The following is a 72089-nucleotide window of genomic DNA, read 5'->3' as shown; positions in this document are numbered from 1 at the left end:
CACTCAATATGACAGTTGTTTAAACATAACTCCTACACCACACATGAAAAATGTCTAATAATGCCTGAAATAATGCATCTTTGGGAGTTTTACTCAAAGCATAAGCTTTTTTAAATTTTGCAAATGCGAAAAGTAGTGTTTTACTCAACATGATTATAATGTTCTTAGATTCCTGAGATAATGCGAAAAAAGCAATAAAAACATAACTCCTAATCCAAACGTGCAAAATGTCTAAAAATGCCTATGATATTGAATACGTGTGAGTTTTACTAGATACAGTTGTTTTTCTATGGTTTGCAAATACAAAATTTAGGTTTTACTCAATTTGACTGTATAATGTAACACTCAATATGGCAGTTATTTAAACATAACTCCTACACCATACATGCAAAATGTCTAATAATGCCTGAAGAAATGCATCTTTGAGAGTTTTCCTGAAAAAAAAACATTTGGCAAGGTTTGCAAATACAAAATATAATGTTTTACTTTGACAGTAATGTACTTAGAATCCTGAGATAATGCAAAAAAAGCAATAAAAATGTATTCAAACATAAATTCCAAACGACGCATGAAAAACAGCTGATAATGCCTAGAGATGTGTATTTTTGTTAGTTGTACTAGAAAATTGATCTTTTGTAAGGTTAGAAAAGACACAAGTTAGTTTTTTTATTCAATATAACAGTGTAACTATCATACTAAATATGAAAGGTTTATAATCATAACTCCAAAACCAAACTTGAAATTTGTCTAAAAAAGCCTGTAATATTGATTTTATGTGAGTTTTAACAGAATCGGGTATTTTGGAAAGAATCACAAATACAAAAACTAGGTTTTACTCAATATGACTGTAAACTGTAACACTCAATATGACAGTTATTCAAACATAACTCCTACACCACACATGAAAAATGGCTAATAATGCCTGAAATAATGCATCTTTGGGAGTTTTACTCTAAGCATATGCTTTTTTTAAATCTTGCGAATGCAAAAAGTAGTTTTTTACTCAATATGTCTATAATGTTCTTAAAATCCTGAGATAATGCGAAAAAAACAAACAAAAAAATGTATTCCAACATAACTCCTAATCCAAACGTGCAAAATGTCTAAAAATGCCTGTAATATTGAATAAATGTTAGATTTACTAGACACAGTTGTTTTTTTTTATAGTTTGCAAAAACAAAAATGAGGTTTTACTCAATATGACTGTATACTGTAACACTCAATATAACAGTTATTTAAACATAAATCCTACACAACACATGAAACATTACTAATAATGCCTGAAATAATGCATCTTTGGGAGTTTTACTCGATATATATCCTTTTTTAAATATTGCAAATGCCAAAAGTACTTTTTTACTCATATTGACTACAAAGTCTTACAATCCTGACATCATGCGAAAAAAGTAATAAAAATGCATTCAAACATAACTTCTAAAAACCACATGCAAAAGGGCTGATAATGCATAGAGATGTGTATTTTTGGTAGTTCTGAAAAAGTAGAAATGCAACATGTCTGAAAATGCCTGAAGAAATGTATCTTTGAGAGTTGTTCTGGAAAAAAAAAACATTTGGTAAGGTTGGCGAAAACAAAAAGTATTTTTCTACTAATTTGACAGTAATGTACTTGGAATCCTGAGATAAAGCGAAAACAAAAAATGTAAATGTATTCCATCATAATTCCTAATTCAAACGTTCAAAATGTCTAAAAATGCCTGTGATATTGAATACATGCGAGTTTTACTAGATACGTTTTTTTTTTGATGGTTTGCAAATACAAAAATGAGGTTTTACTCAATATGACCGTATAATTTAACACTCAATATGACAGTTATTTAAACATAACCCCTACACCACACATAAAAAAATGCTAATAATGTCTGAAATAATGCATCTTTGGGAGTTTTACTCGAAGCATAAGCTTTTTTAAATTTTGCAAATGCGAAAAGTTGTCCTTTACTCAACATGACTATAATGTTCTTAGATTCCTGAGATACTGCGAAAAAAGCAATAAAAACATAACTCCTAATCCAAACGTGCAAAATGTCAAAAAATACCTGTGATATTGAATACATGTGAGTTTTACTAGACACAGTTGTTTTTTTTATAGTTTGCAAAAACAAAAATGAGGTTTTACTCAATATGACTGTATACTGTAACACTCAATATGACAGTTATTTAAACATAACTCCAACACCACACATGAAAAACGGCTAATAATGCCTGAAATAATGCATCTTTGGGAGTTTTACTCGAAACATATGCTTTTTTAAATATTGCAAATGCAAAAAGTCGTTTTTTACTCAATATGACTACAAAGGCTTACAATCCTGACATAATGCAAAAAAAGTAAAAAAAAATTTATTCAAACATAACTTCTAAAAAACACATGCAAAATGGCTAATAATGCCTAAAGATATGTATTTTTGTTAGTTGTACTAGAAAAATGATTTTTTGTAAGGTTTGCAAAGACACAAGTTAGTTTTTTTATTCAATATAACAGTGTAACAGTCATACTAAATATGAAAGGTTTATAATCATAACCCCAAAACCAAACTTGAAATTTGTCTAAAAAGGCTATAATATTGAATTTATGTGAGTTTTAACAGAATCAGGTATTTTGGAGAGGTTCACAAATACAAAAATTAGGTTTTCCTGGCCTCATATTGGTCACACTCAAAATGACCGTTTTTGAAACATAACTCCAAAAGTAGAAATGCAACATGTCTAAAAATGCCTGAAGAAATGTATCTTTGAGAGTTTTTCTGGAAAAAAAAAAACATTTGGTAAGGTTGGCGAAAACAAAAAGTATTTTTCTACTAATTTGACAGTAATGTACTTAGAATCCTGAGATAATGGAAAAAAAGCAATTAAAAGGTATTCCAACATAATTCCTAATTCAAACGTTCAAAATGTCTAAAAATGCCTGTGATATTGAATAAATGTGAGTTTTACTAGATATAGGTTTTTTTTATGGTTTGCAAATACAAAAATGAGGTTTTACTCAATATGACTGTATAATGTAATACTCAATATGACAGTTGTTTAAACATAACTCCTACACCACACATGAAAAATGTCTAATAATGCCTGAAATAATGCATCTTTGGGAGTTTTACTCAAAGCATAAGCTTTTTTAAATTTTGAAAATGCAAAAAGTAGTTTTTTACACAACATGACTATAAAGTTCTTAGATTCCTAAGATAATGCGAAAAAAGCAATAAAATAATAATTCCTAATCCAAACGTGCAAAATGTCTAAAAATGCCTTTGATATTGAATACGTGTGAGTTTTACTAGATACAGTTGTTTTTCTATGGTTTGCAAATAAAAAATTTAGATTTTACTCAATGTGACTGTATACTGTAACACTCAATATGACAGTTATTTAAACATAACTCCTACAACACACATGGAAAATGTCTAATAATGCCTGAAGAAATGCATCTTTGAGAGTTTTCCTGGAAAAAAAACATTTGGCAAGGTTTGCAATAACAAAATATAACTTTTTACTCAATTTGACAGTAATGTACTTAGAATCCTGAGATAATGCAAAAAAAAGCAATAAAAATGTATTCAAACATAACTTCTAAACAACACATTAAAAATGGCTAATAATGCGTAGAGATGTGTAATTGTGTTAGTTGTACTAGAAAAATGATCTTTTGTAAGGTTAGCAAAGACAAAAGTTGTTTTTTTATGCAATATAACAGTGTAACTGTCATATTCAATAAGAAAGGTTTATAATCATAACCCCAAAACCAAACTTGAAATTTGTCTAAAAAAGCCTGTAATATTGAATTTATGTGAGTTTTACCAGAAACTGGTATTTTGGAAAGAATCACAAATACAAACATTGGGTTTTACTGGCCTCATATTGGTCACTAATAATGCCTGAAGAAATGCATCTTTGAGAGTTTTCCTGAAGAAAAAAACATTTGGCAAGGTTTGCAAAAACAAAATGCATTTTTTTTTACTCAATTTGACAGTAATATACTTAGAATCCTGAGATAAAGCAGGAAAAAAAAAAAGAAAAATGTATTCAAACATAATTCCTAATCCAAACGTGCAAAATGTCTAAAAATGCCTATGATATTGAATACGTGCGAGTTTTACTAGATGCAGTTGTTTTTCTATGGTTTGCAAATACAAAAATGAGATTTTAGTCAATATGACAGTATACTGTAACACTCAATATGACAGTTATTTAAACATAGTTCCTACATCACATTTTGCACGTTTGGATTAGGAATTATGATGGAATACATTTGTATTGCTTTTTTTTTGCAATATCTCAGAATTGTATGTACATTCTTGTCAAATTGAGTAAAAACATACTTTTTACAAAATGTTATTTTTCTAGTACCGCTAACAAAGATACATATCTCCAGGCATTATTAGTCATTTTGCATTTGTTGTTTAGAAGGGATGTTTGAAAACATTTTTATTGCTTTCGTCACATTATCTCAAGATTCTAAGAACATTATCGTCATATTGAGTAAAAAACTACTTTTTGCATTTGCAAGATTTAAAAAAGCATATGTTTCGAGTAAAACTCCCAAAGGTGCATTTTTTCAGGCATTATTAGCCATTTTTCATGTGTGGTGTAAGAGTTATGTAAAAATAACTGTCATATTGTATACAGTCATATTGAGTAAAACCAAATCTTTGTCTTTGCAAACAAACAAAAAACAACTGTATCTAGTAGAGATGCGCGGTTTACGGTCACAACCGTGGAGTCCGCGGATAAACAGCAGGTCGGGCGGGTGAATTGACGAAAAAATATATTTTAAATAGATTCGGGCAGGTGGCGGTTGAACCATTGGGAAATATATATACATAGTGAAATGTTATGTTGAAGAGTTTCATTTAGCCTACTGACGTGTATATATAAATGGTTTATTTATATTGGTTAGTAACGTAAAGTGTTGTTCCTGGCTGTACTTGATGGTACAGTCTAGTGGTTAGGATTCAATGCGCTCACCGTTGCGATCCGGGTTTGATGCTCAGTGAAGGAAATCACTTTTTTTTAACCATGAATTGATTAGCGTGGACCCCGACTTAAACAAGTTGAAAAACTTATTGGGGTGTTACCATTTAGTGGTCAATTGTACGGGCCTCATATTGGTCACACTCAAAATGACGGTTTTTGAAACAAAACTCCAAAAATATGCATGCACAATGTCTAATAATGCCTGAAAAAATGCATCTTTGAGAGTTTTCCTGAAAAAACAAAATATAATTTTTTACTCAATTTGACAATGTTCTTAGAATCCTGAGATAAAGCGAAAAAAAACAATAAAAATGTATTCCAACATAATTCCTAATCCAAACGTGCAAAATGTCTAAAAATGCCTATGATATTGAATACATGTGAGTTTTACTAGATACAGTTGTTTTTCTATGGTTTGCAAATACAAAAATGAGGTTTTAGTCAATATGACTGTATACTGTAACACTCAATATATCAGTTATTTAAACATAAATCCTACACAACACATGAAAAATGGCTAATAGTGCCTGAAATAATGCATCTTTGGGAGTTTTACTGGAAGCAAATGCTTTTTTAAATTTTGCAAATGCAAAAAGTAGTTTTTTACTCAACATGATTATAATGTTCTTAAGATCCTGAGATAATGCGAAAAAAGCAAAAAAAAAATGTATTCCAACATAATTCCTAATCCAATAGTGCAAAATGTCTAGAAATGCCTGTGATATTGAATAATTGTTAGTTTTACTAGTTACAGTTGTTTTTTTATGGTTTGCAAATACAAAATTTAGGTTTTACTCAATATGACTGTATACTGTAACACTAAATATGACAGTTATTTAAACATTACTCCTACACTACACATTCAAAATGGCTAATAATGCTTGAAATAATGCATCTTTGGGAGTTTTACTCGAAACATATGCTTATTTAAATATTGCAAATACAAAAAGTAGTTTTTTACTCAATTTGACAGTAATGTACTTAGAATCCTGAGATAAAGCGAAAACAAAAAATGTAAATGTATTCCATCATAATTCCTAATCCAAACGTGCAAAATGTCTAAAAATGTCTGTGATATTGAATTAATGTTTGTTTTACTAGATAGAGTTCTATGGCTTGCAAATACAAAATTTAGGTTTTACTCAATATGACTGTATACTTTAACACTCAATTTGACAGTTATTTAAACATAACTCCTACACCACACATGCAAAATGTCTAATAATGCCTGAAGAAATGCATCTTTGAGAGTTTTCCTGAAAAAAAGAAACATTTGGCAAGGTTTGCAAAAACAAAATATAATTTTTTACTTAATTTGACAGTAATGTACTTAGAATCCCGAAATAAAGCGAAAAAAACAATAAAAATGTATTCAAACATAATTCCTAATCCAAACGTGCAAAATGTCTAAAAATGCCTGTGATAAGGAACACATGTTAGTTTTACTAGATACAGTTGTTTTTCTATGGTTTGCAAATACAAAAATGAGGTCTTAGTCAATATGACTGTATACTGTAACACTCAATATGACAGTTATTTAAACATAGTTCCTACACCACACATGAAAAATGGCTAATAATGCCTGAAATAATGCATCTTTTGGAGTTGTACTCGAAGCATTAGCTTTTTTAAATTTTGCAAAAGCAAAAAGTAGTTTTTTACTCAACATGACTATAATGTTCTTAGATTCCTGAGATAATGCGAAAAAAGCAATAAAAACATAACTCCTAATCCAAACGTGCAAAATGTCTAAAAATGCCTGTGATATTGAATACATGTGAGTTTTATTAGACAGAGTTGTTGTTTTTTATTGTTTGCAAAAACAAAAATGAGGTTTTACTCAATATGACTGTATACTGTAACACTCAATATGACAGTTATTTAAACATAACTCCAACACCACACATGAAAAACGGCTAATAATGCCTGAAATAATGCATCTTTGGGAGTTTTACTCGAAACATATGCTTTTTTAAATATTGCAAATGCAAAAAGTAGTTTTTTATTCAATATGACTACAAAGGCTTACAATCCTGACATAAGTAAAAAAATTGTATTCAAACATAACTTCCAAACAACGCATGAAAAATGGCTGATAATGCCTAGACATGTGTATTTTTGTTAGTTGTACTAGAAAATGTATCTTTTTTAAGGTTAGCAAAGACACAAGTTAGTTCTTTTATTCAATATAACAGTGTAACTCTCATACTAAATATTAAAGTTTTATAATCATAACTCCAAAACCAAACTTGAAATTTGTCTTAAAAAGCCTGTAATATTGAATTTATGTGAGTTTTAAAAGAATCAGGTATTTTGGAGAGGTTCACAAATACAACAATTATGTTTTCCTGGCCTCATATTGGTCACACTCAAAATGACAGTTTTTGAAACATAACTCCAAAAGTAGAAATGCAACATGTCTAAAAATGCCTGAAGAAATGTATCTTTGAGAGTTTTTCTAGAAAAAAAAACTATTAGGTTAGGTTGGCGAAAACAAAAAGTATTTTTCTAGTAGTTACATTATACAATATGACTGTATAATGTAACACTCAATTTGACAGTTATTTAAACATAACTCCTACACCACACATGCAAAATGTCTAATAATGCCGGAAGAAATGCATCTTTGAGAGTTTTCCTGAAAAAAAAAAAAAAACATTTGGGAAGGTTTGCAAAAACAAAATTTTTTTTTTTTTTTCTCAATTTGACGGTAATGTACTTAGAATCCGGAGATAAAGCCAAAAAAACAATAAAAATGTATTCAAACATAATTCTTAATCCAAACGTGCAAAATGTCTAAAAATGCCTATGATATGGAATACGTGTGAGTTTTACTAGATGCAGTTGTTTTTCTATGGTTTGCAAATACAAAAAGGAGATTTTAGTCAATATGACTGTATACTGTAACACTCAATATGACAGTTTTTTAAACATAGTTCCTACACCACACATTAAAAATGGCTAATAGTGCCTGAAATAATGCATCTTTTGGAGTTTTACTCGAAGCAAAAGCTTTTTTAAATTTTGCAAATGCAAAAAGTATTTTTTTACTCAACATGACTATAAAGTTCTTAGATTCCTAAGATAATGCGAAAAAAGCAATAAAATCATAACTCCTAATCCAAACGTGCAAAATGTCTAAAAATACCTTTGATATTGAATACGTGTGAGTTTTACTAGATACAGTTGTTTTTCTATGGTTTGCAAATACACAATTTAGATTGTACTCAATGTGACTGTAAACTGTAACATTCAATATGACAGTTATTTAAACATAACTCCTACAAACACACATGCAAAATGTCTAATACTGCCTGAAGAAATGCATCATTGAGAGTTTTCCTGAAAAAAAACATTTGGCAAGGTTTGCAAAAACAAAATATAATTTTTTACTCAATTTGACAGTAATGTACTTAGAATCCTGAGATAATGCAAAAAAAAGTTGTACTAGAAAAATGATCTTTTGTAAGGTTTGCAAAGACACAAGCTAGTTTTTTTTATTCAATATAACAGTGTAACTGTCATATTAAATATGAAAGGTTTATAATCATAACTCCAAAACTAAACGTGAAATTTGTCTAAAAAAGCATGTAATATTGAATTTATGTGACTTTTACCAGAATCGGGTATTTTGGAAAGAATCACAAATACAAAAACCAGGTTTTACTCAATATGACTGTATATTGTAACGCCCAATATGACAGTTATTTAAACATTACTCCTACACCACACATGAAAAATGGCTAATAATGCCTGAAATAATGCATCTTTTGGAGTTTTACTCGAAACATATGCTTTTTAAAATCTTGCAAATGCAAAAAGTAGTTTTTTACTCAATATGACTATAATGTCCTTAGAATCCTGAGATAATGCGAAAAAAGCAATAAAAATGTATTCCAACATAATTCCTAATCCAAACGTGCAAAATGTCTAAAAATGCCTGTGATAGGGAATACATGTTAGTTTTACTAGATACAGTTGTTTTTCTATGGTTTGCAAATACAAAATTTAGGTTTTACTCAATATGACTGTATACTGTAACACTCAATATGACAGTTATTTAAACATAAGTCCTACACCACACATGGAAAATGGCTAATAATGCCTGAAATAATGCATCTTTGAGAGTTTTCCTGAAAAAAAACATTTGGCAAGGTTTGCAAAAACAAAATATAATTTTTTACTCAATTTGACAGTAATGTACTTAGAATCCTGAGATAATGCAAAAAAAAGCAATAAAAATGTATTCAAACAAAACTTCCAAACAACGCATGTAATATGGCTAATAATGCCTGAATTAATGCATCTTTGGGGGTTTCACTCGAAGCATATGCTTTTATAAATCTTGCAAATGCAAAAAGTAGTTTTTTACTCAATATGACTATAATATTCTTAGAATCCTGAGATAATGCGAAAAAAGCAATAAAAATGTATTCCAACATAACTCCTAATCCAAACGTGCAAAATGTCTAAAAATGCCTGTGATATTGAATAATTGTTAGTTTTACTAATACAGTTGTTTTTTTATGGTTTGCAAATACAAAAATTAGGTTTTACTCAATATGACTGTATACTGTAACACTCAATATGACAGTTATTTAAACATAAGTCCTACACCACACATGGAAAATGGCTAATAATGCCTGAAATAATGCATCTTTGGGGGTTTCACTCGAAGCATATGCTTCTTTAAATCTTGCAAATGCAAAAAGTAGTTTTTTTCTCAATATGACTATAATGTTCTTAGAATCCTGAGATAATGCGAAAAAAGCAATAAAAATGAATTCCAACATAACTCCTAATCCAAACGTCCAAAATGTCTAAAAATGCCTGTGATAAGGAATACATGTTAGTTTTACTAGATACAGTTGTTTTTCTATGGTTTGCAAATACAAAATGTAGGTTTTACTCAATATGACTGTATACTGTAACACTCAATATGACAGTTATTTAAACATAACTCCTACACCACACATGAAAAATGGCTAATAATGCCTAAAATAATGGATCTTTGGGAGTTTTACTCGAAACATATTCTTTTTTAAATATTGCAAATGCAAAAAGTAGTTTTTATTCAATATGACTATAATAGTCTTAGAATCCTAAGATGATGCGAAAAAAGCAATAAAATGTATTCAAACATAACTTTTAAACAACACATGCAAAATGGCTAATAATGCCGAGAGATATGTATTTTTGTTAGTTGTACTAGAAAAATGATCTTTTGTAAGTTTTGCAAACACACAAGTTAGTTTTTTTTATTCCATATAACAGTGTAACTGTCATACTAAATATGAAAGGTTTATAATCATAACTCCAAAACCAAACTTGAAATTTGTCTAAAAAAGCCTGTAATATATAATTTACGTGAGTTTTACCAGAATCGGGTATTTTGGAAAGAATCACAAATACAAACATTGGGTTTTACTGGCCTCATATTGGTCACACTCAAAATGACAGTTTTTGAAACAAAACTCCAAAAATATGCATGCAAAATGTCTAATAATGCCTGAAGAAATGCATCTTTGAGAGTTTTCCTGAAAAAAAAAAACATTTGGCAATATTTGCAAAAACAAAATATAATTTTTTACTCAATTTGACAGTAATGTACTTAGAATCCTGAGATAAAGCGAAACAAACAATAAAATGTATTCCAACATAATTCCTAATCCAAACGTGCAAAATGTCTAAAAAAGTCTCTGATAGGGAATACATGTTAGTTTTACTAGATACAGTTGTTTTTCTATGGTTTGCAAATACAAAATTTAGGTTTTACTCAATATGACTGTATACTGTAACACTCAATATGACAGTTATTTAAACATAACTCCTACACCACACATGAAAAATGGCTAATAATGCCTGAAATAATGCATCTTTGGGGGTTTCACTCGAAGCATATGCTTTTTTAAATCTTGCAAATGCAAAAAGTAGTTTTTTTCGCAATATGACTATAATGTTCTTAGAATCCTGAGATAATGCGAAAAAAGCAATAAAAATGTATTCCAACATAACTCCTAGTCCAAACGTGCAAAATGTCTAAAAATGCCTGCGATAAGGAATACATGTTAGTTTTACTAGATACAGTTGTTTTTCTATAGTTTGCAAATACAAAATGTAGGTTTTACTCAATATGACTGTATACTCTAACAATCAATATGACAGTTATTTAAACATAACTCCTACACCACACATGAAAAATGGCTAATAATGCCTGAAATAATGCATCTTTGGGAGTTTTATTCGAAACATATGCTTTTTTAAATCTTGCAAATGCAAAAAGTAGTTTTTTATTCAATATTACTATAATAGTCTTAGAATCCTGAGATAATGAGAAAAAAGCAATAAAAATGTATTCAAACATAACTTTTAAACAACACATGCAAAATGGCTAATAATGCCTAGAGATATGTATTTTTGTTAGTTGTACTAGAAAAATGATCTTTTGTAAGGTTTGCAAAGACACAAGCTAGTTTTTTTTATTCAATATAACAGTGTAACTGTCATATTAAATATGAAAGGTTTATAATCATAACTCCAAAACTAAACGTGAAATTTGTCTAAAAAAGCATGTAATATTGAATTTATGTGACTTTTACCAGAATCGGGTATTTTGGAAAGAATCACAAATACAAAAACCAGGTTTTACTCAATATGACTGTATATTGTAACGCCCAATATGACAGTTATTTAAACATTACTCCTACACCACACATGAAAAATGGCTAATAATGCCTGAAATAATGCATCTTTTGGAGTTTTACTCGAAACATATGCTTTTTAAAATCTTGCAAATGCAAAAAGTAGTTTTTTACTCAATATGACTATAATGTCCTTAGAATCCTGAGATAATGCGAAAAAAGCAATAAAAATGTATTCCAACATAATTCCTAATCCAAACGTGCAAAATGTCTAAAAATGCCTGTGATAGGGAATACATGTTAGTTTTACTAGATACAGTTGTTTTTCTATGGTTTGCAAATACAAAATTTAGGTTTTACTCAATATGACTGTATACTGTAACACTCAATATGACAGTTATTTAAACATAAGTCCTACACCACACATGGAAAATGGCTAATAATGCCTGAAATAATGCATCTTTGAGAGTTTTCCTGAAAAAAAACATTTGGCAAGGTTTGCAAAAACAAAATATAATTTTTTACTCAATTTGACAGTAATGTACTTAGAATCCTGAGATAATGCAAAAAAAAGCAATAAAAATGTATTCAAACAAAACTTCCAAACAACGCATGTAATATGGCTAATAATGCCTGAATTAATGCATCTTTGGGGGTTTCACTCGAAGCATATGCTTTTATAAATCTTGCAAATGCAAAAAGTAGTTTTTTACTCAATATGACTATAATATTCTTAGAATCCTGAGATAATGCGAAAAAAGCAATAAAAATGTATTCCAACATAACTCCTAATCCAAACGTGCAAAATGTCTAAAAATGCCTGTGATATTGAATAATTGTTAGTTTTACTAATACAGTTGTTTTTTTATGGTTTGCAAATACAAAAATTAGGTTTTACTCAATATGACTGTATACTGTAACACTCAATATGACAGTTATTTAAACATAAGTCCTACACCACACATGGAAAATGGCTAATAATGCCTGAAATAATGCATCTTTGGGGGTTTCACTCGAAGCATATGCTTCTTTAAATCTTGCAAATGCAAAAAGTAGTTTTTTTCTCAATATGACTATAATGTTCTTAGAATCCTGAGATAATGCGAAAAAAGCAATAAAAATGAATTCCAACATAACTCCTAATCCAAACGTCCAAAATGTCTAAAAATGCCTGTGATAAGGAATACATGTTAGTTTTACTAGATACAGTTGTTTTTCTATGGTTTGCAAATACAAAATGTAGGTTTTACTCAATATGACTGTATACTGTAACACTCAATATGACAGTTATTTAAACATAACTCCTACACCACACATGAAAAATGGCTAATAATGCCTAAAATAATGGATCTTTGGGAGTTTTACTCGAAACATATTCTTTTTTAAATATTGCAAATGCAAAAAGTAGTTTTTATTCAATATGACTATAATAGTCTTAGAATCCTAAGATGATGCGAAAAAAGCAATAAAATGTATTCAAACATAACTTTTAAACAACACATGCAAAATGGCTAATAATGCCGAGAGATATGTATTTTTGTTAGTTGTACTAGAAAAATGATCTTTTGTAAGTTTTGCAAACACACAAGTTAGTTTTTTTTATTCCATATAACAGTGTAACTGTCATACTAAATATGAAAGGTTTATAATCATAACTCCAAAACCAAACTTGAAATTTGTCTAAAAAAGCCTGTAATATATAATTTACGTGAGTTTTACCAGAATCGGGTATTTTGGAAAGAATCACAAATACAAACATTGGGTTTTACTGGCCTCATATTGGTCACACTCAAAATGACAGTTTTTGAAACAAAACTCCAAAAATATGCATGCAAAATGTCTAATAATGCCTGAAGAAATGCATCTTTGAGAGTTTTCCTGAAAAAAAAAAACATTTGGCAATATTTGCAAAAACAAAATATAATTTTTTACTCAATTTGACAGTAATGTACTTAGAATCCTGAGATAAAGCGAAACAAACAATAAAATGTATTCCAACATAATTCCTAATCCAAACGTGCAAAATGTCTAAAAAAGTCTCTGATATTGAATACATGTGAGTTTTACTAGATACAGTTGTTTTTCTATGGTTTGCAAATAGAAAAATGAGGGTTTAGTCAATATGACTGTATACTGTAACACTCAATATAACAGTTATTTAAACATAAATCCCACACAACACATAAAAAATGGCTAATAATGCCTGAAATAATGCATATTATGGAGTTTTACTGGAAGCATATGCTTTTTTAAATTTTGCAAATGCAAATAGTAGTTTTTTACTCAATATGACTATAATATTCTTAGAATCCTGAGATAATGCGAAAAAAGCAATAAAAATGTATTCCAACATAACTCCTAATCCAAACGTGCAAAATGTCTAAAAATGCCTGTGATATTGAATAATTGTTAGTTTTACTAAATACAGTTGTTTTTTTATGGTTTGCAAATACAAAATTTAGGTTTTATTCAATATGACTGTATACTGTAACACTCAATATGACAGTTATTTAAACATAAGTCCTATACAACACATGGAAAATGGCTAATAATGCCTGAAATAATGCATCTTTGGGGGTTTCACTCGAAGCATATGCTTTTTTAAATCTTGCAAATGCAAAAAGTAGTTTTTATTCAATATGACTATAATAGTCTTAGAATCCTGAGATAATGCGAAAAAAGCAATAAAAATGTATTCCAACATAACTCCTAATCCAAACGTGCAAAATGTCTAAAAATGCCTGTGATATTGAATAATTGTTAGTTTTACTAAATACAGTTGTTTTTTTATGGTTTGCAAATACAAAATTTAGGTTTTACTCAATATGACTGTATACTGTAACACTCAATATGACAGTTATTTAAACATAAGTCCTACACCACACATGGAAAATGGCTAATAATGCCTGAAATAATGCATCTTTGGGGGTTTCACTCGAAGCATATGCTTTTTTAAATCTTGCAAATGCAAAAAGTAGTTTTTTTCTCAACATGACTATAATTTTCTTAGAATCCTGAGATAATGCGAAAAAAGCAATAAAAATGAATTCCAACATAACTCCTAATCCAAACGTGCAAAATGTCTAAAAATGCCTGTGATAAGGAATACATGTTAGTTTTACTAGATACAGTTGTTTTTCTATGGTTTGCAAATAGAAAAATGAGGGTTTAGTCAATATGACTGTATGCTGTAACACTCAATATAACAGTTATTTAAACATAAATCCCACACAACACACGAAAAATGGCTAATATTGTCTGAAATAATGCATATTTTGGAGTTCTACTGGAAGCATATGCTTATTTAAATTTTGCAAATGCAAAAAGTAGTTTTTTACTCAATATGACTATAATATTCTTAGAATCCTGAGATAATGCGAAAAAAGCAATAAAAATGTATTCCAACATAACACCTAATCCAAACGTGCAAAATGTCTAAAAATGCCTGTGATAAGGAATACATGTTAGTTTTACTAGATACAGTTGTTTTTCTATGGTTTGCAAATACAACATGTAGGTTTTACTCAATATGACTGTATACTGTAACACTCAATATGACAGTTATTTAAACATAACTCCTACACCACACATGAAAAATGGCTAATAATGCCTGAAATAATGCATCTTTGGGAGTTTTACTCGAAACATATGCTTTTTTAAATCTTGCAAATGCAAAAAGTGGTTTTTATTCAATATGACTATAATAGTCTTAGAATCCCGAGATAATGCGAAAAAAGCAATAAAATGTATTCAAACATAACTTTTAAACAACACATGCAAAATGGCTAATAATGCCTAGAGATATGTATTTTTGTTAGTTGTACTAGAAAAATTATCTTTTTTAAGGTTTGCAAAGACACAAGTTAGTTTTTTTATTCCATATAACAGTGTAACTGTCATACTAAATATGAAAGGTTTATAATCATAACTCCAAAACCAAACTTGAAATTTGTCTAAAAAAGCCTGTAATATATAATTTACGTGAGTTTTACCAGAATCGGGTATTTTGGAAAGAATCACAAATACAAACATTGGGTTTTACTGGCCTCATATTGGTCACACTCAAAATGACAGTTTTTGAAACAAAACTCCTAAAATATGCATGCAAAATGTCTAATAATGCCTGAAGAAATGCATCTTTGAGAGTTTTCCTGAAAAAAAACAAACATTTGGCAATATTTGCAAAAACAAAATATAATTTTTTACTCAATTTGACAGTAATGTACTTAGAATCCTGAGATAAAGCGAAAAAAACTATAAAAATGTATTCCAACATAATTACTAATCCAAACGTGCAAAATGTCTAAAAAAGTCTCTGATATTGAATACATGTGAGTTTTACTAGATACAGTTGTTTTTCTATGGTTTGCAAATAGAAAAATGAGGGTTTAGTCAATATGACTGTATACTGTAACACTCAATATAACAGTTATTTAAACATAAATCCCACACAACACATGAAAAATGGCAAATAATGCCTGAAATAATGCATATTTTGGAGTTTTACTGGAAGCATATGCCTTTTTAAATTTTGCAAATGCAAAAAGTAGTTTTTTACTCAATATGACTATAATATTCTTAGAATCCTGAGATAATGCGAAAAAAGCAATAAAAATGTATTCCAACATAATTCCTAATCCAAACGTGCAAAATGTCTAAAAAAGTCTCTGATATTGAATACATGTGAGTTTTACTAGATACAGTTGTTTTTCTATGGTTTGCAAATAGAAAAATGAGGGTTTAGTCAATATGACTGTATGCTGTAACACTCAATATAACAGTTATTTAAACATAAATCCCACACAACACACGAAAAATGGCTAATATTGTCTGAAATAATGCATATTTTGGAGTTTTACTGGAAGCATATGCTTATTTAAATTTTGCAAATGCAAAAAGTAGTTTTTTACTCAATATGTCTATAATATTCTTAGAATCCTGAGATAATGCGAAAAAAGCAATAAAAATGTATTCCAACATAACACCTAATCCAAACGTGCAAAATGTCTAAAAATGCCTGTGATAAGGAATACATGTTAGTTTTACTAGATACAGTTGTTTTTCTATGGTTTGCAAATACAAAATGTAGGTTTTACTCAATATGACTGTATACTGTAACACTCAATATGACAGTTATTTAAACATAACTCCTACACCACACATGAAAAATGGCTAATAATGCCTGAAATAATGCATCTTTGGGAGTTTTACTCGAAACATATGGTTTTTTAAATCTTGCAAATGCAAAAAGTAGTTTTTATTCAATATGACTATAATAGTCTTAGAATCCTGAGATAATGCGAAAAAAGCAATAAAATGTATTCAAACATAACTTTTAAACAACACATGCAAAATGGCTAATGCCTAGAGATATGTATTTTTGTTAGTTGTACTAGAAAAATTATCTTTTGTAAGGTTTGCAAAGACACAAGTTAGTTTTTTTATTCCATAAAACAGTGTAACTGTCATACTAAATATGAAAGGTTTATAATCATATCTCCAAAACCAAACTTGAAATTTGTCTAAAAAAGCCTGTAATATATAATTTACGTGAGTTTTACCAGAATCGGGTATTTTGGAAAGAATTACAAATACAAACATTGAGACATATTGACTAAACCCTCATTTTTCTATTTGCAAACCATAGAAAAACAACTGTATCTAGTAAAACTCACATGTATTCAATATCAGAGACTTTTTTAGACATTTTGCACGTTTGGATTAGGAATTATGTTGGAATACATTTTTATTGTTTTTTTCGCTTTATCTCAGGATTCTAAGTACATTACTGTCAAATTGAGTAAAAAATTATATTTTGTTTTTGCAAATATTGCCAAATGTTTTTTTTTTTTCAGGAAAACTCTCAAAGATGCATTTCTTCAGCCATTATTAGACATTTTGCATGCATATTTTTGGAGTTTTGTTTCAAAAACTGTCATTTTGAGTGTGACCAATATGAGGCCAGTAAAACCCAATGTTTGTATCTGTGATTCTTTCCAAAATACCCGATTCTGGTAAAACTCACATAAATTCAATATTACAGGCTTTTTTAGACAAATTTCACGTTTAGTTTTGGAGTTATGATTATAAACCTCTCATATTTAGTATGACAGTTGAACTGTTATATTGAATAAAAAAACTAACTTGTGTCTTTGCAAACCTTACAAAAGATAATTTTTCTAGTATAACTAACAAAAATACATATCTCTAGGCATTATTAGCCATTTTGCATGTGTTGTTTAAAAGTTATGTTTGAATACACTTTATTGCTTTTTTCGCATTATCTCAGGATTCTAAGACTATTATAGTCATATTGAATAAAAACTACTTTTTGCATTTGCAAGATTTAAAAAAGCATATGTTTCGAGTAAAACTCCCAAAGATGCATTATTTCAGGCATTATTAGCCATTTTGCATGTGTGGTGTAGGAGTTATGTTTAAATAACTGTCATATTGAGTGTTACAGTATACAGTCATATTGAGTAAAACCTACATTTTGTATTTGCAAACCATAGAAAAACAACTGTATCTAGTAAAACTAACATGTATTCCTTATCACAGGCATTTTTAGACATTTTGCACGTTTGGATTAGGAGTTATGTTGGAATACATTTTTATTGCTTTTTTCGCATTATCTCAGGATTCTAAGAACATTATAGTCATATTGAGAAAAAAACTACTTTTTGCATTTGCAAGATTTAAAAAAGCATATGCTTCGAGTGAAACCCCCAAAGATGCATTATTTCAGGCATTATTAGCCATTTTCCATGTGTGGTGTAGGACTTATGTTTAAATAACTGTCATATTGAGTGTTACAGTATACAGTCATATTGAGTAAAACCTAAATTTTGTATTTGCAAACCATAAAAAAACAACATTATTTAGTAAAACTAACAATTATTCAATATCACAGGCATTTTTAGACATTTTGCACGTTTGGATTAGGAGTTATGTTGGAATACATTTTTATTGCTTTTTTCGCATTATCTCAGGATTCAAAGAATATTATAGTCATATTGAGTAAAAAACTACTTTTTGCATTTGCAAAATTTAAAAAAGCATATGCTTCCAGTAAAACTCCAAAATATGCATTATTTCAGGCATTATTAGCCATTTTTCATGTGTTGTGTGGGATTTATGTTTAAATAACTGTTATATTGAGTGTTACAGTATACAGTCATATTGACTAAACCCTCATTTTTGTATTTGCAAACCATAGAAAAACCACTGTATCTAGTAAAACTCACATGTATTCAATATCAGAGACTTTTTTAGACATTTTGCACGTTTGGATTAGGAATTATGTTGGAATACATTTTTATTGTTTTTTTCGCACTATCTCAGGATTCTAAGTACATTACTGTCAAATTGAGTAAAAAATTATATTTTGTTTTTGCAAATATTGCCAAATGTATGTTTTTTTCAGGAAAACTCTCAAAGATGCATTTTTTCAGGCATTATTAGACATTTTGCATGCATATTTTTGGAGTTTTGTTTCAAAAACTGTCATTTTGAGTGTGACCAATATGAGGCCAGTAAAACCCAATGTTTGTATTTGTGATTCTTTCCAAAATACCCGATTCTGGTAAAACTCACGTAAATTATATATTACAGGCTTTTTTAGACAAATTTCAAGTTTGGTTTTGGAGTTATGATTATAAACCTTTCATATTTAGTATGACAGTTACACTGTTATATGGAATAAAAAAACTAACTTGTGTCTTTGCAAACCTTACAAAAGTTAATTTTTCTAGTACAACTAACAAAAATACATATCTCTAGGCATTATTAGCCATTTTGCATGTGTTGTTTGAAAGTTATGTTTGAATACATTTTATTGCTTTTTTCGCATTATCTCAGGATTCTAAGACTATTATAGTCATATTGAATAAAAACTACTTTTTGCATTTGCAAGATTTAAAAAAGCATATGCTTCGAGTGAAACCCCCAAAGATGCATTATTTCAGGCATTATTAGCCATTTTCCATGTGTGGTGTAGGACTTATGTTTAAATAACTGTCATATTGAGTGTTACAGTATACAGTCATATTGAGTAAAACCTAAATTTTGTATTTGCAAACCATAAAAAAACAACTGTATTTAGTAAAACTAACAATTATTCAATATCACAGGCATTTTTAGACATTTTGCACGTTTGGATTAGGAGTTATGTTGGAATACATTTTCATTGCTTTTTTCGCATTATCTCAGGATTCAAAGAATATTATAGTCATATTGAGTAAAAAACTACTTTTTGCATTTGCAAAATTTAAAAAAGCATATGCTTCCAGTAAAACTCCAAAATATGCATTATTTCAGGCATTATTAGCCATTTTTCATGTGTTGTGTGGGATTTATGTTTAAATAACTGTTATATTGAGTGTTAACGTATACAGTCATATTGACTAAACCCTCATTTTTCTATTTGCAAACCATAGAAAAACAACTGTATCTAGTAAAACTCACATGTATTCAATATCAGAGACTTTTTTAGACATTTTGCACGTTTGGATTAGGAATTATGTTGGAATAAATTTTTATTGTTTTTTTCGCTTTATCTCAGGATTCTAAGTACATTACTGTCAAATTGAGTAAAAAATCATATTTTGTTTTTGCAAATATTGCCAAATATTTGTTTTTTTTCAGGAAAACTCTCAAAGATGCATTTTTTCAGGCATTATTAGACATTTTGCATGCATATTTTTGGAGTTTTGTTTCAAAAACTGTCATTTTGAGTGTGACCAATATGAGGCCAGTAAAACCCAATGTTTGTATTTGTGATTCTTTCCAAAATACCCGATTCTGGTAAAACTCACGTATATTATATACTACAGGCTTTTTTAGACAAATTTCAAGTTTGGTTTTGGGGTTATTATTATAAACCTTTCATATTTAGTATGACAGTTACACTGTTATATTGAATAAAAAAACTTACTTGTGTCTTTGCAAACCTTACAAAAGATCATTTTTCTAGTACAACTAACAAAAATACATATCTCTAGGCATTATTAGCCATTTTGCATGTGTTGTTTAAAAGTTATGTTTGAATACATTTTTATTGCTTTTTTCTCATTATCTCAGGATTCTAAGACTATTATAGTAATATTGAATAAAAAAGTACTTTTTGCATTTGCAAGATTTAAAAAAGCATATGTTTCGAGTAAAACTCCCAAAGATGCATTATTTCAGGCATTATTAGCCATTTTTCATGTGTGGTGTAGGAGTTATGTTTAAATAACTGTCATATTGGGCGTTACAGTATACAGTCATATTGAGTAAAACCTGGTTTTTGTATTTGCGATTCTTTCCAAAATAACCGATTCTGGTAAAAGTCACATACATTCAATATTACATGCTTTTTTAGACAAATTTCACGTTTAGTTTTGGAGTTATGATTATAAACCTTTCATATTTAATATGACAGTTACACTGTTATATTGAATAAAAAAACTAACTTGTGTCTTTGCAAACCTCACAAAAGATCATTTTTCTAGTACAACTAACAAAAATACATATCTCTAGGCATTATTAGCCATTTTGCATGTGTTGTTTAAAAGTTATGTTGGAATACATTTTTATTGCTTTTTTTCTCATTATCTCAGGATTCTAAGACTATTATAGTAATATTGAATAAAAAACTACTTTTTGCATTTGCAAGATTTAAAAAAGCATATGTTTCGAATAAAACTCCCAAAGATGCATTATTTCAGGCATTATTAGCCATTTTTCATGTGTGGTGTAGGAGTTATGTTTAAATAACTGTCATATTGAGTGTTACAGTATACAGTCATATTGAGTAAAACATACATTTTGTATTTGCAAACTATAGTAAAACAACTGTATCTAGTAAAACTAACATGTATTACTTATCACAGACATTGTTAGACATTTTGCACGTTTGGATTAGGAGTTATGTTGGAATACATTTTTATTGCTTTTTTCGCATTATCTCAGGATTTTAAGAACATTATAGTCATATTGCGAAAAAAAACTACTTTTTGCATTAGCAAGATTTAAAAAAGCACATGCTTCGAGTGAAACCCCCAAAGATGCATTATTTCAGCCATTATTAGCCATTTTCCATGTGTGGTGTAGGACTTATGTTTAAATAACTGTCATATTGAGTGTTACAGTATACAGTCATATTGAGTAAAACCTAAATTTTGTATTTGCAAACCATAAAAAAACAACTGTATTTAGTAAAACTAACAATTATTCAATATCACAGGCATTTTTAGACATTTTGAACGTTTGGATTAGGAGTTATGTTGGAATACATTTTTATTGCTTTTTTCGCATTATCTCAGGATTCTAAGAATATTATAGTCATATTGAGTAAAAAACTACTTTTTGCATTTGCAAAATTTAAAAAAGCATATGCTTCCAGTAAAACTCCAAAATATGCATTATTTCAGGCATTATTAGCCATTTTTCATGTGTTGTGTGGGATTTATGTTTAAATAACTGTTATATTGAGTGTTACAGTATACAGTCATATTGACTAAACCCTCATTTTTCTATTTGCAAACCATAGAAAAACAACTGTATCTAGAAAAACTCACATGTATTCAATATCAGAGACTTTTTTAGACATTTTGCACGTTTGGATTAGGAATTATGTTGGAATACATTTTTATTGTTTTTTTCGCTTTATCTCAGGATTCTAAGTACATTACTGTCAAATTGAGTAAAAAATTATATTTTGTTTTTGCAAATATTGCCAAATGTTTTTTTTTTTTCAGGAAAACTCTCAAAGATGCATTTCTTCAGGCATTATTAGACATTTTGCATGCATATTTTTGGAGTTTTGTTTCAAAAACTGTCATTTTGAGTGTGACCAATATGAGGCCAGTAAAACCCAATGTTTGTATTTGTGATTCTTTCCAAAATACCCGATTCTGGTAAAACTCACGTAAATTATATATTACAGGCTTTTTTAGACAAATTTCAAGTTTGGTTTTGGAGTTATGATTATAAACCTTTCATATTTAGTATGACAGTTACACTGTTATATGGAATAAAAAAACTAACTTGTGTCTTTGCAAACCTTACAAAAGATCATTTTTCTAGTACAACTAACAAAAATACATATCTCTAGGCATTATTAGCCATTTTGCATGTGTTCTTTAAAAGTTATGTTTGAATACATTTTATTGCTTTTTTCGCATTATCTCAGGATTCTAAGACTATTATAGTCATATTGAATAAAAACTACTTTTTGCATTTGCAATATTTAAAAAAGCATATGTTTCGAGTAAAACTCCCAAAGATGCATTATTTCAGGCATTATTAGCCAATTTTCATGTGTGGTGTAGGAGTTATGTTTAAATAACTGTCATATTGAGTGTTACAGTATACAGTCATATTGAGTAAAACCTACATTTTGTATTTGCAAACCATAGGAAAACAACTGTATCTAGAAAAACAAACATGTATTCCTTATCACAGGCATTTTTAGACATTTTGCACGTTTGGATTAGGAGTTATGTTGGAATACATTTTTATTGCTTTTTTCGCATTATCTCAGGATTCTAAGAAAATTATAGTCATATTGAGAAAAAAACTACTTTTTGCATTTGCAAGATTTAAAAAAGCATATGCTTCGAGTGAAACCCCCAAAGATGCATTATTTCAGGCATTATTAGCCATTTTCCATGTGTGGTGTAGGACTTATGTTTAAATAACTGTCATATTGAGTGTTAGAGTATACAGTCATATTGAGTAAAACCTAAATTTTGTATTTGCAAACCATAAAAAAACAACTGTATTTAGTAAAACTAACAATTATTCAATATCACAGGCATTTTTAGACATTTTGCACGTTTGGATTAGGAGTTATGTTGGAATACATTTTTATTGCTTTTTTCGCATTATCTCAGGATTCTAAGAACATTATAGACATATTGATTAAAAAACAACTTTTTGCATTTGCTAAATTTAAAAAAGCATATGCTTCCAGTAAATCTCCCAAAGATGCATTTTTTCAGGCATTATTAGCCATTTTTTATGTTTTGTGTAGGATTTATGTTTAAATAACTGTTATATTGAGTGTTACAGTATACAGTCATAATGACTAAAACTTCATTTTTGTATCTGCAAACCATAGAAAAACAACTGTATCTAGTAAAACTCACATGTATTCAATATCACAGGCATTTTTAGACATTTTGCACGTTTGGATTAGGAATTATGTTGGAATACATTTTTATTGTTTTTTTTGCCTTATCTCAGGATTCTAAGTACATTACTGTCAAATTGAGTAAAAAAATATATTTTGTTTTTGCAGACCTTGTCAAATGTTTTTTTTTTCAGGAAAACTCTCAAAGATGCCTTTTTTCAGGCATTATTAGACATTTTGCATGCATATTTTTGGATTTTTGTTTCAAAAACTGTCATTTTGAGTGTGACCAATATGAAGCCAGTAAAACCGAATGTTTGTCATTGTGATTCTTTCCAAAATACCCGATTCTGGTAAAACTCACGTAAATTCAATATTACAGGCTTTTTTAGACAAATTTCAAGTTTGGTTTTGGAGTTGTGATTATAAACCTTTCATATTTAGTATGACAGTTACACTGTTATATGGAATAAAAAAACTAACTTGTGTCTTTGCTAACCTTACAAAAGATCAATTTTCTAGTACAACTAACAAAAATACACATCTCTAGGCATTATCAGCCATATTACATGCGTTGTTTGGAAGTTATGTTTGAATACATTTTTATTGCTTTTTTTTGCATTATCTCAGGATTCTAAGTACATTACTTTCAAATTGAGTAAAAAATTATATTTTGTTTTTGCAAACCTTGCCAAATGTTTTTTTTCAGGAAAACTCTCAAAGATGCATTTCTTCAGGCAGTATTAGACATTTTGCATGTGTGTTTGTAGGAGTTATGTTTAAATAACTGTCATATTGAGTGTTACAGTATACAGTCACATTGAGTACAATCTAAATTGTGTATTTGCAAACCATAGAAAAACAACTGTATCTAGTAAAACTCACACGTATTCAATATCAAAGGTATTTTTAGACATTTTGCACGTTTGGATTAGGAGTTATGATTTTATTGCTTTTTTCGCATTATCTTAGGAATCTAAGAACTTTATAGTCATGTTGAGTAAAAAAATACTTTTTGCATTTGCAAAATTTAAAAAAGCTTTTGCTTCGAGTAAAACTCCAAATGATGCATTATTTCAGGCATTATTAGCCATTTTTAATGTGTGGTGTAGGAACTATGTTTAAAAAACTGTCATATTGAGTGTTACAGTATACAGTCATATTGACTAAAATCTCCTTTTTGTATTTGCAAACCATAGAAAAACAACTGCATCTAGTAAAACTCACACGTATTCCATATATTAGGCATTTTTAGACATTTTGCACGTTTGGATTAAGAATTATGTTTGAATACATTTTTATTATTTTTTTGGCTTTATCTCCGGATTCTAAGTACATTACCGTCAAATTGAGAAAAAAAAAAGTATTTTGTTTTTGCAAACCTTCCCAAATGTTTTTTTTTTTTTTCAGGAAAACTCTCAAAGATGCATTTCTTCCGGCATTATTAGACATTTTGCATGTGTGGTGTAGGAGTTATGTTTAAATAACTGTCAAATTGAGTGTTACATTATACAGTCATATTGTATAATGTAACTACTAGAAAAATACTTTTTGTTTTCGCCAACCTAACCAAATAGTTTTTTTTCTAGAAAAACTCTCAAAGATACATTTCTTCAGGCATTTTTAGACATGTTGCATTTCTACTTTTGGAGTTATGTTTCAAAAACTGTCATTTTGAGTGTGACCAATATGAGGCCAGGAAAACATAATTGTTGTATTTGTGAACCTCTCCAAAATACCTGATTCTTTTAAAACTCACATAAACTCAATATTACAGGCTTTTTAAGACAAATTTCAAGTTTGGTTTTGGAGTTATGATTATAAAACTTTAATATTTAATATGATAGTTACACTGTTATATTGAATAAAAGAACTAACTTGTGTCTTTGCTAACCTTAAAAAAGATACATTTTCTAATACAACTAACAAAAATACACATGTCTAGGCATTATCAGCCATTTTTCATGCGTTGTTTGGAAGTTATGTTTGAATACAATTTTATTGCTTTTTTCGCATTATCTCAGGATTCTGAGTACATTACTGTCAAATTGAGTAAAACATTATTTTTTGGTTTTTGCAAACCTTGCCAAATGTTTTTTTTTCAGGAAAACTCTCAAAGATGCATTTCTTCAGGCATTATTAGACATTTTGCATGTGTGGTGTAGGAGTTATGTTTAAATAACTGTCATATTGAGTGTTACAGTATACAGTCACATTGAGTAAAACCTAAATTTTGTATTTGCAAACCATAGAAAAACAACTGTATCTAGTAAAACTAACATTAATTCAATATCACAGGCATTTTAGGACATTTTGCACGTTTGGATTAGGAGTTTTGTTGAATACATTTTTATTGCTTTTTTTGCATTATCTCAGGAATCTAAGAGCATTATAGTCATGTTGAGTAAAAAACAACTTTTTGCATTTGCAAAATTAAAAAAAGCTTATGCTCTGAGTAAAACTCCCAAAGATGCATTATTTCAGGCATTATTAGACATTTTTCATGTGTGGTGTAGGAGTTATGTTTAAATAACTGTCATATTGAGTATTACATTATACAGTCATATTGAGTAAAACCTCATTTTTGTATTTGCAAACCATAAAAAAAACCTATATCTAGTAAAACTCACATTTATTCAATATCACAGGCATTTTTAGACATTTTGAACGTTTGAATTAGGAATTATGTTGGAATACCTTTTAATTGCTTTTTTTGCATTATCTCAGGATTCTAAGTACATTACTGTCAAATTAGTAGAAAAATACTTTTTGTTTTCGCCAACCTTACCAAATGTTTTTTTTTTTTCCAGAAAAACTCTCAAAGATACATTGCATTTCTACTTTTGGAGTTATGTTTCAAAAACTGTCATTTTGAGTGTGACCAATATGAGGCCAGGAAAACCTGGTTTTTGTATTTGTGAACCTCTCCAAAATACCTGATTCTGTTAAAACTCACATAAATTCAATATTATAGCCTTTTTAGACAAATTTCAAGTTTGGTTTTGGGGTTATGATTATAAACCTTTCATATTTAGTATGACTGTTACACTGTTATATTGAATAAAAAAACTAACTTGTGTCTTTGCAAACCTTACAAAAAAATCATTTTTCTAGTACAACTAACAAAAATAAATATCTCTAGGCATTATTAGCCATTTTGCATGTGTTTTTTAGAAGTTATGTTTGAATACATTTTTTTTTACTTTTTTTGCATTATGTCAGGATTGTAAGCCTTTGTAGTCATATTGAGTAAAAAAAGACTTTTTGCATTTGCAATATTCAAAAAAGCATATGTTTCGAGTAAAACTCCCATTATTTCAGGCATTATTAGCCGTTTTTCATGTGTGGTGTTGGAGTTATGTTTAAATAACTGTCATATTGAGTGTTACAGTATACAGTTATATTGAGTAAAACCTCATTTTTGTTTTTGCAAACTATAAAAAAAACAACTGTGTCTAGTAAAACTCACATGTATTCAATATCAAAGGTATTTTTAGACATTTTGCACGTTTGGATTAGGAGTTATGTTTTTATTGCTTTTTTCGCAGTATCTCAGGAATCTAAGAACATTATAGTCATGTTGAGTAAAAGACAACTTTTTGCATTTGCAAAATTTAAAAAAGCTTATGCTTCGAGTAAAACTCCCAAAGATGCATTATTTCAGACATTATAAGCATTTTTTTATGTGTGGTGTAGGGGTTATGTTTAAATAACTGTCATATCGAGTGTTAAATTATACGGTCATATTGAGTAAAACCTCATTTTTGTATTTGCAAACCATCAAAAAAAACGGTATCTAGTAAAACTCACATGCATTCTATATCACAGGCATTTTTAGACATTTTGAACGTTTGAATTAGGAATTATGTTGGAATACATTTGTATTGCTTTTTTCGCATTATCTCAGGATTCCAAGTACATTACTGTCAAATTAGTAGAAAAATACTTTTTGTTTTCGCCAACCTTACCAAATGTTTTTTTTTTCCAGAAAAACTCTCAAAGATACATTTCTTCAGGCATTTTTAGACATGTTTTATTTCTACTTTTTCAGAACTACCAAAAATACACATCTCTAGGCATTATCAGCCATTTTGCATGTGGTTTTTAGAAGTTATGTTTGAATACATTTTTATTACTTTTTTCGCATGATGTCAGGATTGTAAGACTTTGTAGTCAATATGAGTAAAAAAGTACTTTTGGCATTTGCAATATTTAAAAAAGGATATGTATCGAGTAAAACTCCCAAAGATGCATTATTTTAGGCATTATTAGTAATGTTTCATGTGTTGTGTAGGATTTATGTTTAAATAACTGTTATATTGAGTGTTACAGTATACAGTCATATTGAGTAAAACCTCATTTTTGTTTTTGCAAACTATAAAAAAAAACAACTGTGTCTAGTAAATCTAACATGTATTCAATATTACAGGCATTTTTAGACATTTTGCACGTTTGGATTAGGAGTTATGTTGGAATAAATTTTTTTGTTAGTTTTTTTCGCATTATCTCAGGATTCTAAGAACATTATAGACATATTGAGTAAAAAACTACTTTTTGCATTCGCAAGATTTAAAAAAAGCATATGCTTCGAGTAAAACTCCCAAAGATGCATTATTTCAGGCATTATTAGCCATTTTTCATGTGTGGTGTAGGAGTTATGTTTAAATAACTGTCATATTGAGTGTTACAGTTTACAGTCATATTGAGTAAAACCTAGTTTTTGTATTTGTGATTCTTTCCAAAATACCCGATTCTGTTAAAACTCACATAAAATCAATATTACAGGCTTTTTTAGACAAATTTCAAGTTTGGTTTTGGAGTTATGATTATAAACCTTTCATATTTAGTATGATAGTTACACTGTTATATTGAATAAAAAAACTAACTTGTGTCTTTTCTAACCTTACAAAAGATCAATTTTCTAGTACAACTAACAAAAATACACATCTCAAGGCATTATCAGCTGTTTTTCATGCGTCGTTTGGAATTTATGTTTGAATACATTTTTATTGCTTTTTTTGCATTATCTCAGGATTCTAAGTACATTACTGTCAAAGTAAAATATTATATTTTGTATTTGCAAACCTTGCCAAATGTTTTTTTTTCAGGAAAACTCTCAAAGATGCATTTCTTCAGGCATTATTAGACATTTTGCATGTATGGTGTAGGAGTTATGTTTAAATAACTGCCATATTGAGTGTTACAGTATACAGTCAAATTGAGTAAAACCTAAATTTTGTATTTGCAAACCATAGAAAAACAACTGTATCTATTAAAACTCACACGTATTCAATATCATAGGCATTTTTAGACATTTTGCACGTTTGGATTAGGAGTTATGTTTTTATTGCTTTTTTCGCATTATCTCAGGAATCTAAGAACATTATAATCATGTTGAGTAAAACACTACTTTTCGCATTTGCAAAATTTAAAAAAGCTTATGCTTCGAGTAAAACTCCAGAAGATGGATTATATCAGGCATCATTAGCCATTTTTCATGTGTGGTGTAGGAACTATGTTTAAATAATTGTCATATTGAGTGTTACAGTATACAGTCATATTGACTAAAACCTCATTTTTGTATTTGCAAACCATAGAAAAACAACTGCATCTAGTAAAACTCACACGTATTCAATATCATAGGCATTTTTTGACATTTTGCACGTTTGGATTAGGAATTATGTTTGAATACATTTTTATTGTTTTTTTCGCTTTATCTCCGGATTGTACATTACTGTCAAATTGAGTAAACATTTTTATTTAGTTTTTGCAAACCTTGCCAAAAGTTTTTTTTTTCAGGCAAACTCCCAAAGATGCATTATTTCAGGCATTATCAGCTTTTTTTCATGTGTGGTGTAGGAGTTATATTTAAATAACTGTCATATTGAGTGTAACATTATACAGTCATATTGAGTAAAACCTCATTTTTGTATTTGCAAACCATAAAAAAATACTGTATCTAGTAAAACATTTTGAACGTTGGAATACCTTTTAATTGCTTTTTTCGCATTATCTCAGGATTCTAAGTACATTACTGTCAAATTAGTAGAAAAATACTTTTTGTTTTTGCCAACCTTACCAAATGTATTTTTTCCAGAAAAACTCTCAAAGATAATATTTCTTGAGGCATTTTTAGACACGTTGCATCTCTACTTTTGGAGTTATGTTTCAAAAACTGTCATTTTGAGTGTGACCAATATGAGGCCAGGAAAACCACATTTTTGTATTTGTGAACCTCTCCAAAATACCTGATTCTGTTAAAACTCACATAAATTCAATATTATAGGCTTTTTAGACAAATTTCAAGTTTGGTTTTGGAGTTATGATTATAAACCTTTTATATTTAGTATGACTGTTACACTGTTATATTGAATCAAAAAACTAACTTGTGTCTTTGCAAACCTTACAAAAGATATTTTTTCTAGTACAACCAACAAAAATACATACCTCTAGGCATTATTAGCCATTTTGCATGTGCTTTTTAGAAGTTATGTTTGAATACATTTTTTTTACTTATGTCAGGATTGTAAGCCTTTGTAGTCATATTGAATAAAAAACTACTTTTTGCATTTGCAATATTTAAAAAAAGCATATGTTTCGAGTAAAACTCCCAAAGATGCATTATTTCAGGCATTATTAGCCGTTTTTCATGTGTGGTGTGGGAGTTATGTTTAAATAACTGTCATATTGAGTGTTACAGTATACAGTCATATTGAGTAAAACCTCATTTTTGTTTTTGCAAACAATAAAAAACAACAACTCTGTCTAATAAAACTCACATGTATTCAATATCACAGGCATTTTTAGACATTTTGCACGTTTGGATTAGGAGTTATGTTTTTATTGCTTTTTTCGCATTATCTCAGGAATCTAAGAACATTATAGTCATGTTGAGTAAAAAACTACTTTTTGCTTTTGCAAAATTTAAAAAAGCTAATGCTTCGAGTACAACTCCAAAAGATGCATTATTTCAGGCATTATTAGCCATTTTTAATGTGTGGTGTAGGAACTATGTTTAAAAAACTGTCATATTGAGTGTTACAGTATACAGTCATATTGACTAAAATCTCCTTTTTGTATTTGCAAACCATAGAAAAACAACTGCATCTAGTAAAACTCACACGTATTCCATATATTAGGCATTTTTAGACATTTTGCACGTTTGAATTAAGAATTATGTTTGAATACATTTTTATTATTTTTTTGGCTTTATCTCCGGATTCTAAGTACATTACCGTCAAATTGAGAAAAAAAAAAGTATTTTGTTTTTGCAAACCTTCCCAAATGTTTTTTTTTTTTTTCAGGAAAACTCTCAAAGATGCATTTCTTCCGGCATTATTAGACATTTTGCATGTGTGGTGTAGGAGTTATGTTTAAATAACTGTCAAATTGAGTGTTACATTATACAGTCATATTGTATAATGTAACTACTAGAAAAATACTTTTTGTTTTCGCCAACCTAACCAAATAGTTTTTTTTCTAGAAAAACTCTCAAAGATACATTTCTTCAGGCATTTTTAGACATGTTGCATTTCTACTTTTGGAGTTATGTTTCAAAAACTGTCATTTTGAGTGTGACCAATATGAGGCCAGGAAAACATAATTGTTGTATTTGTGAACCTCTCCAAAATACCTGATTCTTTTAAAACTCACATAAACTCAATATTACAGGCTTTTTAAGACAAATTTCAAGTTTGGTTTTGGAGTTATGATTATAAAACTTTAATATTTAATATGATAGTTACACTGTTATATTGAATAAAAGAACTAACTTGTGTCTTTGCTAACCTTAAAAAAGATACATTTTCTAATACAACTAACAAAAATACACATGTCTAGGCATTATCAGCCATTTTTCATGCGTTGTTTGGAAGTTATGTTTGAATACAATTTTATTGCTTTTTTCGCATTATCTCAGGATTCTGAGTACATTACTGTCAAATTGAGTAAAACATTATTTTTTGGTTTTTGCAAACCTTGCCAAATGTTTTTTTTTCAGGAAAACTCTCAAAGATGCATTTCTTCAGGCATTATTAGACATTTTGCATGTGTGGTGTAGGAGTTATGTTTAAATAACTGTCATATTGAGTGTTACAGTATACAGTCACATTGAGTAAAACCTAAATTTTGTATTTGCAAACCATAGAAAAACAACTGTATCTAGTAAAACTAACATTAATTCAATATCACAGGCATTTTAGGACATTTTGCACGTTTGGATTAGGAGTTTTGTTGAATACATTTTTATTGCTTTTTTTGCATTATCTCAGGAATCTAAGAGCATTATAGTCATGTTGAGTAAAAAACAACTTTTTGCATTTGCAAAATTAAAAAAAGCTTATGCTCTGAGTAAAACTCCCAAAGATGCATTATTTCAGGCATTATTAGACATTTTTCATGTGTGGTGTAGGAGTTATGTTTAAATAACTGTCATATTGAGTATTACATTATACAGTCATATTGAGTAAAACCTCATTTTTGTATTTGCAAACCATAAAAAAAACCTATATCTAGTAAAACTCACATTTATTCAATATCACAGGCATTTTTAGACATTTTGAACGTTTGAATTAGGAATTATGTTGGAATACCTTTTAATTGCTTTTTTTGCATTATCTCAGGATTCTAAGTACATTACTGTCAAATTAGTAGAAAAATACTTTTTGTTTTCGCCAACCTTACCAAATGTTTTTTTTTTTTCCAGAAAAACTCTCAAAGATACATTGCATTTCTACTTTTGGAGTTATGTTTCAAAAACTGTCATTTTGAGTGTGACCAATATGAGGCCAGGAAAACCTGGTTTTTGTATTTGTGAACCTCTCCAAAATACCTGATTCTGTTAAAACTCACATAAATTCAATATTATAGCCTTTTTAGACAAATTTCAAGTTTGGTTTTGGGGTTATGATTATAAACCTTTCATATTTAGTATGACTGTTACACTGTTATATTGAATAAAAAAACTAACTTGTGTCTTTGCAAACCTTACAAAAAAATCATTTTTCTAGTACAACTAACAAAAATAAATATCTCTAGGCATTATTAGCCATTTTGCATGTGTTTTTTAGAAGTTATGTTTGAATACATTTTTTTTTACTTTTTTTGCATTATGTCAGGATTGTAAGCCTTTGTGGTCATATTGAGTAAAAAAAGACTTTTTGCATTTGCAATATTTAAAAAAGCATATGTTTCGAGTAAAACTCCCATTATTTCAGGCATTATTAGCCGTTTTTCATGTGTGGTGTTGGAGTTATGTTTAAATAACTGTCATATTGAGTGTTACAGTATACAGTTATATTGAGTAAAACCTCATTTTTGTTTTTGCAAACTATAAAAAAAACAACTGTGTCTAGTAAAACTCACATGTATTCAATATCAAAGGTATTTTTAGACATTTTGCACGTTTGGATTAGGAGTTATGTTTTTATTGCTTTTTTCGCAGTATCTCAGGAATCTAAGAACATTATAGTCATGTTGAGTAAAAGACAACTTTTTGCATTTGCAAAATTTAAAAAAGCTTATGCTTCGAGTAAAACTCCCAAAGATGCATTATTTCAGACATTATAAGCATTTTTTTATGTGTGGTGTAGGGGTTATGTTTAAATAACTGTCATATCGAGTGTTAAATTATACGGTCATATTGAGTAAAACCTCATTTTTGTATTTGCAAACCATCAAAAAAAACGGTATCTAGTAAAACTCACATGCATTCTATATCACAGGCATTTTTAGACATTTTGAACGTTTGAATTAGGAATTATGTTGGAATACATTTGTATTGCTTTTTTCGCATTATCTCAGGATTCCAAGTACATTACTGTCAAATTAGTAGAAAAATACTTTTTGTTTTCGCCAACCTTACCAAATGTTTTTTTTTTCCAGAAAAACTCTCAAAGATACATTTCTTCAGGCATTTTTAGACATGTTTTATTTCTACTTTTTCAGAACTACCAAAAATACACATCTCTAGGCATTATCAGCCATTTTGCATGTGGTTTTTAGAAGTTATGTTTGAATACATTTTTATTACTTTTTTCGCATGATGTCAGGATTGTAAGACTTTGTAGTCAATATGAGTAAAAAAGTACTTTTGGCATTTGCAATATTTAAAAAAGGATATGTATCGAGTAAAACTCCCAAAGATGCATTATTTTAGGCATTATTAGTAATGTTTCATGTGTTGTGTAGGATTTATGTTTAAATAACTGTTATATTGAGTGTTACAGTATACAGTCATATTGAGTAAAACCTCATTTTTGTTTTTGCAAACTATAAAAAAAAACAACTGTGTCTAGTAAATCTAACATGTATTCAATATTACAGGCATTTTTAGACATTTTGCACGTTTGGATTAGGAGTTATGTTGGAATAAATTTTTTTGTTAGTTTTTTTCGCATTATCTCAGGATTCTAAGAACATTATAGACATATTGAGTAAAAAACTACTTTTTGCATTCGCAAGATTTAAAAAAAGCATATGCTTCGAGTAAAACTCCCAAAGATGCATTATTTCAGGCATTATTAGCCATTTTTCATGTGTGGTGTAGGAGTTATGTTTAAATAACTGTCATATTGAGTGTTACAGTTTACAGTCATATTGAGTAAAACCTAGTTTTTGTATTTGTGATTCTTTCCAAAATACCCGATTCTGTTAAAACTCACATAAAATCAATATTACAGGCTTTTTTAGACAAATTTCAAGTTTGGTTTTGGAGTTATGATTATAAACCTTTCATATTTAGTATGATAGTTACACTGTTATATTGAATAAAAAAACTAACTTGTGTCTTTTCTAACCTTACAAAAGATCAATTTTCTAGTACAACTAACAAAAATACACATCTCAAGGCATTATCAGCTGTTTTTCATGCGTCGTTTGGAATTTATGTTTGAATACATTTTTATTGCTTTTTTTGCATTATCTCAGGATTCTAAGTACATTACTGTCAAAGTAAAATATTATATTTTGTATTTGCAAACCTTGCCAAATGTTTTTTTTTCAGGAAAACTCTCAAAGATGCATTTCTTCAGGCATTATTAGACATTTTGCATGTATGGTGTAGGAGTTATGTTTAAATAACTGCCATATTGAGTGTTACAGTATACAGTCAAATTGAGTAAAACCTAAATTTTGTATTTGCAAACCATAGAAAAACAACTGTATCTAGTAAAACTCACACGTATTCAATATCATAGGCATTTTTAGACATTTTGCACGTTTGGATTAGGAGTTATGTTTTTATTGCTTTTTTCGCATTATCTCAGGAATCTAAGAACATTATAATCATGTTGAGTAAAACACTACTTTTCGCATTTGCAAAATTTAAAAAAGCTTATGCTTCGAGTAAAACTCCAGAAGATGGATTATATCAGGCATCATTAGCCATTTTTCATGTGTGGTGTAGGAACTATGTTTAAATAATTGTCATATTGAGTGTTACAGTATACAGTCATATTGACTAAAACCTCATTTTTGTATTTGCAAACCATAGAAAAACAACTGCATCTAGTAAAACTCACACGTATTCAATATCATAGGCATTTTTTGACATTTTGCACGTTTGGATTAGGAATTATGTTTGAATACATTTTTATTGTTTTTTTCGCTTTATCTCCGGATTGTACATTACTGTCAAATTGAGTAAACATTTTTATTTAGTTTTTGCAAACCTTGCCAAAAGTTTTTTTTTTTCAGGCAAACTCCCAAAGATGCATTATTTCAGGCATTATCAGCTTTTTTTCATGTGTGGTGTAGGAGTTATATTTAAATAACTGTCATATTGAGTGTAACATTATACAGTCATATTGAGTAAAACCTCATTTTTGTATTTGCAAACCATAAAAAAATACTGTATCTAGTAAAACATTTTGAACGTTGGAATACCTTTTAATTGCTTTTTTCGCATTATCTCAGGATTCTAAGTACATTACTGTCAAATTAGTAGAAAAATACTTTTTGTTTTTGCCAACCTTACCAAATGTATTTTTTCCAGAAAAACTCTCAAAGATAATATTTCTTGAGGCATTTTTAGACACGTTGCATCTCTACTTTTGGAGTTATGTTTCAAAAACTGTCATTTTGAGTGTGACCAATATGAGGCCAGGAAAACCACATTTTTGTATTTGTGAACCTCTCCAAAATACCTGATTCTGTTAAAACTCACATAAATTCAATATTATAGGCTTTTTAGACAAATTTCAAGTTTGGTTTTGGAGTTATGATTATAAACCTTTTATATTTAGTATGACTGTTACACTGTTATATTGAATCAAAAAACTAACTTGTGTCTTTGCAAACCTTACAAAAGATATTTTTTCTAGTACAACCAACAAAAATACATACCTCTAGGCATTATTAGCCATTTTGCATGTGCTTTTTAGAAGTTATGTTTGAATACATTTTTTTTACTTATGTCAGGATTGTAAGCCTTTGTAGTCATATTGAATAAAAAACTACTTTTTGCATTTGCAATATTTAAAAAAAGCATATGTTTCGAGTAAAACTCCCAAAGATGCATTATTTCAGGCATTATTAGCCGTTTTTCATGTGTGGTGTGGGAGTTATGTTTAAATAACTGTCATATTGAGTGTTACAGTATACAGTCATATTGAGTAAAACCTCATTTTTGTTTTTGCAAACAATAAAAAACAACAACTCTGTCTAATAAAACTCACATGTATTCAATATCACAGGCATTTTTAGACATTTTGCACGTTTGGATTAGGAGTTATGTTTTTATTGCTTTTTTCGCATTATCTCAGGAATCTAAGAACATTATAGTCATGTTGAGTAAAAAACTACTTTTTGCTTTTGCAAAATTTAAAAAAGCTAATGCTTCGAGTACAACTCCAAAAGATGCATTATTTCAGGCATTATTAGCCATTTTTCATGTGTGGTGTAGGAACTATGTTTAAATAACTGTCATATTGAGTGTTACAGTATACAGTCATATTGACTAAGACCTCATTTTTGTATTTGCAAACCATAGAAAAACAACTGTATCTAGTAAAACTAACATGTGTTCCTTATCACAGGCATTTTTAGACATTTTGCACGTTTGGATTAGGAATTATGTTTGAATACATTTTAATTGTTTTTTTCGCTTTATCTCGGGATTCTAAGTACATTACTGTCAAATTAAGTAAAAAATTATATTTTGTTTTTGCAAACCTTGCCAAATGTTTTTTTTTTTCAGGAAAACTCTCAAAGATGCATTTCTTCAGGCATTATTAGACATTTTGCATGTGTGGTGTACAATCCTGACATAAGTAAAAAAAATGTATTCAAACTGTCAAATTAAGTAAAAAATTATATTTTGTTTTTGCAAACCTTGCCAAATGTTTCTTTTTTTCAGGAAAACTCTCAAAGATGCATTTCTTCAGGCATTATTAGACATTTTGCATGTGTGGTGTAGGAGTTATGTTTAAATAACTGTCAAATTGAGTGTTAAAGTATACAGTCATATTGAGTAAAACCTAAATTTTGTATTTGCAAGCCATAGAACTGTATCTAGTAAAACAAACATTAATTCAATATCACAGACATTTTTAGACATTTTGCACGTTTGGATTAGGAATTATGATGGAATACATTTACATTTTTTTTTTCGCTTTATCTCAGGATTCTAAGTACATTACTGTCAAATTGAGTAAAAAACTACTTTTTGCATTTGCAATATTTAAATAAGCATATGTTTCGAGTAAAACTCCCAAAGATGCATTATTTCAAGCATTATTAGCCATTTTGCATGTGTAGTGTAGGAGTAATGTTTAAATAACTGTCATATTTAGTGTTACAGTATACAGTCATATTGAGTAAAACCTAAATTTTGTATTTGCAAACCATAAAAAAACATCTGTAACTAGTAAAACTAACAATTATTCAATATCACAGGCATTTCTAGACATTTTGCACTATTGGATTAGGAATTATGTTGGAATACATTTTTTTTTTGCTTTTTTGCATTATCTCAGGATTCTAAGAACATTATAATCATGTTGAGTAAAAAACTACTTTTTGCATTTGCAAAATTTAAAAAAGCATTTGCTTCCAGTAAAACTCCCAAAGATGCATTATTTCAGGCACTATTAGCCATTTTTCATGTGTTGTGTAGGATTTATGTTTAAATAACTGATATATTGAGTGTTACAGTATACAGTCATATTGACTAAAACCTCATTTTTGTATTTGCAAACCATAGAAAAACAACTGTATCTAGTAAAACTCACATGTATTCAATATCATAGGCATTTTTAGACATTTTGCACGTTTGGATTAGGAATTATGTTGGAATACATTTTTATTGTTTTTTTTCGCTTTATCTCAGGATTCTAAGAACATTGTCAAATTGAGTAAAAAATTATATTTTGTTTTTTCAGGAAAACTCTCAAAGATGCATTTTTTCAGGCATTATTAGACATTGTGCATGCATATTTTGGGAGTTTTGTTTCAAAAACCGTCATTTTGAGTGTGACCAATATGAGGCCCGTACAATTGACCACTAAATGGTAACACCCCAATAAGTTTTTCAACTTGTTTAAGTCGGGGTCCACGCTAATCAATTCATGGTTAAAAAAAAGTGATTTCCTTCACCGAGCATCAAACCCGGATCGCAACGGTGAGCGCATTGAATCCTAACCACTAGACTGTACCATCAAGTACAGCCAGGAACAACACTTTACGTTACTAACCAATATAAATAAACCATTTATATATACACGTCAGTAGGCTAAATGAAACTCTTCAACATAACATTTCAATATGTATATATATTTCCCAATGGTTCAACCGCCACCTGCCCGAATCTATTTAAAATCTATTTTTTCGTCAATTCACCCGCCCGACCTGCTGTTTATCCGCGGACTCCACGGTTGTGACCGTAAACCGCGCATCTCTACTAGATACAGTTGTTTTTTTATTGTTTGCAAAGACAAAGATTTGGTTTTACTCAATATGACTGTATACAATATGACAGTTATTTTTACATAACTCTTACACCACACATGAAAAATGGCTAATAATGCCTGAAAAAATGCACCTTTGGGAGTTTTACTCGAAACATATGCTTTTTTAAATCTTGCAAATGCAAAAAGTAGTTTTTTACTCAATATGACGATAATGTTCTTAGAATCTTGAGATAATGTGACAAAAGCAATACAAATGTTTTCAAACATCCCTTCTAAACAACAAATGCAAAATGACTAATAATGCCTGGAGATATGTATCTTTGTTAGCGGTACTAGAAAAATAACATTTTGTAAAAAGTATGTTTTTACTCAATTTGACAAGAATGTACATACAATTCTGATATATTGCAAAAAAAAAGCAATACAAATGTATTCCATCATAATTCCTAATCCAAACGTGCAAAATGTGATGTAGGAACTATGTTTAAATAACTGTCATATTGAGTGTTACAGTATACTGTCATATTGACTAAAATCTCATTTTTGTATTTGCAAACCATAGAAAAACAACTGCATCTAGTAAAACTCGCACGTATTCAATATCATAGGCATTTTTAGACATTTTGCACGTTTGGATTAGGAATTATGTTTGAATACATTTTTATTGTTTTTTTTCCTGCTTTATCTCAGGATTCTAAGTATATTACTGTCAAATTGAGTAAAAAAAAATGCATTTTGTTTTTGCAAACCTTGCCAAATGTTTTTTTCTTCAGGAAAACTCTCAAAGATGCATTTCTTCAGGCATTATTAGTGACCAATATGAGGCCAGTAAAACCCAATGTTTGTATTTGTGATTCTTTCCAAAATACCAGTTTCTGGTAAAACTTACATAAATTCAATATTACAGGCTTTTTTAGACAAATTTCAAGTTTGGTTTTGGGGTTATGATTATAAACCTTTCTTATTGAATATGACAGTTACACTGTTATATTGCATAAAAAAACAACTTTTGTCTTTGCTAACCTTACAAAAGATCATTTTTCTAGTACAACTAACACAATTACACATCTCTACGCATTATTAGCCATTTTTCATGTGTTGTTTAGAAGTTATGTTTGAATACATTTTATTGCTTTTTTTTGCATTATCTCAGGATTCTAAGTACATTACTGTCAAATTGAGTAAAAAATTATATTTTGTTATTGCAAACCTTGCCAAATGTTTTTTTCCAGGAAAACTCTCAAAGATGCATTTCTTCAGGCATTATTAGACATTTTCCATGTGTGTTGTAGGAGTTATGTTTAAATAACTGTCATATTGAGTGTTACAGTATACAGTCACATTGAGTAAAATCTAAATTTTTTATTTGCAAACCATAGAAAAACAACTGTATCTAGTAAAACTCACACGTATTCAATATCAAAGGCATTTTTAGACATTTTGCACGTTTGGATTAGGAGTTATTATTTTATTGCTTTTTTCGCATTATCTTAGGAATCTAAGAACTTTATGGTCATGTTGAGTAAAAAACTACTTTTAGCATTTGCAAAATTTAAAAAAGCTTATGCTTTGAGTAAAACTCCCAAAGATGCATTATTTCAGGCATTATTAGATATTTTTCATGTGTGGTGTAGGAGTTATGTTTAAACAACTGTCATATTGAGTGTTACATTATACAGTCATATTGAGTAAAACCTCATTTTTGTATTTGCAAACCATAAAAAAAACCTATAATTAGTAAAACTCACATTTATTCAATATCACAGGCATTTTTAAACATTTTTAACGTTTGAATTAGGAATTATGTTGGAATACCTTTTAATTGCTTTTTTTGCATTATCTCAGGATTCTAAGTACATTACTGTCAAATTAGTAGAAAAATACTTTTTGTTTTCGCCAACCTTACCAAATGTTTTTTTTTCCAGAAAATTCTCAAAGATACATTTCTTCAGGCATTTTTAGACATGTTGCATTTCTACTTTTGGAGTTATGTTTCAAAAACTGTCATTTTGAGTGTGACCAATATGAGGCCAGTAAAACCCAATGTTTGTATTTGTGATTCTTTCCAAAATACCCGATTCTGGTAAAACTCACGTATATTATATACTACAGGCTTTTTTAGACAAATTTCAAGTTTGGTTTTGGGGTTATTATTATAAACCTTTCATATTTAGTATGACAGTTACACTGTTATATTGAATAAAAAAACTAACTTGTGTCTTTGCAAACCTTACAAAAGATCATTTTTCTAGTACAACTAACAAAAATACATATCTCTAGGCATTATTAGCCATTTTGCATGTGTTGTTTAAAAGTTATGTTTGAATACATTTTTATTGCTTTTTTCTCATTATCTCAGGATTCTAAGACTATTATAGTAATATTGAATAAAAAAGTACTTTTTGCATTTGCAAGATTTAAAAAAGCATATGTTTCGAGTAAAACTCCCAAAGATGCATTATTTCAGGCATTATTAGCCATTTTTTCATGTGTGGTGTAGGAACTATGTTTAAATAATTGTCATATTGAGTGTTACAGTATACAGTCATATTGACTAAAACCTCATTTTTGTATTTGCAAACCATAGAAAAACAACTGCATCTAGTAAAACTCACACGTATTCAATATCATAGGCATTTTTTGACATTTTGCACGTTTGGATTAGGAATTATGTTTGAATACATTTTTATTGTTTTTTTCGCTTTATCTCCGGATTGTACATTACTGTCAAATTGAGTAAACATTTTTATTTAGTTTTTGCAAACCTTGCCAAAAGTTTTTTTTTTCAGGCAAACTCCCAAAGATGCATTATTTCAGGCATTATCAGCTTTTTTTCATGTGTGGTGTAGGAGTTATATTTAAATAACTGTCATATTGAGTGTAACATTATACAGTCATATTGAGTAAAACCTCATTTTTGTATTTGCAAACCATAAAAAAATACTGTATCTAGTAAAACATTTTGAACGTTGGAATACCTTTTAATTGCTTTTTTCGCATTATCTCAGGATTCTAAGTACATTACTGTCAAATTAGTAGAAAAATACTTTTTGTTTTTGCCAACCTTACCAAATGTATTTTTTCCAGAAAAACTCTCAAAGATAATATTTCTTGAGGCATTTTTAGACACGTTGCATCTCTACTTTTGGAGTTATGTTTCAAAAACTGTCATTTTGAGTGTGACCAATATGAGGCCAGGAAAACCACATTTTTGTATTTGTGAACCTCTCCAAAATACCTGATTCTGTTAAAACTCACATAAATTCAATATTATAGGCTTTTTAGACAAATTTCAAGTTTGGTTTTGGAGTTATGATTATAAACCTTTTATATTTAGTATGACTGTTACACTGTTATATTGAATCAAAAAACTAACTTGTGTCTTTGCAAACCTTACAAAAGATATTTTTTCTAGTACAACCAACAAAAATACATACCTCTAGGCATTATTAGCCATTTTGCATGTGCTTTTTAGAAGTTATGTTTGAATACATTTTTTTTACTTATGTCAGGATTGTAAGCCTTTGTAGTCATATTGAATAAAAAACTACTTTTTGCATTTGCAATATTTAAAAAAAGCATATGTTTCGAGTAAAACTCCCAAAGATGCATTATTTCAGGCATTATTAGCCATTTTTCATGTGTTGTGTGGGATTTATGTTTAAATAACTGTTATATTGAGTGTTACAGTATACAGTCATATTGATTAAAACCTACATTTTGTATTTGCAAACCATAGAAAAACAACTGTATCTAGTAAAACTAACATGTATTCCTTATCACAAGCATTTTTAGACATTTTGCACGTTTGGATTAGGAGTTATGTTGGAATACATTTTTATTGCTTTTTTCGCATTATCTCAGGATTCTAAGAACATTATAGTCATATTGAGAAAAAAACTACTTTTTGCATTTGCAAGATTTAAAAAAGCATATGCTTCGAGTGAAACCTCCAAAGATGCATTATTTCAGGCATTATTAGCTATTTTCCATGTGTGGTGTAAGACTTATGTTTAAATAACTGTCATTGAGTGTTACAGTATACAGTCATATTGAGTAAAACCTAAATTTTGTATTTGCAAACCATTAAAAAACAACTGTATTTAGTAAAACTAACAATTATTCAATATCACAGGCATTTTTAGACATTTTGCACGTTTGGATTAGGAGTTATGTTGGAATACATTTTTATTGCTTTTTTCGCATTATCTCAGGATTCTAAGACTATTATAGTCATATTGAATAAAAACTACTTTTTGCATTTGCAATATTTAAAAAAGCATATGTTTCGAGTAAAACTCCCAAAGATGCATTATTTCAGGCATTATTAGCCAATTTTCATGTGTGGTGTAGGAGTTATGTTTAAATAACTGTCATATTGAGTGTTACAGTATACAGTCATATTGACTAAACCCTCATTTTTGTATTTGCAAACCATAAAAAAAACCTATATCTAGTAAAACTCACATTTATTCAATATCACAGGCATTTTTAGACATTTTGAACGTTTGAATTAGGAATTATGTTGGAATACCTTTTAATTGCTTTTTTTCCATTATCTCAGGATTCTAAGTACATTACTGTCAAATTAGTAGAAAAATACTTTTTGTTTTCGCCAACCTTACCAAATGTTTTTTTTTTCCAGAAAAACTCTCAAAGATACATTTCTTCAGGCATTTTTAGACATGTTGCATTTCTACTTTTGGAGTTATGTTTCAAAAACTGTCATTTTGAGTGTGACCAATATGAGGCCAGGAAAACCTAATTTTTGTATTTGTGAACCTCTCCAAAATACCTGATTCTGTTAAAACTCACATAAATTCAATATTATAGCCTTTTTAGACAAATTTCAAGTTTGGTTTTGGGGTTATGATTATAAACCTTTCATATTTAGTATGACTGTTACACTGTTATATTGAATAAAAAAACTAACTTGTGTCTTTGCAAACCTTACAAAAAAATCATTTTTCTAGTACAACTAACAAAAATAAATATCTCTAGGCATTATTAGCCATTTTGCATGTGTTTTTTAGAAGTTATGTTTGAATACATTTTTTTTAACTTTTGCATTATGTCAGGATTGTAAGCCTTTGTAGTCATATTGAGTAAAAAACGACTTTTTGCATTTGTAATATTTAAAAAAGCATATGTTTCGAGTAAAACTCCCAAAGATGCATTATTTCAGGCATTATTAGCCGTTTTTCATGTGTGGTTTTGGAGTTATGTTTAAATAACTGTCATATTGAGTGTTACAGTATACAGTCATATTGAGTAAAACCTCATTTTTGTTTTTGCAAATTATAAAAAAAACAACTGTGTCTAGTAAAACTCACATGTATTCAATATCACAGGTATTTTTAGACATTTTGCACGTTTGGATTAGGAGTTATGTTTTTATTGCTTTTTTCGCAGTATCTCAGGAATCTAACAACATTGCAGTCGTTGAGTAAAAGACAACTCTTCGCATTTGCAAAATTTAAAAAAGCTTATGCTTCGAGTAAAACTCCCAAAGATGCATTATTTCAGACATTATTAGCATTTTTTTATGTGTGGTGTAGGGGTTATGTTTAAATAACTGTCATATTGAGTGTTAAATTATACGGTCATATTGAGTAAAACCTCATTTTTGTATTTGCAAACCATCAAAAAAAACTGTATCTAGTAAAACTCACATGTATTCAATATCACAGGCATTTTTAGACATTTTGAACGTTTGAATTAGGAATTATGTTGGAATACATTTGTATTGCTTTTTTCGCATTATCTCAGGATTCCAAGTACATTACTGTCAAATTAGTAGAAAAATACTTTTTGTTTTCGCCAACCTTACCAAATGTTTTTTTTTTCCAGAAAAACTCTCAAAGATACATTTCTTCAGGCATTTTTAGACATGTTGCATTTCTACTTTTTCAGAACTACCAAAAATACACATCTCTAGGCATTATCAGCCATTTTGCATGTCGTTTTTAGAAGTTATGTTTGAATACATTTTTATTACTTTTTTCGCATGATGTCAGGATTGTAAGACTTTGTAGTCAATATGAGTAAAAAAGTACTTTTGGCATTTGCAATATTTAAAAAAGGATATGTATCGAGTAAAACTCCCAAAGATGCATTATTTCAGGCATTATTAGTAATGTTTCATGTGTTGTGTAGGATTTATGTTTAAATAACTGTTATATTGAGTGTTACAGTATACAGTCATATTGAGTAAAACCTCATTTTTGTTTTTGCAAACTATAAAAAAAAACAACTGTGTCTAGTAAATCTAACATTTATTCAATATTACAGGCATTTTTAGACATTTTGCACGTTTGGATTAGGAGTTATGTTGGAATACATTTTTTTGTTTGTTTTTTTCGCATTATCTCAGGATTCTAAGAACATTATAGACATATTGAGTAAAAAACTACTTTTTGCATTCGCAAGATTTAAAAAAAGCATATGCTTAGAGTAAAACTCCCAAAGATGCATTATTTCAGGCATTATTAGCCATTTTTCATGTGTGGTGTAGGAGTTATGTTTAAATAACTGTCATATTGAGTGTTACAGTTTACAGTCATATTGAGTAAAACCTAGTTTTTGTATTTGTGATTCTTTCCAAAATACCCAATTATGTTAAAACTCACATAAAATCAATATTACAGGCTTTTTTAGACAAATTTCAAGTTTGGTTTTGGAGTTATGATTATAAACCTTTCATATTTAGTATGATAGTTACACTGTTATATTGAATAAAAAAACTAACTTGTGTCTTTTCTAACCTTACAAAAGATCAATTTTCTAGTACAACTAACAAAAATACACATCTCTAGGCATTATCAGCTGTTTTTTACGGAGCCCCTAAAGGGACATGGGGATTTTTTTTTTTTTAGACATGTATCTCGTGCGCACGAGAAACTATCTCGTGGCCACGAGAAAGTTTCTCGTGGCCACGAGAAACTTTCTATAAAAAAAATAAAAACTTCTTTTTTTTTTTTTTTTTGAATAAAAAGTTTCTCGTGCGCACGAGATAGTTTCTCGTGGCCACGAGATAGTTTCTCGTGGCCACGAGATAGTTTCTCGTGCGCACGAGATAGTTTCTCGTGCGCACGAGATAGTTTCTCGTGCGCACGAGAAAGCATTGGATGCGTGCGTGTGGTTTGAGGTGTGTGTTAAAATGGCAGTTCAGGAGTTAATTCGGCTGTATTTCCAACTCGGACTTCATTGTAAGGACATTGCTGCTTTGCTTGCAAGTCGTCATCGGTATATTGTGTCTGAAAGACATTTAAAACGAATTATGAAGGCATGTAGTCTGTTTCGGCGCAAAGGATACACCTCTTTGGATCGCGTGGTAGATTTCATTCAGCAGCAGTTACAAACAAGTGGCCTGCTGTGTGGATATAGGTGGATGTACACTAAATGCAAGGAGGATGGATTACACGTAAAGAAAGAAGAAGTACGCTTAATTCTTAAAGAACTTGACCCGAGGGGTGTTGAACTCAGAGCAAGGAGACGGCTCCATCGTCGCAACTATTTCGCAAAAGGGCCCAATTATATTTGGCACTTTGACTCTTATGACAAACTGAAACCATTTGGTATCTGTATAAACGGCTGTATTGACGGATTCTCCCGGAAAATTATCTGGATGAATGCATTTACGACCAGCAGTGACCCAAAAATCATTGGAGGCTACTATATGGAGGCAGTGAAGAAATTTGGTGGTTGTCCGAGGATTGTCAGAGGCGATCGGGGCACTGAAAATGTTAAAGTCAGAGACCTTCAGCGTTTTCTCCGTCGCAACATTGATGACGGTTCTGGTATTGACAGCTACATCGAAGGGGCAAGCACAGCAAATCAGCGCATAGAGAGTTGGTGGGGTTTCCTCAGAAGAGAATCAATGGAGTTCTATATCTCTATGTTCACTGACCTGAAGGACCGTGGTTTGTTCGGTGGCACATACTTGGACCGAGGTCTAATTCAGTTCTGCTTTATGAGCTTCATTCAGGTAAGCGACAATGCATTGTTTTATCTATTTTCTGATGTTTTTATTGACTGGCATGCACACACATGTAATATAGCAAGTGCATCTCTTTTTTACAAGCGGGCTGCAGAGATGGAATGAATCAACAGTACAACAGTGCCATCTAATGGAAAAACTACTGAATTACATTTTCGTTTTTGTCTTTTAACATCCTTCCATGAGCAGACAGTGGGTGTGAATATTAGCACTTGTGTCTCATGTCTATGTGTCTTCTTAATTACTGTTATTGGTGTCCTACAATACCCTATTAATTCATCATCAGTGTCGGGGGGTTTGGTAGCCCTAATAACCCCCCCTCCCCCGTACAAGCATAGTGGGCAGCAAACTGTTTTTATTCATTTATGTTTATTAATTTATATATTTATATTTGGCCTTTTCCACTCATTTTCTCCTAACGTCATCAAAAACCTCAAGATTTAACATAATTTATTTGAAGTAATCTCATAACTAAATTAAAGAGCACATGATGATAATAACAAATTGCATATTAATGTACTTTTCTTTCTCTCTGTACTGTTTTTCCAGGATGAATTAGACGAGACCATCAATGTGTGGGATGCACATGTCATCAGACCATCAAAGAATGACAGGGTGCCCAGTGGTCGCCCCCGAATCATGTACATGTTCCCAGAACTCTACACAACTTGTGATTGCATTTCCCCAGTGGACAGAGCTGATGTACAGTTGTGTCAGAGTAACTGCACATTTCGACCAGCAGTGCCATGTGACACAGACATCTACAACATCTGCAACATTCTGATGGCAGAGTCACAGCTGCATCTTCCAGCTGATGCTTATCAGGCATTGGATTTGTACCTTCACTTGAGGAATGAGATAACATCAACTCTCTAATTTGAGATGGATTTTTATTCAGATTATTCAGAGCTACAACATGTCCACACTGACTACACTTGAACAGTGCTATGCCACAAACATTAAGAACATTTTGCAGCAAAACTGAGGTGCAAATAGGATTGATATGTCACTATATGCACACTGACTGCAAAGAGAAACAAGGCAGGACATGAAAGAGGAAATGAACAGAACTGAACAACCATTAGAAATGTATTGTACTTGCATTGAACATGAACTTGTTTGTTGAATGATGACATAAATTCTGAACATTATTCAGAATAACAATTGTATAAAAGATGCACATGAAAATGTAATAATTGTACAAAAAGGGACATTTACCTATGAGAACAGACCCTGCTGACTTATCAAAATTATTAAACTGTCTTGTGGAAAAAAAACTGAATCTCAATGTACTAACAATTTACAGAAAAAAATAAGAAAATAAAACAATTTTAAAAATGTAAACGGTCTCTGTTTTAATAAGAACAATAAATGAAAATCTGTAGAAACAGTTTTGCATCAGACAAATGCAAAACTCAGTGTAGAAGATAGATGTGCTTTCCATTCACTACACAATATCCATTGTGAAGCAGTCACCAGACAAGACATTATCAAATTCTTTGCGAAACTCAGGGTATGTGATGTAAGTGCATGGTAACTCAAGAACTGCTCCACATGTGTGTGCTACAGGCCTGCGACTTAAACCACACAATGTGTTAAAAATGACTTCAATTGTGTCTTTGCACAGCACAGTAGATCCTGTGCAGAAGCGTAAGAAAATCTCCAATTTTCTTTGGTCGATGCTTCTCACATACCGTAGCAGGTGGTTAAGAGCAGTCTGCTCTTGTGGATTTAGGCTTTCAAGTGATGATTTTATCATCTGGGCCACTTTCTTGTTAGTTGGCCTCTTAGATTCATATATCTCCATTATGTTGTCTGTGGTTATGAGCGTTGGCATAGCATTATGAACACTGGAGTGGAAACAGTCAATTATAAACTTTGGCTCTTGAAGAAGAGCTTTGTGGGCCATTGTTAAAATAGCAGCCCGTAAATTGTTTTTAGGGGGCAGGCAGTGTGATCCCATTCTGGAGAAGACATCAAGTAAGTCCTCCTCAACAGTTTCATCAATGGTACCCTGTAGTGCTTTTTCAAGCGACACACGCTCATTTTCTGAAAGAAATCTGGCAAATGACATCATTAATAGTTCTTCATCCACTGAGCTAACTCCTTTACAACAGGCAAGAACAAAGGCTGGTGACAGTCTGATTGGTAGGATTTTGTGGTCCAGGTATCCTTTCAACCACACTCTTCCGAGCGCTTGCCATTTCTTCTCAGAATAGTCTGGTCGTAGCCTGGGTACTCGTTCATCTTCCCCCTCACACTGGTCCAAGAAGTGGTCCCAGAATGCGGAGTACGCCTCTCTTGACACACCATCACTGTCCATAGCTTTCTCATTTGTAAACTCCATTCTTAGACGAGCATTCAGTACTTTTGGATCCATGAAGACATTAAGGACATCATCAACTATGTTTACTCGTCTTAATTTCAAAATAAGGATTTCTTTGTCAAATGGATCTGGTGATGCTGGAAGACAGCTTGATGATACAGGACCATCATTGAATGTGGAATGCTGCAAGATATTTTAAAAAGGTAATTAAGTGTGATTATTGATTGATTAATCCTTTTGTGAACAGAAAAGAATCAAAGATTTGACAATCAATGTATCAAATAGCATGCAAAAATGGTGATAATGTTGTGGTTTTAAATTTTCCGCTTTTCTATTTCATACAACGATGCATTAAATTACAAATGAGTTTTGGAATGGTTGGATGAAACATGAATCTAAAAACATATGCTTAGGATGAAAGATCTTCGGATGGTAATGTTACAGTTTTTGTACATTTTAAAAATGTAAAATGTAACAATTTTACAGGACTGTAAGACGTTAGTGCTACATTGTACCTGCATGCTGCTCAAGTCATGTGGATTCCAGGGAAGTGTGGTGTCTTGAGAATCACTATCATCACCAACAATGGGTCCAAACTTCACTTCAGAGTCCTCAAGAGATTGTTGAATGGCAGGATTAAGAGGGGAATCTGAGACATCACTTAACAACTGGTCTGCATCTTGACTTGGCACAGGCGTTAAACAGTCATCTTCAGATCCATGCCTTCTTGTTGACTGCTGAGTATGACTGCCAACATCCTCAGTAGGTTGTGTATGCAGGAGCTCTGTGTTACCCATCTCAGGAGTTGCTGATCTTGACTGGCTGATTGTCTCTCTTCTCTATTGATCATTTCATATAAAAAACAAGAAAACAAACAAATGTATTATCCATCCATCTATCCATTTTCTACCGCTTATTCCCTTTAGGGTGGCGGGGGGCGCTGGTGCCTACTCAGCTACAATTGGGCGGAAGGCAGGGTACACCCTGGATAAGTCACCACCTCATCGCAGGGCCAACACAGATAGACAGACAACATTCACACTCACATTCACACACTAGGGACCATTTAGGGTTGCCAATCAACCTATCATATTATCTATAGTTTGAATAATCTCATCCAAGCTGCCGGGTACTCCGGCTTCCTCCCACTTCCAAAGACACGCACCTGGGGATAGATTGATTGGCAACACTAAATTGGCCCTAGTGTGTGAATGTGAATGTTGTCTATCTGTGATGAGGTGGCAACTTGTCCAGGGTGTACCCCACCTTCCGCCCAAATGCAGCTGATAGGCACCAGCAACCCCCGCTATCCCAAAAGGGACAAGTGGTAGAAAATGGATGGAAGCTGCTATATATATTCATGTGACTATAACACTCTGCACCTGAGTAAATTATTTGGTGTATGCATTTTTAATTAATGTAGGATAACATTTAAAGCATTCACAGACTTCCATCTTAACTGCAGATTTAAAACTAAAACTATAAATTATGGTTTCTTAAAGGCCATTTCTGTGCCCTCATATATTTCACCTGTGATTTATAATAGACATAGCTCCTGTGTCATGCAGATTTAATTTAAATGACACTACAGGAAACTATAACTATAAAAATATGTTTGAATTTTAATGAATACTGAACATTTTGGTACAATAAAATCTTCAGACAACACAAGTTCAGTACTGTTTAGCAAAGACTGGTTCCATAAAAATGCAATACGAGTGCTTACTTGTTCATGGTTTTGCTGCATTGAGCCACTTGGAGATAGATCTAAATCAGAGGAGCTCTCTGGATGATCCACTTCATTGAGTCTCCTGGTCTTGTTCCTCAAGGATCGTGTCTTCATTGTCCTAGACCTAGCCTATAAAACGGTGAGCAGCAAATTGTGAGCAGCACATTGTGAGCTTATACAGACTTGACATAGAAATAAGACACTAGATTTATCCTAAAAAAAAAAAGACATCTGTGAAAGTACAGATCACATTGAATAAGACCACAGGTAAGAAAGCAAACGTGAATATCAACATCATATCCGTCATATAAGACAGGTGTGGTACACAACCATAATCAGTATTGGCGCTAGGAATTTTCAAAATGGGGCCCCACACTAAATTTTGGGGGTTCCACTTTTTTGTAAGCTTTTTAAAACAAATGATAAATGTATGCATTATCCTGTTATATCTCACATTCTGTACTGCGTTTTGGAAAAAGGTTGTTATCGACGTTACTTAATCCATTAAACAAATAATACAAAAGAAAACACATTTTAATGCATATGTAAATGTCTTCAGTTATAAACATTCATTCACATTCTTCTTTCCTTCATGGATTCTAACTTAATTTGTTTCTGTATTATTATTTAATAAGTGGTAGGTGTATTTATTTCAGTATAAAAGTGTAAACACTTTTTTGCTTGGGTCATGAAATGATGATAATGGTGTGCCAGGGCATACATACATTTTCGTTTGTTTGTTTTATACCCTTTTTGTCAAACAAAACTATGTTTTTTTGTGGCAAACAAACATCCATCCATCCATCCATTTTCTACTGCTTGTCCCTTTCCGGATCACAGGGGGTGCTGGAGCCTATCTCAGCTGCCTAGGATAGTTCAATAATTCATAAAAACATACATTTTCATTCAATATTATGTTTTGAGCAATGACAGTTTTAAAGAAAAAACAGCTTTGTTTTATTAGTCAAGAGTGCACCTTTTTCTAAATTACATTTCACCTCTAAACTTTTTCATTCCACTTTTGTTATTTTTTGTTTATTTTATTAGTATTTTTAGAATGTGACGTGGGCCTTTAAAACATTAGCTGTGGGCCGCAAATGGCCTGCGGGGCACACTTTTGACACCCCTGCTAGAGATAATAAAACATTAAATCTGATAAGTCTGTGGATAAAAAGCAGAGCCTGGCGACGCATGCAATCAATATAAATGGAATACCTACAGTAATCTATGTATTGATATCACAAATGTGGCAGAGGATAATTACCTTCAGCGGCGTTTTCTGTGTTGGCTCCATGTCCGATGATTCATCAGAGAGAAGTAGAATGTTGTTAGACTTGGTGGCTGTGTAGACGCGTAGCATTTTTAGTTTAGTCTGTTCGTACAGCTGGCCCACCGTGACTTCACGGGGCACAGGACTGTGACTGTAATCACAAATGTCAAACTCGAAGTCTTCTATCAGTCCTTTTGATGAATGCCCATTTGCAAAAAACAAGCATTTGCCTGTCTCCAACAGTTCACCCATAGTCACTGATTTCTGGACCGACAGATTCCGTGTTCCTCCTCCTTTTCTCGTTCTAACCTGGTGATACATTCCACTCTCAAAGTGGAGCCATCCCATTTCAACCCGCCGGGTGATTTTGGCTGCATTTTTTTGGCCAGTAGCGGTGCCTTGTACAGTATTAGGAGTTCTTAACCTGTCTCTTAATTTCTGCATGAGGGAGGACTTCACTGTCTCGGCTCCACCCGACACAGTTCTTTGACGGCAAAATGCTCTGAGCGCAAGTCGATCCCCATATCTTTCGATATACTTGCTTAACTCCTTATCTGTCATAATGCCTATGACATTGGTGTCGATCTGTAAAAAGCAAAACGTTTGCTAAATGGTATTTCCTACAGTAAAATAGCAACATTAAAAGTAGGCTATTTCTTACTTTATATAAAAGTTAATAAGTTTCCTCACCTTGTCTTCTTTTAGTTTGTTGATGACACTTTCAGGTATATTCCGCATTTGAAGGAACATGAATAAATCTACAGCAGCCATCTTTGTTTAATAACAGGTATCAAAACTGCTGAGCAACGGGAGATTATGGGCGAGGGAACGTCTTTGTTGGAAATAGAGCCGCATAAACTCCTAAACTGCCATTTTAAAACACACCTCAAACCACGTGCACGCATCCAATGCTTTCTCGTGCGCACGAGAAACTTTCTCGTGGCCACGAGATAGTTTTTATTTAAAAACATTTTTTTTAATTTTTTTAAATAAAAAGTTTCTCGTGGCCATGAGAAACTTTCTCGTGGCCACGAGATAGTTTCTCGTGCGCACGAGATACATGTCTAAAAAAAAAAAAAAATCCCCATGTCCCTTAAAAAAAAAAAAAAATCCCCATGTCCCTTTAGGGGCTCCGTAGTTTTTCATGCGTCGTTTGGAATTTATGTTTGAATACATTTTTATTGCTTTTTTTGCATTATCTCAGGATTCTAAGTACATTATTGTCAAAGTAAAACATTATATTTTGTATTTGCAAACCTTGCCAAATGTTTTTTTTTCAGGAAAACTCTCAAAGATGCATTTCTTCAGGCATTATTAGACATTTTGCATGTATGGTGTAGGAGTTATGTTTAAATAACTGCCATATTGAGTGTTACAGTATACAGTCAAATTGAGTAAAACCTAAATTTTGTATTTGCAAACCATAGAAAAACAACTGTATCTAGTAAAACTCACACGAATTCAATATCAAAGGCATTTTTAGACATTTTGCACGTTTGGATTAGGAGTTATGTTTTTATTGCTTTTTTCGCATTATCTCAGGAATCTAAGAACATTATAATCATGTTGAGTAAAACACTACTTTTCGCATTTGCAAAATTTAAAAAAGCTTATGCTTCGAGTAAAACTCCAAAAGATGCATTATATCAGGCATCATTAGCCATTTTTCATGTGTGGTGTAGGAACTATGTTTAAATAATTGTCATATTGAGTGTTACAGTATACAGTCATATTGACTAAAACCTCATTTTTGTATTTGCAAACCATAGAAAAACAACTGCATCTAGTAAAACTCACACGTATTCAATATCATAGGCATTTTTTGACATTTTGCACGTTTGGATTAGGAATTATGTTTGAATACATTTTTATTGTTTTTTTCGCTTTATCTCCGGATTCTAAGTACATTACTGTCAAATTGAGTAAACATTTTTATTTAGTTTTTGCAAACCTTGCCAAAAGTTTTTTTTTCAGGCAAACTCCCAAAGATGCATTATTTCAGGCATTATCAGCTTTTTTTCATGTGTGGTGTAGGAGATATAATTAAATAACTGTCATATTGAGTGTAACATTATACAGTCATATTGAGTAAAACCTCATTTTTGTATTTGCAAACCATAAAAAAATACTGTATCTAGTAAAACATTTTGAACGTTGGAATACCTTTTAATTGCTTTTTTCGCATTATCTCAGGATTCTAAGTACATTACTGTCAAATTAGTAGAAAAATACTTTTTGTTTTTGCCAACCTTACCAAATGTATTTTTTCCAGAAAAACTCTCAAAGATAATATTTCTTGAGGCATTTTTAGACACGTTGCATCTCTACTTTTGGAGTTATGTTTCAAAAACTGTCATTTTGAGTGTGACCAATATGAGGCCAGGAAAACCAAATTTTTGTATTTGTGAACCTCTCCAAAATACCTGATTCTGTTAAAACTCACATATTCAATATTATAGGCTTTTTAGACAAATTTCAAGTTTGGTTTTGGAGTTATGATTATAAACCTTTTATATTTAGTATGACTGTTACACTGTTATATTGAATCAAAAAACTAACTTGTGTCTTTGCAAACCTTACAAAAGATAATTTTTCTAGTACAACCAACAAAAATACATACCTCTAGGCATTATTAGCCATTTTGCATGTGCTTTTTAGAAGTTATGTTTGAATACATTTTTTTTACTTATGTCAGGATTGTAAGCCTTTGTAGTCATATTGAATAAAAAACTACTTTTTGCATTTGCAATATTTAAAAAAAGCATATGTTTCGAGTAAAACTCCCAAATATGCATTATTTCAGGCATTATTAGCCGTTTTTCATGTGTGGTGTTGGAGTTATGTTTAAATAACTGTCATATTGAGTGTTACAGTATACAGTCATATTGAGTAAAACCTCATTTTTGTTTTTGCAAACAATAAAAAACAACAACTCTGTCTAATGAAACTCACATGTATTCAATATCACAGGCATTTTTAGACATTTTGCACGTTTGGATTAGGAGTTATGTTTTTATTGCTTTTTTCGCATTATCTCAGGAATCTAAGAACATTATAGTCATGTTGAGTAAAAAACTACTTTTTGCTTTTGCAAAATTTAAAAAAGCTAATGCTTCGAGTACAACTCCAAAAGATGCATTATTTCAGGCATTATTAGCCATTTTTCATGTGTGGTGTAGGAACTATGTTTAAATAACTGTCATATTGAGTGTTACAGTATACAGTCATATTGACTAAGACCTCATTTTTGTATTTGCAAACCATAGAAAAACAACTGTATCTAGTAAAACTAACATGTGTTCCTTATCACAGGCATTTTTAGACATTTTGCACGTTTGGATTAGGAATTATGTTTAAATACATTTTTATTGTTTTTTTCGCTTTATCTCGGGATTCTAAGTACATTACTGTCAAATTAAGTAAAAAATTATATTTTGTTTTTGCAAACCTTGCCAAATGTTTTTTTTTTCAGGAAAACTCTCAAAGATGCATTTCTTCAGGCATTATTAGACATTTTGCATGTGTGGTGTAGGAGTTATGTTTAAATAACTGTCAAATTGAGTGTTAAAGTATACAGTCATATTGAGTAAAACCTAAATTTTGTATTTGCAAGCCATAGAACTGTATCTAGTAAAACGAACATTAATTCAATATCACAGACATTTTTAGACATTTTGCACGTTTGGATTAGGAATTATGATGGAATACATTTACATTTTTTGTTTTCGCTTTATCTCAGGATTCTAAGTACATTACTGTCAAATTGGTAAAAAACTACTTTTTGCATTTGCAATATTTAAATAAGCATATGTTTCGAGTAAAACTCCCAAAGATGCATTATTTCAAGCATTATTAGCCATTTTGCATGTGTAGTGTAGGAGTAATGTTTAAATAACTGTCATATTTAGTGTTACAGTATACAGTCATATTGAGTAAAACCTAAATTTTGTATTTGCAAACCATAAAAAAACATCTGTAACTAGTAAAACTAACAATTATTCAATATCACAGGCATTTCTAGACATTTTGCACTATTGGATTAGGAATTATGTTGGAATACATTTTTTTTTTGCTTTTTTCGCATTATCTCAGGATTCTAAGAACATTATAATCATGTTGAGTAAAAAACTACTTTTTGCATTTGCAAAATTTAAAAAAGCATTTGCTTCCAGTAAAACTCCCAAAGATGCATTATTTCAGGCACTATTAGCCATTTTTCATGTGTTGTGTAGGATTTATGTTTAAATAACTGATATATTGAGTGTTACAGTATACAGTCATATTGACTAAAACCTCATTTTTGTATTTGCAAACCATAGAAAAACAACTGTATCTAGTAAAACTCACATGTATTCAATATCATAGGCATTTTTAGACATTTTGCACGTTTGGATTAGGAATTATGTTGGAATACATTTTTATTGTTTTTTTTCGCTTTATCTCAGGATTCTAAGAACATTGTCAAATTGAGTAAAAAATTATATTTTGTTTTTTCAGGAAAACTCTCAAAGATGCATTTTTTCAGGCATTATTAGACATTGTGCATGCATATTTTGGGAGTTTTGTTTCAAAAACCGTCATTTTGAGTGTGACCAATATGAGGCCCGTACAATTGACCACTAAATGGTAACACCCCAATAAGTTTTTCAACTTGTTTAAGTCGGGGTCCACGCTAATCAATTCATGGTTAAAAAAAAGTGATTTCCTTCACCGAGCATCAAACCCGGATCGCAACGGTGAGCGCATTGAATCCTAACCACTAGACTGTACCATCAAGTACAGCCAGGAACAACACTTTACGTTACTAACCAATATAAATAAACCATTTATATATACACGTCAGTAGGCTAAATGAAACTCTTCAACATAACATTTCAATATGTATATATATTTCCCAATGGTTCAACCGCCACCTGCCCGAATCTATTTAAAATCTATTTTTTCGTCAATTCACCCGCCCGACCTGCTGTTTATCCGCGGACTCCACGGTTGTGACCGTAAACCGCGCATCTCTACTAGATACAGTTGTTTTTTTATTGTTTGCAAAGACAAAGATTTGGTTTTACTCAATATGACTGTATACAATATGACAGTTATTTTTACATAACTCTTACACCACACATGAAAAATGGCTAATAATGCCTGAAAAAATGCACCTTTGGGAGTTTTACTCGAAACATATGCTTTTTTAAATCTTGCAAATGCAAAAAGTAGTTTTTTACTCAATATGACGATAATGTTCTTAGAATCTTGAGATAATGTGACAAAAGCAATAAAAATGTTTTCAAACATCCCTTCTAAACAACAAATGCAAAATGACTAATAATGCCTGGAGATATGTATCTTTGTTAGCGGTACTAGAAAAATAACATTTTGTAAAAAGTATGTTTTTACTCAATTTGACAAGAATGTTCATACAATTCTGATATATTGCAAAAAAAAAGCAATACAAATGTATTCAATCATAATTCCTAATCCAAACGTGCAAAATGTGATGTAGGAACTATGTTTAAATAACTGTCATATTGAGTGTTACAGTATACCGTCATATTGACTAAAATCTCATTTTTGTATTTGCAAACCATAGAAAAACAACTGCATCTAGTAAAACTCGCACGTATTCAATATCATAGGCATTTTTAGACATTTTGCACGTTTGGATTAGGAATTATGTTTGAATACATTTTTATTGTTTTTTTCCTGCTTTATCTCAGGATTCTAAGTATATTACTGTCAAATTGAGTAAAAAAAATGCATTTTGTTTTTGCAAACCTTGCCAAATGTTTTTTTCTTCAGGAAAACTCTCAAAGATGAATTTCTTCAGGCATTATTAGTGACCAATATGAGGCCAGTAAAACCCAATGTTTGTATTTGTGATTCTTTCCAAAATACCAGTTTCTGGTAAAACTCACATAAATTCAATATTACAGGCTTTTTTAGACAAATTTCAAGTTTGGTTTTGGGGTTATGATTATAAACCTTTCTTATTGAATATGACAGTTACACTGTTATATTGCATAAAAAAACAACTTTTGTCTTTGCTAACCTTACAAAAGATCATTTTTCTAGTACAACTAACACAATTACACATCTCTACGCATTATTAGCCATTTTTCATGTGTTGTTTAGAAGTTATGTTTGAATACATTTTATTGCTTTTTTTTGCATTATCTCAGGATTCTAAGTACATTACTGTCAAATTGAGTAAAAAATTATATTTTGTTATTGCAAACCTTGCCAAATGTTTTTTTTTCCAGGAAAACTCTCAAAGATGCATTTCTTCAGGCATTATTAGACATTTTCCATGTGTGTTGTAGGAGTTATGTTTAAATAACTGTCATATTGAGTGTTACAGTATACAGTCACATTGAGTAAAATCTAAATTTTTTATTTGCAAACCATAGAAAAACAACTGTATCTAGTAAAACTCACACGTATTCAATATCAAAGGCATTTTTAGACATTTTGCACGTTTGGATTAGGAATTATTATTTTATTGCTTTTTTCACATTATCTTAGGAATCTAAGAACTTTATAGTCATGTTGAGTAAAAAACTACTTTTTGCATTTTCAAAATTTAAAAAAGCTTATGCTTTGAGTAAAACTCCCAAAGATGCATTATTTCAGGCATTATTAGACATTTTTCATGTGTGGTGTAGGAGTTATGTTTAAACAACTGTCATATTGAGTGTTACATTATACAGTCATATTGAGTAAAACCTCATTTTTGTATTTGCAAACCATAAAAAAAACCTATATTTAGTAAAACTCACATTTATTCAATATCACAGGCATTTTAAACATTTTTAAGTTTGAATTAGGAATTATGTTGGAATACCTTTTAATTGCTTCTTTTGCATTATCTCAGGATTCTAAGTACATTACTGTCAAATTAGTAGAAAAATACTTTTTTGTTTTCGCCAACCTTACCAAATGTTTTTTTTTCCAGAAAATTCTCAAAGATACATTTCTTCAGGCATTTTTAGACATGTTGCATTTCTACTTTTGGAGTTATGTTTCAAAAACTGTCATTTTGAGTGTGACCAATATGAGGCCAGAAAAACCTAATTTTTGTATTTGTCAACCTCTCCAAAATACCTGATTCTGTTAAAACTCACATAAATTCAATATTATAGGCTTTTTAGACAAATTTCAAGTTTGGTTTTGGAGTTATGATTATAAACCTTTCATATTTAGTATGACTGTTACACAGTTATATTGAATAAAAAAACTAACTTGTGTCTTTGCAAACCTTACAAAAGATCATTTTTCTAGTACAACTAACAAAAATACATATCTCTAGGCATTATTAGCCATTTTGCATGTGTTTTTTAGAAGTTATGTTTGAATACATTTTTTTTAACTTTTTTTGCATTATGTCAGGATTGTAAGCCTTTGTAGTCATATTGAGTAAAAAACGACTTTTTGCATTTGCAATATTTAAAAAAGCATATGTTTCGAGTAAAACTCCCAAAGATGCATTATTTCAGGCATTATTAGCCGTTTTTCATGTGTGGTGTTAGAGTTATGTTTAAATAACTGTCATATTGAGTGTTACAGTATACAGTCATATTGAGTAAAACCTCTTTTTTTTTTTTTGCAAACTATAAAAAAAAAAACTATGTCTAGTAAAACTCACATGTATTCAATATCACAGGCATTTTTAGACATTTTGCACGTTTGGATTAGGAGTTATGTTGGAATACATTTGTATTGCTTTTTTCGCATTATCTCAGGATTCCAAGTACATTACTGTCAAATTAGTAGAAAAATACTTTTTGTTTTCGCCAACCTTACCAAATGTTTTTTTTTCCAGAAAAACTCTCAAAGATACATTTCTTCAGCCATTATTAGACATGTTGCATTTCTACTTTTGGAGTTATGTTTCAAAAACTGTAATTTTGAGTGTGACCAATATGAGGCCAGGAAAACACAATTTTTGTATTTGTGAACCTCTCCAAAATACCTGATTCCGTTAAAACTCACATGAATTCAATATTACAGGATTTTTTAGACAAATTTCAAGTTTGGTTTTGGAGTTATGATTATAAACCTTTCATAATTAATATGACAGTTACACTGTTATATTGAATAAAAAAAACTAACTTGTGTCTTTGCAAACCTTACAAAAGATTATTTTTCTAGTACAACTTACAAAAATACACATCTCTAGAAATTATCTGCCATTTTGCATGTGGTTTTTAGAAGTTATGTTTGAATACAATTTTATTACTTTTTTCGCATTATATCAGGATTGTAAGACTTTGTAGTCATATTGAGTAAAAAACTACTTTTGGCCTTTGCAATATTTAAAAAAGGATATGTATCGAGTAAAACTCCCAAAGATGCATTATTTCAGGCATTATTAGCAATGTTTCATGTGTTGTGTAGGATTTATGTTTAAATAACTGTTATATTGAGTGTTAAAGTATACAGTCATATTGAGTAAAACCTCATTTTTTTTTTTGCAAACTATAAAAAAAAACAACTGTGTCTAGTTAATCTAACATTTATTCAATATTACAGGCATTTTTAGATTTTTTGCACGTTTGGATTAGGAGTTATGTTGGAATACATTTTTTGTTTGTTTTTTTCTTATTATCTCAGGATTCTAAGAACATTATAGACATATTGAATAAAAACTACTTTTTGCATTTGCAAGATTTAAAAAAAGCATATGCTTCGAGTAAAACTCCCAAAGATGCATTATTTAAGGCATTATTAGCCATTTTTCATGTATTGTGTAGGAGTTATGTTTAAATAACTGTCATATTGAGTGTTACAGTATACAGTCATATTGAGTAAAACCTAGTTTTTGTATTTGTGATTCTTTCCAAAATACCCGATTCCGTTAAAACTCACATAAATTCAATATTACAGGCTTTTTTAGACACATTTCAAGTTTGGTTTTGGAGTTATGATTATAAACCTTTCATATTTAGTATGATAGTTACACTGTTATATTGAATAAAAAAACTAACTTGTGTCTTTGCTAACCTTACAAAAATCAAATTTCTAGTACAACTAACAAAAATACACATCTCTAGGCATTATCAGCCGTTTTTCATGCGTCGTTTGGAATTTATTTTTGAATACATTTTTATTGCTTTTTTTGCATTATCTCAGGATTCTAAGTATAATACTGTCAAAGTAAAAAATTATATTTTGTTTTTGCAAACCTTGCCAAATGTTTTTTTTTTCAGGAAAACTCTCAAAGATGCATTTCTTCAGGCATTATTATTCATTTTGCATGTGTGTTTTTGGAGTTATGTTTAAATAACTGTCATATTGAGTGTTACAGTATACATTCACATTGAGTAAAATCTAAATTTTGTATTTGCAAACTATAGAAAAACAACTGTAGCTAGTAAAACTCACACGTATTCAATATCATAGGCATTTTTAGACATGATGATGAGGTGGCGACTTGTCCAGGGTGTACCCTGCCTTCCGCCCGATTGTAGCTGAGATAGGCGCCAGCGCCCCCCGCGACCCCGAAAGGGAATAAGCGGTAGAAAATGGATGGATGGATGGATTTTTAGACATTTTGCACGTTTGGATTAGGAGTTATGTTTTTATTGCTTTTTTCGAAATTATCTCAGGAATCTAAGAACATTATATTCATGTTGAGTAAAAAACTACTTTTTGCATTTGCAAAATTTAAAAAAGCTTATGCTTCGAGTAAAACTCCAAAAGATGCATTATTTCAGGCATTATTAGCCATTTTTCATGTGTGATGTAGGAACTATGTTTAAATAACTGTCATATTGAGTGTTACAGTATACTGTCATATTGACTAAAATCTCATTTTTGTATTTGAAAACCATAGAAAAACAACTGCATCTAGTAAAACTCGCACGTATTCAATATCATAGGCATTTTTAGACATTTTGCACGTTTGGATTAGGAATTATGTTTGAATACATTTTTATTGTTTTTTTTCCTGCTTTATCTCAGGATTCTAAGTACATTACTGTCAAATTGAGTAAAAAAAATGCATTTTGTTTTTGCAAACCTTGCCAAATGTTTTTTTCTTCAGGAAAACTCTCAAAGATGCATTTCTTCAGGCATTATTAGACATTTTGCATGTGTGGTGTAGGAGTTATGTTTAAATAACTGTCAAATTGAGTGTTACATTATACAGTCATATTGAGTAAAACCTCATTTTTGTATTTGCAAACCATAAAAAAAAAACTGTATCTAGTAAAACTCACATTTATTCAATATCTCAGGCATTTTTAGACATTTTGACCGTTTGAATTAGGAATTATGTTGGAATACCTTTTAATTGCTTTTTTCGCAGTATCTCAGGATTCTAAATACATTACTCTCAAATTAGTAGAAAAATGCTTTTTGTTTTCGCCAACCTTACCAAATGTTTTTTTTTCCAGAAAAACTCTCAAAGATACATTTCTTCAAGCATTTTTAGACACGTTGCATTTCTACTTTTGGAGTTATGTTTCAAAAACTGTCATTTTGAGTGTGACCAATATGAGGCCAGGAAAACCAAATTTTTGTATTTGTGAACCTCCCCAAAATACCGGATTCTGTTAAAACTCACATAAATTCAATATTATGGGCTTTTTAGACACATTTCAAGTTTGGTTTTGGAGTTATGATTATAAACCTTTTATATTTAGTATGACTGTTACACTGTTCAATTGAATCAAAAAACTAACTTGTGTCTTTGCAAACCTTACAAAAAAAATTTTTTCTAGTACAACTAACAAAAATACATATCTCTAGGCATTATCAGCCATTTTGCATGTGCTTTTTAGAAGTTATGTTTGAATACATTTTTTTTACTTATGTCAGGATTGTAAGCCTTTGTAGTCATATTGAGTAAAAAACTACTTTTTGCATTTGCAAAATTTAAAAAAGCTAATGCTTAGAGTAAAACTCCAAAAGATGCATTATTTCAGGCATTATTAGCCATTTTTCATGTGTGGTGTAGGAACTAAATAACTGTCATATTGAGTGTTACAGTATACAGTCATATTGAGAATAACCTCATTTTTGTATTTGCAAACAATAGAAAAACAACTGCATCTAGTAAAACTCACACGTATTCAATATCATAGGCATTTTAGAGATTTTGCACGTTTGGATTAGGAATTATGTTTGAATATATTTTAATTGTTTTTTTCATCAATGGTGTAGGAGTTATGTTTAAATAACTGTCACATTGAGTGTTACAGTATACAGTCAAATTGAGTAAAACCTAAATTTTGTATTTGCAAACCTTAGAAAAACAACTGTATCTAGTAAAACTCACACGTATTCAATATCATAGGCATTTTTAGATATTTTGCACGTTTGGATTAGGAGTTATATTTTTATTGCTTTTTTCGCATTATCTCAGGAATCTAAGAACATTATAATCATGTTGAGTAAAAAACTACTTTTCGCATTTGCAAAATTTAAAAAAGCTTATGTTTCGAGTAAAACTCCAAAAGATGCATTATATCAGGCATTATTAGCCATTTTTCATGTGTGGTGTAGGAACTATGTTTAAATAATTGTCATATTGAGTGTTACAGTATACAGTCATATTGACTAAAACCTCATTTTTGTATTTGCAAACCATAGAAAAACAACTGTATCTAGTAAAACTCACACGTATTCAATATCATAGGCATTTTTAGACATTTTGCACGTTTGGATTAGGAATTATATTTGAATACATTTTTATTGTTTTTTTCGCTTTGTCTCCGGATTCTAAATACATTACTGTCAAATTGAGTAAAACATTTTTATTTAGTTTTTGCAAACCTTGCCAAATGTTTTTTTTTTTTTCACGAAAACTCCCAAAGATGCATTATTTCAGGCATTATTAGCCATCTTTCATGTGTGGTGTAGGAGTTATGTTTAAATGACTGTCATATTGAGTGTTACATTATACAGTCATATTGAGTAAAACCTCATTTTTGTATTTGCAAACCATAAAAAAATACTGCATCTAGTAAAACATTTTGAACGTTTGAATTAGGAATTATGTTGGAATACCTTTTAATTGCTTTTGTCGCATTATCTCAGGATTCTAAGTACATTACTGTCAAATTAGTAGAAAAATAATTTTTGTTTTCGCCAACCTTACCAAATGTATTTTTTCCAGAAAAACTCTCAAAGATACATTTCTTCAGGCATTTTTAGACACGTTGCATTTCTACTTTTGGAGTTATGTTTCAAAAACTGTCATTTTGAATGTGACCAATATGAGGCCAGGAAAACCAAATTTTTGTATTTGTTAACCTCTCCAAAATACCTGATTCTGTTAAAACTCACATAAATTCAATATTATAGGCTTTTTAAACACATTTCAAGTTCGGTTTTGGAGTTATGATTATAAACCTTTCATATTTAATATGACAGTTACACTGTTATATTGCATAAAAAAACAACTTTTGTCTTTGCTAACCTTACAAAAGATCATTTTTCTAGTACAACTAACAAAATTACACATCTCTACGCATTATTAGCCATTTTTCATGTGTTGTTTAGAAGTTATGTTTGAATACATTTTTATTGCTTTTTTCACATTATCTCAGGATTCCAAGAACATTATAGTCATATTAAGTAAAAAACTACTTTTTGCATTTGCAAGATTTAAAAAAAGCATATATTTCGAGTAAAAATCCAAAAGATGCATTATTTCAGGCATTATTAGCCATTTTTCATGTGTGGTGTAGGAGTTATGTTTAAATAACTGTCATATTGAGTGTTAGTATACAGTTATATTGAGTAAAACCTCATTTTTGTATTTGCAAACAATAGAAAAACAACTGTATCTAGTAAAACTCATATGTATTTAATATCACAGGCATTTTTAGACATTTTGCACGTTTGGATTAGGAATTATGTTGGAATATATTTTTATTGCTTTTTTCGCATTATCTCAGGATTATAAGTACATTACAGTCAAATTTAGTAAAAAAAATACTTTCTGTTTTTGCAAACATTACCAAATGGTTTTTTTTCCATTAAAACTCTCAAAGATACATATCTTCAGGCATTATTAGACATTTAGCATTTCTACTTTTGGAGTTATGTTTCAAAAACGGTCATTTTGAGTGTGACCAATATGAGGCCAGTAAAACCTAATTGTTGTATTTGTGAACCTTTCCAAAATACCTGATTCCGTTAAAACTCACATGAATTCAATATTACAGGATTTTTTAGACAAATTTCAAGTTTGGTTTTGGAGTTATGATTATAAACCTTTCATAATTAATATGACAGTTACACTGTTATATTGAATAAAAAAAACTAACTTGTGTCTTTGCAAACCTTACAAAAGATTATTTTTCTAGTACAACTAACAAAAATACACATCTCTAGGCATTATCAGCAATTTTTCATGTGCTGTTTAGAAGTTATGTTTGAATACAACTTTATTACTTTTTTCGCATTATGTCAGGATTGTAAGAACATTATTGTCATATTAAGTAAAAAACGCCTTTACTCATTTGAAAGATTTAAAAAAGCATATGTTTCGAGTAAAACTCCCAAAGATGCATTATTTCAGGCATTATTAGCTATTTTTCATGTGTGGTGTAGGAGTTATGTTTAAATAACTGGCATATTAAGTGTTACAGTGTTACATATTGAGTAGAACCTAAATTTTGTATTTGCAAACCATAGAAAAACAACTGTATCTAGTAAAACTAACATTATTTCAATATCACAGGCATTTTTAGACATTTTGCACGTTTGGATTAGGAATCATATTGGAATACATTTTCATTGCTTTTTTCTTATTATCTCAGGATTCTAAGAACATTATATTCATATTGAGTAAAAAACTACTTTTTGCATTTGCAAGATTTAAAAAAGCATATATTTCGAGTAAAAATCCAAAAGATGCATTATTTCAGGCATTATTAGCCATTTTTCATGTGTGGTGTAGGAGTTATGTTTAAATAACTGTCATATTGAGTGTTACAGTATACAGTTATATTGAGTAAAACCTCATTTTTGTATTTGCAAACAATAGAAAAACAACTGTATCTAGTAAAACTCATATGTATTTAATATCACAGGCATTTTTAGACATTTTGCACGTTTGGATTAGGAGTTATGTCGGAATACATTTTTATTGCTTTTTTCGCATTATCTCAGGATTATAAGTACATTACTGTCAAATTTAGTAAAAAAATACTTTTTGTTTTCGCAAATCTTACCAAATGTTTTTTTTCCAGTAAAACTGTCTAAGATACATTTCTTCAAGCATTATTAGACATTTTGCATTTCTACTTTTTGAGTTATGTTTCAAAAACTGTCATTTTGCGTGTGACCAATATGAGGCCAGCAAAACCTAATTGTTGTATTTGTGAACATTTCCAAAATACCTGAGTCTGCTAAAACCCACATAAATTCAACATTACAGGCTTTTTTAGACAAATTTCAAGTTTGTTTTTGGAGTTATGATTATAAACCTTTCATATTTAATATGACAGTTACACTGTTATATTGAATAAAAAAAACTAACTTGTGTCTTTGCAAACCCTACAAAAGATTATTTTTCTAGTACAACTAACAAAAATACACATCCCTAGGCATTATTAGCCATTTTTCATGTGTTGTTTAGAAGTTATGTTTGAATACATTTTTTTGCTTTTTTTGCATTATCTCAGGATTCTAAGACTATTATAGTCATATTGAATAAAAAACTACTTTTTGCATCTGCAAGATTTAAAAAAGCATATGTTTCGAGTAAAACTCCCAAAGATGCATTATTTCAGGCATTATAAGCCATTTTTCATGTGTGGTGTAGGAGTTATGTTTAAATAACTGTCATATTGAGTGTTACAGTATACAGTCATATTGAGTAAAACCTCATTTTTGTATTTACAAACCATAGAAAAACAACTGTATCCAGTAAAACTCACATGTATTCAATATCACGAGCATTTTTAGACATTTTGCACGTTTGGATTAGGAATTATGTTGGAATACATTTGTATTGCTTTTTTCGCAATACAAATGTCAAATTGAGTAAAAAATTAAATTTTGTTTTTGCAAACCTTACCAAATTATTTTTTTTCAGGAAAACTCTCAAAGATGCATTTCTACAGTTATTATTAGACATTATACATGTGTATTTTTGGAGTTATGTTTTAAAAACTGTAATTTTGAGTGTGACCAATATGAGGCCAGTAAAACCTAAGCTTTGTATTTGTGATTCTTTCCAAAATACCTGATTCAGGTAAAACTCACATACATTCAACATTAAGGCTTTTTAAGACAAATTTCATGTTTGGTTTTGGAGTTATTATTATAAACCTTTCACATTTAGTATGACAATCCTCCGGAGGCAGCAGACAGGTACCGTCAGGCTAAACATATTTGAAGCCTGGTATATAAAGGTTTATGCTTTTACTAACAATTTAACATTTTTCTCTGTAATATGGCACACGCTGGTGAGTGCAAGACATACTTGATCAACAGCCAACAGCCACACAGGTCACACTGACGGTGGCCGTACAAACAAATTTCACACTGTTACAAATATGCGCCACACTGTGAACCCTCATCAAACAAGAATGACAAACACATTTCGGGAGAACATCTTCACCGTAACACAAAATAAACACAAAAGAACAAATACCCAGAATGCCATGCAGCGCTACTCTTCCGGGCTACACCCCCGCAACCACCAAACCCCGCCCGCCTCAACTGACGCAAGGAGGGGGGCGGTGATGTGGGGTGGTGGCAGGGGTGTAGCCCGGAAGAGTAGCGCTGCATGGAATTCTGGGTATTTGTTCTTTTGTGTTTATTTTGTGTTACGGTAAAGATGTTCTCCCGAAATGTGTTCGTCATTCTTGTTTGATGTGGTTTCACAATATTGGCGCATATTTGTAACAGTGTTAATTTTTTTTGTACAGCTCCCGTCAGTGTGATTTGTAATGCTGTTAATCAAGTACGTCTTGTAGTCAACATTGTACAACCAACAAATCCTCGCATAACATGCCATGCTGTTGGTTTGCTGAATGAGCGAACACGACAAAAGGTTGTCAAGGAAGTTGAAGGCAGTGCTGTCACAGAACCACATTAAAATGTTTGTCCGGTCGATATAGGGACAAGGGACAATCCATTGCGAGGGTCACAGGAAGCCTCTCGTTAAAATTGGGAGGATTCGCAAGTATGTTGCTAGGTCTGGATGGTCATTCAAAGAAGCTGAATCCACTTTTCATGTAGTTTCAGCATCCAGTGGCCCCCTATTTTAACAATTCAGAAAGAGTGTAAAATAATGGTATTTTTCTGTGGAAATACCAGCATTGTCACTTTATTAAAGTTGGTTGATCATATTAATTTGGAAAAACTCTGTAGAATAAAAGTATTTTTCTGCAAAACTGTTTGCATCAATACTTTATTAAGGTTGTTGACCTTAATAATATTGTAAAAATCCGTAAAATTACGATATTTTTCCGCAAAACGTTTCATGAAAATTTCTGTAAATATAATGTTTTTGATTATTATTTGGTTTGCAATGTTTTACTTAAATGTTATAGTTTTCGTTTGGCAGCCGTATCTGCCAGTAGATGACAGTTTGTTTTACAGAATTTTTTTTTTTGTGTGTATAGACATTTATCTTTGTCAGTTTTACTAGAAAAAATATATTTTTTAAGGTTCTCAAACACACAAGGTACACTGTAAAAAAAAAAATCTGTAAAAAAACTAATCTACTGGTAGCTACGGCTGCCAAATGAAAACCATAAAATTAAAGTAAAACACTGTAGACCAAATAATGATCTAAAACATTATATTTACAGAAATTTTCATTAAACGTTTTGTGGAAAAATATCAACATTTTTCAGATTTTTACTAAATTGTTAAGATCAACCACCTTTAATAAAGTGACAATGCAAACAGTTCTGCAGAAAAATACCTTTTTTCTACAGAGTTTTTCAATTAATTACGATCAACCAACTTTAATGGAGTGACAATGCTGGCGGTTCCACAGAAAAACATGATTATTTTACAGATTTTTTCTGAATTATTAAGATCAAGAGTCTCAAACTCAGTTACCGGGGGGCTATAGTGTGTAGAAACTACGTGAAAAGTGAATTCACCTTCCTTTAATGGCAATACTTACATGGCAACATACTTGCCAATCTTTACAGGAGACTCCCTGTGACCGTAGTGAAGGGCTATCCGATATCGACTGGACAAGCATCTTTAAGGCCTGCTGTGACAGTACTGCAAGTGGTGTTTTGTTATTAGACTTTTGTGCTCGTCATAGGTTGTCCATAACATACTTGATCAACAGCTATATAGCTCACACTGACGGTGGCTGTCCAAAAAATGTTAACATTGTTACAAATATGCACCACATATTGTGAACCCACATCAAACAAGAATGACAAACACATTTTGGGAGAACATCTTCACCGTAACACAAAATAAACACAAAAGAACAAATACCCAGAATTCCATGCAGTGCTACTCTTCCGGGCTACACCCCCGCCACCACCCCACATCACCGCCCCCTCCATGTGTCGGTTGAGGTGGCGGGGTTTGGTGGTTGCAGGGGTGTAGCCCGGGCGAGTAGCGCTGCATGGCATCTGGGTATTTGTTATTTTGTGTTTATTTTGTGTTACGGTGAAGATGTTCTCGCGAAATGTGTTTGTCATTCTTGTTTGATGTGGGTTCACAGTGTGGCGCATATTGTAACAGTGTAAAATTTGTTTGTATGGCCACCGTCAGTGTGACTTGTATGGCTGTTGGAGCCAGATGAGGTGGTTCGGGCATCTGGTCAGGATGCCACCCACACCCCTCCCTAGGGAGGCGATTAGGGCATGTCCAACCGTAGGAGGCCACGGGGAAGATCCAGGACACGCTGGGAAGACTTTGTCTCCCGGCTGGCCTGGCAACGCTTCGGGATTCCCTGGGTAGGAGCTAGACGAAGTGGCTTGGGAGTGGGAAGGCTGGGCTTTCCTGCTTAGGCTGCTGCCCCCGCGACCGACTTCTGATAAGCGGAAGAAGATGGAGGCAATTGTGATCTTCTGGCTCTTAGATCCCAAACGCTTAAAGTCCCTGTGACACTTTTTAGTCTTTGTTACAATCAGCCGCTCTCTTTCTTCTTTCTAATGCATCAAAAAAATGTGTACTCATACCCGGAAGTAGCTTCCTTATATCCGTCCACAGACCAAACGAGACACTTCAAAATAAAAGTATGCCCACATACTGTTTAAAAGGGTGCTGCTCGTTTTTCGTATGTGGGTAACAACATTGAACTATCTATAAATGGTTGATTTTTAGAGGCTAGTAAGATAAAGTGTTGTACCTGACAAGTTTGGCTACCTTGCTTCTGCAGCCTTCATAGGAAGTGTCACATGATGTTAGCGTGACGTTGTCTGTGACGTGTTGTATGGATTGTTTTGATTGATACTTTTATTAATAGATTGCCAAGTACAGTACATATTCCGTACAATTGACCACTAAATGGTAACACCCCAATAAGTTTTTCATCTTGTTTAAGTCGGGGTCCACGCTAATCAATTCATGGTAAAAAAAAGTGATTCCCTTGACCGAGCATCAAACCCGGATCGCGACGGTGAGCGCATTGAATCCTAACCACTAGACTGTACCATCAAGTACAGCCAGGAACAACACTTTACGTTACTAACCAATATAAATAAACCATTTATATATACACGTCAGTAGGCTAAATGAACCTCTTCAACATAACATTTAACTATGTATATATATTTCCCAATGGTTCAACCGCCACCTGCCCGAATCTATTTAAAATATATTTTTTCGTCAAGTCACCCCGCCCAACCTGCTGTTTATCCGCGGACTCCACGGTTGTGACCGTAAACCGCGCATCTCTACTAGATACAGTTGTTTTTTTATTGTTTGCAAAGACAAAAATTTGGTTTTACTCAATATGACTGTATACAATATGACAGTTATTTTTACATAACTCCTACACCACACATGAAAAATGCTAATAATGCCTGAAAAAATGCATCTTTGGGAGTTTTACTTGAAACATATGCTTTTTTAAATCTTGCAAATGCAAAAAGTAGTTTTTTTACTTAATATGACAATAATGTTCTTAGAATCTTGAGATAATGTGACAAAAGCAATAAAAATGTTTTCAAACATCCCTTCTAAAGAACAAATGCAAAATGACTAATAATGCCTAGAGATATGTATCTTTGTTCGCGGTACTAGAAAAATTATATTTTGTAAAAAGTATGTTTTTACTCAATTTGACAAGAATGTACATACAAGTCTGAGATATTGCAAGAAAAAAGCAATACAAATGTATTCCAGCATAATTCCTAATCCAAACGTGCAAAATGTGTAAAAATGCCTGTGATATTGAATCCATTTGAGTTTTACTAGACATAGTTGTTTTTTTTATGGTTCGCAAATACAAACATTTGGTTTTACTCAATACACGGGCAAAATGTCTAATAATGCCTGAAGAAATGTATCATTTTGAGTTTTACTGGAAAAAAAAACATATAGTAAGATGTGCAAAAACAAAAAGTAATTTTTTACCCAATTTCACAGTAATGTACTGAGAATCCTGAGCTAATGCGAAAAAAGCAATGAAATGTCCTCCAACATAATTCCTAATCCAAACGTGCAAAATTCTAAAAATGCCTGCGATATTGAATCCATGTGAGTTTTACTAGATGCAGTTGTTTTTTTATGGTTTGCAAATACAAAAATTTGGTTTTACTCAATATGACTGTATACTGTAACACTCAATATGACAGTTATTTAAACATAATTCCTACACAACACATGAACAAGGGTTAATAATGCCTGAAAGAATGCATCTTTGGGAGTTTTGCTGGAAACATATGCTTTTGTAAATCTTGCAAATGCAAAAACTAGTTTTTTACTCAATATGACAATCTATTTTTTTGGATTCCTGAGATAATGCTAAAAAAAGCAATACAAATGTATTCAAACATAACTTCTAAACAACACATGCAAATGGATAATAATGCCTACACTGTAAAAAAAAATCATATTTTTATGGTTAATTTACTCTAAATTTCTACTGTAATTTTCTTTTTTTTTCAAATAGGTTATAAAACTGAAGAATTGAAGACATTATCTGTAAATAAACAAACTGTCTGTTA

The 72089-nt window shown here is 30.7% G+C and overlaps 2 protein-coding genes across 2 annotated transcripts; one reads left to right on the top strand and one right to left on the bottom strand.

Moving 5' to 3' along the window:
* The first annotated feature begins 45668 nt into the window (after positions 1-45668).
* LOC133547311 (uncharacterized) lies at positions 45669-48000 on the top strand. The gene is made up of 2 exons (XM_061893041.1): positions 45669-46644; positions 47206-48000. The coding sequence occupies exons 1-2, from the start codon at positions 45817-45819 to the stop codon at positions 47530-47532; spliced, it is 1155 nt and encodes a 384-aa protein (XP_061749025.1). The 5' UTR covers positions 45669-45816; the 3' UTR covers positions 47533-48000.
* Positions 47530-53017, bottom strand: LOC133547310 (uncharacterized). Its single transcript, XM_061893040.1, has 5 exons — positions 52672-53017; positions 51976-52566; positions 50709-50840; positions 49498-49821; positions 47530-49165 (listed from the first exon to the last, which is right to left on the bottom strand). Exons 1-5 carry the CDS (start codon positions 52750-52752, stop codon positions 48104-48106), a joined length of 2190 nt encoding a protein of 729 aa, XP_061749024.1. The 5' UTR covers positions 52753-53017; the 3' UTR covers positions 47530-48103.
* Positions 53018-72089: the final 19072 nt, after the last annotated feature.

The sequence above is a fragment of the Nerophis ophidion genome, unplaced genomic scaffold (genome assembly GCF_033978795.1).
Source record: "Nerophis ophidion isolate RoL-2023_Sa unplaced genomic scaffold, RoL_Noph_v1.0 HiC_scaffold_86, whole genome shotgun sequence".
Classification (NCBI taxonomy): domain Eukaryota; kingdom Metazoa; phylum Chordata; class Actinopteri; order Syngnathiformes; family Syngnathidae; genus Nerophis; species Nerophis ophidion.
Note: the sequence above shows the minus strand (reverse complement) of the source record. Positions and strands in the feature narration are given on the sequence as shown.

Bases quoted from the DNA above. Each gene is read 5' to 3' on its own strand.
- LOC133547310 (XM_061893040.1), bottom strand. From the start codon at position 52,752: ATGGCTGCTGTAGATTTATTCATGTTCCTTCAAATGCGGAATATACCT. The intron at 49,822-50,708 runs GTAAGCACTCGT...AATGATCAATAG, and splicing joins TGCAGCAAAACCATGAACAA to AGAAGAGAGACAATCAGCCA. The intron at 49,166-49,497 runs GTACAATGTAGC...AATATCTTGCAG, and splicing joins ATGACTTGAGCAGCATGCAG to CATTCCACATTCAATGATGG.
- LOC133547311 (XM_061893041.1), top strand. From the start codon at position 45,817: ATGGCAGTTCAGGAGTTAATTCGGCTGTATTTCCAACTCGGACTTCAT. The intron at 46,645-47,205 runs GTAAGCGACAAT...CTGTTTTTCCAG, and splicing joins GCTTTATGAGCTTCATTCAG to GATGAATTAGACGAGACCAT.